The sequence below is a fragment of the Oncorhynchus kisutch genome, linkage group LG17 (genome assembly GCF_002021735.2).
Source record: "Oncorhynchus kisutch isolate 150728-3 linkage group LG17, Okis_V2, whole genome shotgun sequence".
NCBI lineage: Eukaryota > Metazoa > Chordata > Actinopteri > Salmoniformes > Salmonidae > Oncorhynchus > Oncorhynchus kisutch.
In genome coordinates, this window is record NC_034190.2 from 80,116,952 (window position 1) to 80,189,040 (window position 72,089).

Consider the following 72,089-nt stretch of genomic DNA (forward strand, 5'->3'; position numbering starts at 1 on the left):
CACGGGACAAACTGTGCCTTGCTCTACCAGCTGAGAGCCACACGGGACAAACTGGGCCTTGCTCTACCAGCTGAGAGCCACACGGGACAAACTGGGCCTTGCTCTACCAGCTGAGAGCCACACGGGACAAAAGGACTATAATTCTTGGTGTGTTATATGTTCTGCGATAAGGGTTGGCCATGGGCTATGGTGGATCATTTTATATGTGCTGCGATAAGGGTTGGCCATGGGCTATGGTGGATCATTTTATATGTGCTGCGATAAGGGTTGGCCATGGGCTATGGTGGATCATTTTATATGTGCTGCGATAAGGGTTGGCCATGGGCTATGGTGGATCATTTTAGATTCACTAGTCTCAGAGGATACCAGCAAACTGGAGTAAAGAAATATTGAAATCTATACATTTTCATGGGATGATTTTGGCACATTAACATATCTCTCAAGAAAATACATCCGGCTGTACAGTTTGTTCAGATCTCTACACTGCCGACAGATTGATCTCTACACCCCGGCCCACAGATTGATCTCCACACCCCAGCCCACTGATTGATCGCTACACTGCCAACAGATTTATCTCCACACCGCGGCCAACAGATTGATCTCCACACCCCGGCCCACAGATTGATCTTCACACCCCGGCCAACAGATTGATCTTCACACCCCGGCCCACAGATTGATCCCCACACCCCGGCCAACAGATTGATCTCCACACCCCGGCCAACAGATTGATCTCCACACCCCGGCCCACAGATTGATCTCCACACCCCGGCCACCAGATTGATCTCCACACCCCGGCCACCAGATTGATCTCCACACCCCGGCCAACAGATTGATCTCCACACCCGACCAACAGATTGATCTCCACACCCCGGCCAACAGATTGCTCTCCACACCCCGGCCAACAGATTGATCGCTACACTGCCAACAGATTTATCTTCACACACCGGCCACCAGATTGATCTCCACACCCCGGCCAACAGATTGATCTCCACACCCGACCAACAGATTTTTCTCCACACCCCAGCCAACAGATTGATCGCTACACTGCCAACAGATTTATCTTCACACCCCAGCCAACAGATTGATCTCCACAGCCCGGCCAACAGATTGATCTCCACACCGCGGCCACAGATTGATCTCCACACCCCGGCCAACAGATTGATCTCCACACCCCGGCCAACAGATTGATCTCCACACCCCGGCCAACAGATTGCTCTCCACACCCCGGCCAACAGATTGATCTCCACACCCCGGCCAACAGATTGCTCTCCACACCCCGGCCAACAGATTGATCGCTACACTGCCAACAGATTTATCTTCACACCCCGGCCACCAGATTGATCTCCACACCCCGGCCAACAGATTGATCTCCACACCCGACCAACAGATTGATCTCCACACCCCGGCCAACAGATTTATCGCTACACTGCCAACAGATTTATCTTCACACCCCGGCCAACAGATTGATCTCCACAGCCCGGCCAACAGATTGATCTCCACACCGCAGCCAACAGATTGATCTCCACACCCCGGCCAACAGATTGATCTCCACACCCCGGCCAACAGATTGATCTCCACACCCCGGCCAACAGATTGATCTCCACACCCCGGCCAACAGATTGATCGCTACACTGCCAACAGATTTATCTTCACACCCCGGCCAACAGATTTATCTTCACACCCCGGCCAACAGATTGATCTCCACAGCCCGGCCAACAGATTGATCTCCACACCGCGGCCAACAGATTGATCTCCACACCCCGGCCAACAGATTGATCTCCACACCCCGGGCCAACAGCTTGATCTCCACACCCCGGCCAACAGATTGATCTCCACACCCCGGCCAACAGATTGATCTCCACACCCCGGCCAACAGATTGATCTTCACACCCCGGCAAACAGATTGATCTCTATGCTGCCCACAGATTGATCTCCACACCCGGCCAACAGATTGATCGCTACACTGCCAACAGATTTATCTTCACACCCCGGCCAACAGATTGATCTCCACAGCCCGGCCAACAGATTGATCTCCACACCGCGGCCAACAGATTGATCTCCACACCCCGGCCAACAGATTGATCTCTACACCCCGGCCAACAGATTTAACTATTTTGAGATGTTGAAACAGGCTATAATAAGATGAGGAAATTCTGATTGTGAAGCAAATTGTTGTATGATATGTGATCTTACTTTTAATTTAATAAATACAAAATCCAGATGTATTTTATTGTACTGTGTGTTGTACGTGCTATGTAATGATAATGTTAATTTTTATTTATTTAGCTAGCCTGAACAGCCGCTAGTGGTCGCTGTTAACCTGTTTATTAACGGTCTGACTGTCTTCCGGATAAGATTATAAACTAAAGATAGAATATAAACTAATTTGACAGTCACTTCCTTCAATCCAGAAAAAAAGTAGCAATCAAATTAATATAGCTTATCTTTTCAATAAGCTACATTTGATTTTATTCCTTGATTTTATTTTACATAAAAAGCTGCGGATTCAGAAACTGGATTTTGATTGGCTTGCCCAGTCAATTGAGTTTGCCAGCTGAATAGGTTTTCACATCTCCATTCTGCTAGCAGCAGGATTTTATACTGGCAGCACAAACGTGTATTTTATTTCTCAAAATAAGAGTCCCACCTGTAAAAATAAGCTAAACTTTGGAAACATTTAGCACAGCAATGCAACTACCTAGGGAAAATACATATACAAGAATACATTTTGAAAAGTTTACACAAATACTTGTATGTTCAAACCAATGATGTACACTGAACACAAATATAAACGCAATATGTAAAGTGTTGGTCCCATGTTTCATGAGCTAAAATAAAAGATCTCAGACATTTTTGATATGCACAAAAAGCTTATTTCTGTGTACAAATTGGTTTACATTGCTGTTAGTGAACATTTCTCCTTTTACAAGATAATCCATCCACCAGGTGTGGCATATCAAGAAGCTGATTAAACAGCATGATCATTACATATGTGCACCTTGTGCTGGGGACAATAAAAGGCCACTCTAAAATGTGCCATTTTGTCACACAACACAATACCACAGATGTCTCAAGTTGAGGGAGCATGCAATTGACATGATGATTGCAGCAATGTCCACCAGAGCTGTTGCCAGATAATTTAATGTTAATTTCTCTACCATAAGGTACCTCCAACGTTGTTTTAGAGAATTTGGCAGTACTCTAACCGGCCTCACAACCGCAGACCACGTGTATGGCGTTGTGTGGGTGAGGGGTTTGCTGAAGAGAGTGCCCTATGGTGGCAGTGGGGATATAGTATGGACAGGCATAAGCTAAGGACAACGAACACAATTGCATTTTATCTATGTAAATTTGAATGCACAAACCGTACCATTCATCCACTGACATCACATCATGTTTCAGTATGATAATGCACAGCCCCATGTCGCAAGGATCTGTACACAATTCCTTGAAGCTGAAAATGTCCCACTTCTCCTATGGCCTGCATACTCACCAGACATGTCACCTTATTGAGCATGATCTGGATCGATGCGTACGACATCGTGTTCCAGTTCCCACCAATATCCAGCACCTTCACTCAGCCATTGAAAAGAAGTGGGACAACATTCCACAGGCCACAATCAACAGTTTGATCAGCTCTATGTGAAGGAGATGTATGTCTCTGCATGAAGCAAATGGTGCTCACACCAAATACTGACTGATTTTCTGATCCATGCTCTTACTTTTTTTGTTTTGTTTTGGTATCTCTGAGCAACATATGCATATCTGTATTCCCAGTCATGTGAAATCTCTAGATAAGGGCCTTATTTCAACTGACTGTTTATATTTTTGTTCAGAGTACATATAAAACCCAGATGACTGATTCTATGTATTGGCCAATGAGAGGCTTTGAAGCCACTGGTCGATCATATTGGCACTCCCCAGTTTAAATGTTTAGCTCACATAATATAATTTAAAAGCATGCATTAAGGTGTCTGTAATAGAAAACATGAATGAAGAAATGAATAAATGCGTGTCAGCATAGTGCCTCCTATCAGTCATCTACTGACCCCTATCAGTCATCTACTGACCCCTATCAGTCATCTACTGACCCCTATCAGTCATCTACTGACACCTATCAGTCATCTAGTGCCCCTATCAGTCATCTAGTACCCCCTATCAGTCATCTAGTGCCCCCTATCAGTCATCTACTGACCCCTATCAGTCATCTAGTGCCCCTATCAGTCATCTAGTGCCCCCTATCAGTCATCTAGTGCCCCCTATCAGTCATCTAGTGCCCCCTATCAGTCATCTAGTGCCCACTATCAGTCATCTACTGACCCCTATCAGTCATCTAGTGCCCCGTACCAGTCATCTAATGCCCCTTATCAGTCATCTAGTGCCCCCTATCAGTCATCTACTGACCCCTATCAGTCATCTAGTGCCCCCATACTCGACTGGCGGTCCGTATCTGGACCAAGAACGGGATCAATACGGATCGTGGGTCCAGACAAATAAATTGTAGGAAATCATATAAACACACAACAACAAAAATTCTCTGCCAACAAGAAGGGTGTAAACAGTTTGGGGTCACATGGGTTGTGAGGTGGGGATTTGTTACTATGCCGATAAATGACAATATCCATCCGGGCCTTTGCCACCTAGGACATTTGTGTGACCGAACCTTATCAAATAGTACTCGAGTACCTCTGATCCAGTGTATATTGTATATAAATCTTGAGTACCACTGATCCAGTGTATATTGCATATAAATCTTGAGTACCTCTGATCCAGTGTATATTGTATATAAATCTTGAGTACCACTGATCCAGTGTATATTGCATATAAATCTTGAGTACCTCTGATCCAGTGTATATTGTATATAAATCTTGAGTACCACTGATCCAGTGTATATTGTATATAAAGTTTGAGTACCTCTGATCCAGTGTATATTGTATATAAATCTTGAGTACCACTGATCCAGTGTATATTGTATATAAATCTTGAGTACCACTGATCCAGTGTATATTGTATATAAATCTTGAGTACCTCTGATCCAGTGTATATTGTATATAAATCATTGGTTAAAAGGAGGGGGAGTATGCCATGCTGCTGAATATGTATGAGAGTCCCTCTCAAAACCTAAACATATTTGATTAGTAGAGACCCTACTACTACTACTTTTTTCACCCCACTTTAGCTGAGACGGTAAGGTTTTTCCCCTCTATAGCCCAATATGTAATACAGTGTATAGAGAGGCACTAACTCCGAACATGGTTCATTGGACAAAACCTGTGGGGAAATTATTATATTTTTTTTTTGTAGGATGTTTGGATAAACGCTGCACATAAGGTCTGTGGTAAACACAGACTTGGGAAATCTTAAATTTTTTGTTCCATGAGATAATCTTCATGAGCTAACGTAACTTTTTTGTTCATTTTGAAGCATTTATGGAATCATAAAAAGCACATAATTGCTTCATAATTCATAAAGGTCATATTAAATCAAATCAAAACAAATGTATTTATATAGCCCTTCGTACATCAGCTGATATCTCAAAGTGCTGTACAGAAACCCAGCCTAAATCCCCAAACAGCAAGCAATGCAGGTGTAGAAGCACGGTGGCTAGGAAAAACTCCCTAGAAAGGCCAATACCTAGGAAGAAACCTAGAGAGGAACCAGGCTATGTGGGGTGGCCAGTCCTCTTCTGGCTGTGCCGGGTGGAGATTATAACAGAACATGGCCAAGATGTTCAAATGTTCATAAATGACCAGCATGGTCGAATAATAATAAGGCAGAACAGTTGAAACTGGAGCAGCAGCACAGTCAGGTGGAAGTTGGAAACTGGAGCAGCAGCATGGCCAGGTGGACTGGGGACAGCAAGGAGTCATCATGTCAGGTAGTCCTGGGGCATGGTCCTAGGGCTCAGGTCAGTTGAAACTGGAACAGCAGCATGGCCAGGTGGACTGGGGACAGCAAGGAGTCATCATGTCAGGTAGTCCTGGGGCATGGTCCTAGGGCTCAGGTCCTCCGAGAGAGAGAAAGAAAGAGAGAAGGAGAGAATTAGAGAACGCACACTTAGATTCACACAGGACACCGAATAGGACAGGAGAAGTACTCCAGATATAACAAACTGACTCCAGCCCCCCGACACATAAACTACTGCAGCATAAATACTGGAGGCTGAGACAGGAGGGGTCAGGAGACACTGTGGCCCCATCCGAGGACACCCCCGGACAGGGCCAAACAGGAAGGATATATTACCTGACTGACCCCCTGAACATACGGTTATTTTTTACTGATCGTCTTTAATGACTTTTTACTTTTATCTCTTATTCTTTTCTGTATTTTTGGTTAAGGGCTCGTAAGTAAGAATTTCACTGTAAGGTCTAAACCTGTTGTATTTGGCGTATGTGACTAATACAATTTGATTTGAAATTTCATAGAACAAAACGTATAAGAGCTCCCAAGCCTGTGTTAACGTCAAATCTTTCTTTCGCGTTAATCCCAATGCCCTATTCTTTCCCATTTCATTTCCCCCATATGAATGACTGAAAGAACCAGAGGTAACTCCTTTCCAGGTTTTAGGACTACAAACTGACGAGCTCCATTGGGGGCAATGGAGAGGGCGAAGTTAAAAGCAATGGAGAGGGCGAAGTTAAAAGCAATGGAGATTGGCAGAGTTAAAAGCAATGGTGAGGGCGAAGTAAAACGCCAGCAGCAGTCTGTGTGACACAGTCCCCCTAAACAACAAATGATATTTGGTTAGTAGAGACATTACTGAATCATTTCCACCCTACTTGTTCAGACCGATTGTGAGGTTTTTGTTCTCTACAGCACAATATCCTTAACATACCAGTCTCAACGTTTGTATTTCTTTTCATTATTGGTCTTAAAAAATAACATTTATTTGTTTTGATAAATTACTTATTGCATTTTATTAGCACAATAAAAGTGGCCATTGATTGAATATACATATATATATATATATTTAAGCAGTTATAGATGGGTTAGCTGAAAACATTACTAAAAGGATGTGAATGCTTAAATGGGGCAGAAGCATGTGAGTTGTTGTGGTGCTGGTTGGCCAGATACACTACATGACCAAATGTACGTGGACAGCTGCTCGTTGAACATCTCATTCCAAATTCATGGGAATTAATATGGAGTTGGTCCCCCCTCTTTGCTGCTATAACAGCCTCCACTCTTCTGGGAAGGCTTTCCACTAGACGTTGGAACATTGCTGCAGGGACTTAATTCCATTCAGCCACAAGAGCATTAGTGAGGTCGGGCACTGATGTTGGGTGATTAGGTCTGGCTTGCAGTCAGCATTCCATTTAATCCCAAAGGTGTTCGATGTAGTTGAGGTCAGGGCTCTGTGCAGGCCAGTCAAGTTCTTCCACATTGATCTCGACAAACCATTTCTGTGTGGAAATCGCTTTGTGCACGGGGGCATTGTCATGCTGAAACAGGAAAGGGCCTTCCCCAAACTGTTGCAGAAAAGTTGAAATCACAGAATTGTCTAGAATGTCATGTTTGTTGGCCAATATGTTTGTGCATTGCAGAATGACTCACTTCTTGCTGGACTTCTTCGCTTTTGCCCTCTTCTTCCTCGCTTGAAGAGCTAAAACTAATGCAATGAAAGAGATGTATTCAATATCTAGGTAGCCATCACTTCAGCAGTATATTTATCTAGCTGTGTCCATGTAGTGACTCACTGGACGAAACGTTATGTGCTTACTAGACATCTGTAAGCTGGCCTGTGAGCCAACTAGCAAATTAATTATTAGACAGCTAACATTAGCCACAGTTGTTAGCTAACTATAGACAAAATTAAATTGTGGTCGCATTAGCTTACATAAGTGAGCTACTGGTGGAAGATATTCAATAACGTCCTCTTTTAAAAAGGAAGAGACAACTGCGATGTTTGGCCAGCTAACTAGCGTGCAACCACCACTCACTGAATAGCTGCTCATGCCAATCGCACAAACAAATACATGACTCCGTCCACGTTTACTCAATTAGTTTATCATAGTTTGCAATGACATTATGCTGTAGCGTTAAGATTCCCTGCACTGGAACTAAGGGGCCCGAACAATGAAAAACAGCCCCATACCATTACTTGACAGTTGTCACTATGGATTCGGGTAGGTAGCGTCCTCCTGGCATCTGCCAGGAGAACTTCTGTCGGACTGCCAGATGGTGAAGCGTGATTCATCACACTAGAGAACGCGTTTCCACTGCTTCAGAGTCCAATGACAGTGAGCTTTACAAGACTCCAGCTGACACTTGGCATTGCACATGGCGATCTTAGATTTGTGTGCGGCTGCTCGGCCATGGAAACCAATTTCATGAAGCTCCCGACAAACAGTTATTGTGTGCTGAAGTTGCTTCCAGAGGCAGTTTGGAACTCGGTAGTGAGTGTTGCAACCGAGGACAGATGATTTTTATGCACTACGTACTTCAGCATTCGGCGGTTCCATTCTGTGAGCTTGTGTGGCCTACCACTTCGTGGCTGAGCCGTTGTTGCTCCTAGACGTTTCCACTTCACAATAACAGCACTTACAGTTGACCAGGCACCTCTAGCAGTGCAGAAATATGATGAACTGACTTGTTGGAAAAGTGGCATCCTAAGACAGTGCGATGTTGAAAGTCAATGAGCTCTTCTGTACAAGCCATTCTACTGCCAATGTTTGTCTATGGAGATGTATTTATGTTTTCAACAAACATTGGAGACCAAATGTAGTTTATATGTTGTCAACAATCCAAACCAACCCCGTCTGTTTGCCACATAGTTGCGTACGCGTCGGTTTTGTTGGTGTTGAAACGTGGCCTTTTAATTTGAAGGTTTTGTCATTACATATGCACGTGACGTCATCGTTTGTGCTGTTGGCAGAACGCAAGCTTCCCGACCAACATGGAGAGAAAAGGTAATTGTTATAAAGGCATAAAATACACAATTAATCTGTTTGGTGTTCACATAATATATATGAACAAACGTAATTTTAGTGTCGTATTTAAAGTTACTGTTCATTGTATCGACGTACTCTTTATGTACGAAATGTTTTGTGGAATTGCATGTCCCCTGAACGCACTGGCGCAGCTAGCTAATGCTAACTAAGCTAGTACCATCAACCTGACCCCTTAACTACAATCCATTGATTTTAATGTCATTGCAAACTATGATAAAGTAATTGAGTAAACGTGGACGGAGTCATGTATTTGTTTGTGCGATTGGCATGAGCAGATATTCAGTGAGTGGTGGTTGCACGCTAGTTAGCTGGCCAAACATCGCAGTTGTCTCTTCCTTTTTAAAAGAGGACGTTATTGAATATCTTCCACCAGTAGCTCACTTATGTAAGCTAATGCGACCACAATTTAATTTTGTCTATAGTTAGCTAACAACTGTGGCTAATGTTAGTTGGCTAATAATTAATTTGCTAGTTGGCTCACAGGCCAGCTTACAGATGTCTAGTAAGCACATAACGTTTCGTCCAGTGAGTCACTACATGGACACAGCTAGATAAATATACTGCTGAAGTGATGGCTACCTAGATATTGAATACATCTCTTTCATTGCATTAGTTTTAGCTCTTCAAGCGAGGAAGAAGAGGGCAAAAGCGAAGAAGTCCAGCAAGAAGTGAGTCATTCTGCAATGCACAAACATACTGGCCAACAAACATGTGTCTAATGACATAGTCATTAAAAAATTTTTTTTTTACCAAGGCGTTGAATCAGCTCGAGGCCCAAAGGTCCAGTTTCCGTGGTGTGCTAAAAAGTTCTGACTTGACTGGGCGTTGTGGTCTGTGACAGTCACATTACTACTAGACTACACGTGCTGTCCACTCCAGACTTGCACAGCAGACTGTTGTGATTTTGCAATAGCCATCCGTTTTTCTACCACACACACACCATAACACCTAGTTCATTATTTATTTAGGTTGAATTACAGTTCCGTGTGAAACTCTCCACACCCCTTGCACAGTCTTCACATTTTGCTGCCTTAAAATGAAAAGTGATTACATTCAAATTTTCCCCCAATTGATCTATACAACCTATTCCACTTAGAAATACAAAATGAGGTTTTATTGATTGTTTTCACATCCCATAGTTAATACTTGGTGAAGCACCTTTTGGCAGCATGTGAATTGTTTTGAATACTAATCTACCGACCTTGCACAACTGTTAGGGTGACATACTGTATATCCATTGTTTTTGTAAAAATTCCTCACTCAGTCAATCTGGTTGGGAATCATTGATGGACAGCAATTGTCAAACCTGGTCTCCGAGTATTTTTTTAACAGCAGATTTAAGTCAGGAAGGAGACTGGAACATTCAGGAACACAACACCTCTTCGTTCAACCATTACTATGAGGAAGAGTACGGTGTTGGATAAATGCTGAACGGAAGGTCTGAGGTTATCCTAGGCTGATGAGTCTGAGGTTATCCTAGGCTGATGAGTCTGAGGTTATCCTAGGCTGACGAGTCTGAGGTTATCCTAGGCTGACGAGTCTGAGGTTATCCTAGGCTGACGAGTCTGAGGTTATCCTAGGCTGACGAGTCTGAGGTTATCCTAGGCTGACGAGTCTGAGGTTATCCTAGGCTGACGAGATCCTATACGTTTTGTTCTGATTATATGAGTCAGATCTCCTATGCTTGTTTACCACAAGGCCTTATTTTCAGTTTTTACAAAAAATTTAAATAAACATTAATTTCCCCATTGGCTTTGACCAACAAACTATGGCTGAGTTGTAGCCTAGAAAAAGACGCCATTACTATTACTCTCTCTTCTTACATGCCAAAGACACAGCCTACGCCTCTCCTCTTTCCAAGAGGGGTTGAGGGTTCCTGTTTTCATGACACTGACCAGGTGGATCCAGGTGAAAGCTATGATCCCTTATTGATGTCACTTGTTAAATCCACTTCAATCAGTGTAGATGAAGGGGAGGAGACGGGTTAAAGAAGGGTTTTTAGGCTTTGAGATGAATTGTTTGTGTGTGCCATTCAGCAGGGCGTTGTAGGTGCCAGGCGCACCGGTTTGTGTCAACCCTATATTAAGGTGATCTTAATGTTTTGTGTACACAGTGTATGTGATGTTATAGACAATGCAGTGCATGCTTTGTGTGAAGTTTCTGAGAAGACTTTGAATGGCACCTGTCCTTTTGGTTTCCAAAGCAGCAGTTGATTCATTACATGCTTTGAGTTTTTGAACTATATGGCCTCTGGCGTATCTATTCTCTGTAGGCAGGAGGAATGCAGCGTGTCTATTCTCTGTAGGCAGGAGGAATGCGGCGTGTCTATTCTCTGTAGGCAGGAGGAATGCGGCGTGTCTATTCTCTGTAGGCAGGAGGAATGCGGCGTGTCTATTCTCTGTAGGCAGGAGGAATACGGCGTGTCTATTCTCTGTAGGCAGGAGGAATACGGCGTGTCTATTCTCTGTAGGCAGGAGGAATACGGCGTGTCTATTCTCTGTAGGCAGGAGGAATACGGCGTGTCTATTCTCTGTAGGCAGGAGGAATACGGCGTGTCTATTCTCTGTAGGCAGGAGGAATACGGCGTGTCTATTCTCTGTAGGCAGGAGGAATACGGCGTGTCTATTCTCTGTAGGCAGGAGGAATACGGCGTGTCTATTCTCTGTAGGCAGGAGGAATACGGCGTGTCTATTCTCTGTAGGCAGGAGGAATACGGCGTGTCTATTCTCTGTAGGCAGGAGGAATACGGCGTGTCTATTCTCTGTAGGCAGGAGGAATACGGCGTGTCTATTCTCTGTAGGCAGGAGGAATACGGCGTGTCTATTCTCTGTAGGCAGGAGGAATACGGCGTGTCTATTCTCTGTAGGCAGGAGGAATGCGGCATATCTGGAAATGTCATGAGCTAATAATATCAATATTTACATAGTGACATCACACCTGTGTGTGGTTGTGACTCTCACCACGGCACGCCCAAGTCAGATATGGGTGTCTGAATCCATACAGCAGGGCCACTCCTGGGGGTCTGAATCCATACAGCAGGGCCACTCCTGGGAGTCTGAATCCATACAGCAGGGCCACTCCTGGGGGTCTGAATCCATACAGCAGGGCCACTCCTGGGAGTCTGAATCCATACAGCAGGGCCACTCCTGGGGGTCTGAATCCATACAGCAGGGCCACTCCTGGGGGTCTGAATCCATACAGCAGGGCCACTCCTGGGAGTCTGAATCCATACAGCAGGGCCACTCCTGGGAGTCTGAATCCATACAGCAGGGCCACTCCTGGGGGTCTGAATGCTTTTGTTTTGTTTCCATCTGACAGCTACTTGTACTCAGTTAATTTGTTAATTGGTGTCCCAGGTCTACAGTAAACCAGTCCCTAATTATATATCACAAGATTTAAAGCGGCCAGAAGTAACTGGGTCAGATTAAAGCATCCCACGACAGGTACACAGTGTGGTACACATGTTGGTGACTCTCGGCCCTGTCCAGAATGACATTATACCTCAAGTAATCCTATAACACCCATAATGAATATTGTGAATGATGTACAGTATTTTAGTAAATCCTGTTTAGGGTTGCAAAGGGTTGGAAACTTCCTGGTAAATTTGTGGTATTTTTCCAGTAATTTTCCATGGGAAGTTAAGCCTGGGAATTTCATCAAAAAACAGTGAACCTTTTTTTGTGGGATACACGTAAGGCAATTCTAGGTCTTGTGGCATATTTTGGTTAAACTATCCCCAATTCAATGGAATTGCAACCCTCTGCATGTACAGCTGATTCTCAAGATCTTGCCCACTAATGAGATGTTATTGAGCCCACACTACTATACTGTCTGAGCCAAGGACTACATGCATTCTGGTAAGTTTTGATTACAATACTGGGTGGGGTGAATATATTTTATGACATGCATGATTTTTTTTTAGTAAATAGTAGCCTACAGCAAAGTGAGTTGAAATCATTTTGAACTTGTTGACAATTTCTGCTAGTTAGTTTTTGCTACCATGTGGGGTTTTGCTTGCTTGATTGAGCCTGCTAACTGAGGAGTGTTAATTCACCTGTTTCCATGCATGTTGAATTTTTTTCTAATCTTTACAGGAAAATGCCAAGGGCACTATCTGGTGTGTGGAGACTTTTCACTGCAGCTAATGTAGAAGGAAAAGCTGTGTACATTTGCAAATACTGTACCAAATCATATGTGAAGAATGCAACAAAGATGCAGAATCATCTGGCCAAGTGCATAAAGTTCCCTCGGCGCTCAACAAGCAACCTCTGACAAAAGTCCCTCTGACAAAAGTCCCTCTACTTCTATTCGAGGTGAAAATGAGCATCCTGTCTGGTGCAGAGATCAACAAGGCCTATGGTGTCATCACTACCGCGTCTCGCCACGATCTGGACGAGGGAAAGGTTCTTGGCAGTCTGGAAAAGTACACTTCTAAGCAAGGGCTTTGGGATGGAGATGCAATATGGCAGTCATGCCAACATTTCTCGTCGGCCACCTGGTGGAAGGGACTTTGTGGATCTGAGGCTCTTTCCCCTGTTGCCTCCATCATCCTCCAAATCCCACCAACATCAGCCGCCTCAGAGCGCAACTGGTCCTTGCCTGGGAACACACACACACCAAATTATGCAACAGGCGGACCAATACAAGAGTTTAAAAAATGGTGGCCATCTGGGCAAATTTGAGGCTTTTTGAACCTGACAACGAGCCATCCTCAACAAGGTGGGAAAGTGACAGTGAAGATGAGGCATCATAGTCTGATGTTCAAGATGTGGACATTGAGGAGGTCCAGGGAGAAGACATGGAAGCCTGAGAAGAAGACAACCAAAGCTTTAGTTTCTAGACTATCATTTACAGATGTATGTTGACAACGATTTTGGGAGATGTGACGAATAATTCAATATTCCCTTTTGTTGTTCAGTGAAATCATCCCATGAAGATTTAATTAGTTCAATTCGTTACTAAATTATATATATTTTTCTATTGGAAGGATTTAATCATTTGCAATTGTCTACTTATGATAAGGTAAAATGTTTATGTTTCTGTCTCCATATGATACGGTAAATATCTACATTTTAAATGGTATTAATATTAATTTGCATATATTTCCGTTAAATTCCCATATATTCCTGTTTAATTACCACGGAAAGTTTCCTTCTCCTGAATACTCCCCAAAATGTGCAGCCCTTGTCCTATTATAGAAAGGATGAAGATTGTTGTGGTTTATCCCCAACAGCCAAGCCGACCCACACTATGCAGACGTCCTATGTTATGTAATGCCTATCTGCTGTGGTGCTATATTTATAGCAGCCGGAGAACGATGAAGTTCGCAGCACGGGTTAACTGAAGCACGGGTTAACTGAAGCACGGGTTAACTGAAGCACGGGTTAACTGAAGCACGGGTTAACTGAAGCACGGGTTAACTGAAGCACGGGTTAACTGAAGCGTGGCATTATGGGTGGTGGAAATACCCGGCCCATTAAGGCATTATCAGAGCTTATGGCAGTTTCTGCACCCAGAACAACACAGCCTAGTCTCCTCTGCACCCAGAACACAGCCTAGTCTCCTCTGCACCCAGAACAACACAGCCTAGTCTCCTCTGCACCCAGAACAACACGGCCTAGTCTCCTCTGCACCCAGAACAACACAGCCTAGTGTCCTCTGCACCCAGAACAACACGGCCTAGTCTCCTCTGCACCCAGAACAACACAGCCTAGTGTCCTCTGCACCCAGAACAACACAGCCTAGTCTCCTCTGCACCCAGAACAACACGGCCTAGTCTCCTCTGCACCCAGAACAACACAGCCTAGTCTCCGCTGCACCCAGAACAACACAGCCTAGTCTCCGCTGCACCCAGAACAACACAGCCTAGTCTCCGCTGCACCCAGAACAACACAGCCTAGTCTCCGCTGCACCCAGAACAACACAGCCTAGTCTCCGCTGCGCCCAGAACAACACAGCCTAGTCTCCGCTGCGCCCAGAACAACACAGCCTAGAGTTCTGGCAAACACTTTTTGTATTTTTCTAACAATGGATATCCTCACTGCAGTCATCCTATGTATGTGAATAACTTGCGTTTGTTTTGAGAGCAGTAAGGCAGTTAGCTGGCTGTCACTGCTTTGAGATGTCTTGAATGGAAAGGGCAACAGTCCTGTATCAAATGTCAGTGTAAATGCCAAGGCAAGTCACTCATCTCTAGGGGGAAAAGTTTGTCATCCATGGGAAAATGTCTATTTTTATGAAAAGGGATGGTTAGAATTTAATACTGCAATTTAGCGTGCGAGACGTTGTTAAAATGCGATAATCGATAATAATATTTGGTTATTATTTTACTGTACTCATACTAGACTGTCCTCCAGGCAGCCAGCCCACCCCAGGGGGACAGGGTCCCAGCAGCAACCTGAAACAGGGGGCCTCTATGTTCTAAAAACAGTGCTTTCAGAAAGTTTTCATACCCCTTGTCTTATTCCATGTATTGTTGTTACAGCCCGAATTCAGAATTTATTACGTAGATAAAAAAATTTCTTTTCTCTCTCGCCTATCTAAACACACAATAACCCACAATGACCAAGTGAAAGCATGTTTTTAGAAATATTAGCAAATGTATTGAACATTTTAAATACAGAAATCTCATTTGCATAAGTATTCACACCCCTTGAGTCAATACTTTGTAGAAGCACCTTTTGGTGGCGATTTATAGCTTTGAGCCGTCTTGGGTATGTCTGTCAGTTTTGAGTCGTCTTGATTTGGGGATTTTCTCAAGCTCTGTTAAGTTCAATGTGGCGCAGCGGTGAACATCAATCTTCAAGTCTTTCCACAGATTTTCAATGGCATTCAAGTCTGGGCTTTGGCTGGGCCACTCAAGGACTTTCACATTCTTGTTCTGAAGTCATTCCAACGTTGCTTTGGGTCATTGTCCTGTTGGAACGTAAATCTTCGCCCCAGCCTGTCGTTGGCACTCTGAAGCAAGTCATCATCAACGATTTGCCTGTATTTGGTTCCATTCATTGTTCCCTCTATCCTTACCAGTCTCCCAGTCCCCGCTGCTGAAAAGCATCCCCATAGCATGATGCTGCCACCACCATGCTTCACGTAGGGATGGTGTTAGATGGGTGACGAGCTGTCCCTGGTTTTCTCCAGACGTGGCGATTTGCATTCAGGCTAAAGTCCCATTTTTTTTATTTCTCATTAGACCATAATCTTTATGCTCGAAGTCTCTCACGTGCCTAATTGCAAACTCCAAGCATGCTGTCATGTACCATTTTTCTCAGGAGTGGCGTCCGTCTGGCCGCTCTCCCTTAAATCCCAGATGGGTGAAGTGTTGTAGAGACTGTTGTCCTTCTGGAAGGTTCTCCCACCTCAGCCTAGGAACTCTGTAGTTCTGTAAGAGTGGTCATTGTGTTCTTGGTCACCTCCCTGACCAAGGTCCTTCTAGCCCTGTTGCGTAGTTTGGTCAGATGGCCGGCTCTAATCAGAGTCTGGGTAGTTACATATTTTTATATTCCCCAATGATGGAGACCACTGCGCTCTTGGAAACTTACAACCATATAGACTCTTAAAGCCCTTTCCCCAGGTATGCCTCATCACTATTCTATTAATTGATTTTATTTAACCTTTATTAAACTAGGCAAGTCGTTAAAAACAAATTCTTATTTACAATGGCGGCCTAGGAACAGTGGGTTAACTGCCTTGTTAAGGGGCAGAACGACAGATTTTTTTACCTTGTCAGCTCGGGGATTTGATCTAGCAACTTTTTCGTTACTGGCCCAACGCTTTAACCACTAGGCTACCCCTATCTATCTCCAGAGATCTACGGACAATTCCTTGGATTTCATGCTATAGTTTCTGCACTGACATGCACTGTTAACAATAGGACCTTTTTATATAGACAGGTTGTGTTGCTCCTTTATATTACGCCCAAACAATTGAATTGGCTACAGGTGGACTTCAATCAAGTTGTAAACGACGTCTCAAGAATGATCAAACAAAGTTGGATGCACCGGAGCTCAAATTTGGAGTGACCTAGCAAAGGGGTGTGAATACTTATGTAAATTCGATTTCTGTATTTTATTTTCAATATGTTTGCGACATTGTCTAAACATGTTTTCAATTTGTCATTCTGGAATGTTGTGTGTAGGTGGGTGAAAAGTATATTTACTCCATTTTGAATTCAGGCTGTAACACAAGAATGTGGAATAAGTCAAGGGGTATGAATACTTTCTGAAGGCACTATGTTCTGTTATTATACCGTCATAACATTCATGTGTGTCTTCCAGGCATCCTGCCCACCCCAGGGGGACAGCAGCCCAGCAGCAGCCCCAGCCAGAGGCCTCTCCCCAGGAGCCAGATGAGCCTGAGGAGATCCTAGGCTCTGATGACGAGGAGCAGGAAGACCCCAACGACTACTGCAAAGGTGAGTTGCCCTTATATACACTCAATGTCCTAGAGGTCTTCCAGGAAGTACCCCCAGACTACACTCGGGTTGCCACGGAACTCGGATCCACTCGGTTGCCACGGAACTCGGATCCACTCGGTTGCCACGGAACTCGGATCTGGGTGAAAATAAGTGAAATACCGACAGTATCCAAAATGTATATTTATTAGTTCCAAAACTTAAATTCACATTTCACACATTTCCATTTTAATAAAAGAGAAGCTGATATAAAAGATCCCAGAAATGTTCTATATGCACAAAAAGCTTAATTTTCTTATTTTGTGTAGAAATTTGTTTACATCCCTGTTAGTGAACATTTCTCCTTTGCCAAGATAATCCATCCACCTGACAGGTGTGGCATATCAAGAAGCTGATTAAACAGCATGATCATTACACCGATGAACCTTGCTGGGGACAATAAAAGGCCACCCTAAAATGTGTAGTTTTGTCACATAACACAATGCCACAGATGTCTCGGGTTTTGAGGGAGCGTGCAGTTGGCATGCTGACTGCAGGAATGTCCACCAGAGATGTTAATTTCTCTACCATAAGCCGCCTTAAAAATCGTTTTGGAGAATTTGGCAGTACGTCCAAACCGCCTCACAACGTACAGCGGATGAAACCCCCTTTGTTTTCTACTGTGTTATTGACTTGTTAATTGTTTACTCCATGTGTAACTCTTTGTTGTCTGCTCAAACTGCTATGCTTTATCTTGGCCAGGTCGCAGTTGCAAATGAGAACTTGTTCTCAACTAGCCTACCTGGTTAAATAAAGGTGTTCTCAACTAGCCTACCTGGTTAAATAAAGGTGTTCTCAACTAGCCTACCTGGTTAAATAAAGGTGTTCTCAACTAGCCTACCTGGTTAAATAAAGGTGTTCTCAACTGGCCTACCTGGTTAAATAAAGGTGTTCTCAACTGGCCTACCTGGTTAAATAAAGGTGTTCTCAACTGGCCTACCTGGTTAAATAAAGGTGTTCTCAACTGGCCTACCTGGTTAAATAAAGGTGTTCTCAACTAGCCTACCTGGTTAAATAAAGGTTAAATAAAAAATAAAATAAAAACTGGGGAGTATTTCTGTCTGTAATAATATTTTTGTGGGAAAAAACATATTCTGATTGGCTGAGTGGCTCCCCAGGGGGTGGGCCTATTGCCACCTATGGCTGTACCCCTGCCCAGTCATGTGAAATCCATAGATTAGGGCCTAATTTATTTCAATTCGCTGATTTCCTTACATGTACTGTAACTCAGTAAAATTGTTGAAATTGTTGCATGTTAATATTTTAGTTCAGTGTGTTTTTTATATATATATATATATATATAATTTCACATTATTAGTCCTAATAAAATAATGAATGTTGAACTTTCTTCTGTCGCCATTCTCCCTCTCCTGTTTGTCTAGGTGGCTACCACCATGTAAAGATAGGAGACCTGTTCAATGGGAGGTACCATGTGATCAGGAAGCTGGGCTGGGGACACTTCTCCACTGTGTGGCTGGCCTGGGACATACAGTAAGAGCTTCTTCTCCTCTGTTTCTCTCTGTTAACACACATGCAAAGGTGGATGTTTTCTTTGAGCACATTTTGAAATGGCACTGTATTGGCTCACAGCCATACAGTGGGGCAAAAAAAGTATTTAGTCAGCCACCAATTGTGCAAGTTCTCCCACTTAAAAAGATGAGAGAGGCCTGTAATTTTCATCATAGGTACACTTCAACTATGACAGACAAAATGAGGGGAAAAAATCCAGAAAATCACATTGTAGGATTTTTTAAAATGAATTTATTTGCAAATTATGGTGGAAAATAAGTATTTGGTCAATAACAAAAGTTTATCTCAATACTTTGTTATATACCCTTTGTTGGCAATGACAGAGGTCAAACGTTTTCTGTTAGTCTTCACAGGGTTTTCACACACTGTTGCTGGTATTTTGGCCCATTCCTCCATGCAGAACTCCTCTAGAGCAGTGATGTTTTGGGGCTGTTGCTGGGCAACACGGACTTTCAACTCCCTCTAAAGATTTTCTATGGGGTTGAGATCTGGAGACTGGCTAGGCCACTCCAGGACCTTGAAATGCTTCTTACGAAGCCACTCCTTCGTTGCCCGGGCGGTGTGTTTGGGATCATTGTCATGCTGAAAGACCAAGCCACGTTTCATCTTCAATGCCCTTGATGATGGAAGGAGGTTTTCACTCAAAATCTCACGATGCATGGCCCCATTCATTCTTTCCTTTACACGGATCAGTCGTCCTGGTCCCTTTGCAGAAAAACAGCCCCAAAGCATGATGTTTCCACCCCCATGCTTCACAGTAGGTATGGTGTTCTTTGGATGCAACTCATCATTCTTTGTCCTCCAAACACGACGAGTTGAGTTTTTACCAAAAAGTTATATTTTGGTTTCGTCTGACCATATGACGTTCTCCCAATCTTCTTCTGGATCATCCAAATGCTCTCTAGCAAACTTCAGACGGGCCTGGACATGTACTGGCTTAAGCAGGAGGACACGTCTGGCACTGTAGGATTTGAGTCCCTGGCGGCGTAGTGTGTTACTGATGGTAGGCTTTGTTACTTTGGTCCCAGCTCTCTGCAGGTCATTCACTAGGTCCCCCCGTGTGGTTCTGGGATTTTTGCTCACCGTTCTTGTGATCATTTTGACCCCACGGGGTGAGATCTTGCGTGGAGCCCCAGATCGAGGGAGATTATCAGTGGTCTTGTATGTCTTCCATTTCCTAATAATTGCTCCCACAGTTGATTTCTTCAAACCAAGCTGCTTACCTATTTCAGATTCATTCTTCCCAGCCTGTTGCAGGTCTACAATTTTGGTGTCCTTTGACAGCTCTTTGGTCTTGGCCATAGTGGAGTTTGGAGTGTGACTGTTTGAGGTTGTGGACAGGTGTCTTTTATACTGATAAGTTCAAACAGGTGCCATTAATACAGGTAATGAGTGGAGGACAGAGGAGCCTCTTAAAGAAGTTACAGGTCTGTGAGAGCCAGAAATCTTGCTTGTTTGTAGGTGACCAAATACTTATTTTCCACCATAATTTGCAAATAAATTCATAAAAAATCCTACAATGTGATTTTCTGAAGAGAAAAAAATTCTCGTTTTGTCTGTCATAGTTGAAGTGTACCTATGATAAATTACAGGCCTCATCTTTTTACATGGGAGAATTTGCACAATTGGTGGCTGACAAAATATTTTTTTGCCCCACTGTAAGTATTGGGCTATATAAGGAATAGGGTGTATTGGGGACAGAGAGACTGTCTTCTGTGTCAGCTTGACTGACTTGACAGTCTGTGTTGTAGGGTGAAGCGGTTTGTGGCTATGAAGGTTGTGAAGAGTGCAGAGCATTACACTGAGACAGCCGTGGATGAGATCAAACTGCTCAGATCTGTGAGTACCACCGTAACAGTAATTTATACCCAACATCAGGCTGACGTTTTCATCTGTAAAATGCCTCCTTTATTCTCCTCTATTTTCCTTTCAGACACATTTGTTCTGATAAGTTTTTTTTGGCTTTGCTTCGTAGGTGAGAAACACGGACCCTGACGATCCCAAGAGGGAGATGGTGGTTCAGCTACTGGATGACTTCAAGATCTCCGGTGTCAACGGGACTCATGTGTGCATGGTGTTTGAGGTGCTGGGGCACCACCTACTGAAGTGGATCATCAAGTCCAATTACCAGGGCCTTCCTCTGCCCTGCGTCAAGAGCATCATACGCCAGGTAACTAGTACCAAGAGCAACACGTGGCGGGTAACTAGTACCAAGAGCAACACCTGGCGGGTAACTAGTACCAAGAGCAACACGCGGCGGGTAACTAGTACCAAGAGCAACACGCGGCGGGTAACTAGTACCAAGAGCAACACGCGGCGGGTAACTAGTACCAAGAGCAACACGCGGCGGGTAACTAGTACCAAGAGCAACACGCGGCGGGTAACTAGTACCAAGAGCAACACGCGGCGGGTAACTAGTACCAAGAGCAACACGCGGCGGGTAACTAGTACCAAGAGCAACACGCGGCGGGTAACTAGTACCAAGAGCAACACGCGGCGGGTAACTAGTACCAAGAGCAACACGCGGCGGGTAACTAGTACCAAGAGCAACACGCGGCGGGTAACTAGTACCAAGAGCAACGCGCGGCGGGTAACTAGTACCAAGAGCAACGCGCGGCGGGTAACTAGTACCAAGAGCAACGCGCGGCGGGTAACTAGTACCAAGAGCAACGCGCGGCGGGTAACTAGTACCAAGAGCAACGCGCGTCGGGTAGCAAGTACCAAGAGCAACGCGCGTCGGGTAGCAAGTACCAAGAGCAACGCGCGTCGGGTAGCAAGTACCAAGAGCAACGCGCGTCGGGTAGCAAGTACCAAGAGCAACGCGCGTCGGGTAGCAAGTACCAAGAGCAACGCGCGTCGGGTAGCAAGTACCAAGAGCAACGCGCGTCGGGTAGCAAGTACCAAGAGCAACGCGCGTCGGGTAGCAAGTACCAAGAGCAACGCGCGTCGGGTAGCAAGTACCAAGAGCAACGCGCGTCGGGTAGCAAGTACCAAGAGCAACGCGCGTCGGGTAGCAAGTACCAAGAGCAACGCGCGTCGGGTAGCAAGTACCAAGAGCAACGCGCGTCGGGTAGCAAGTACCAAGAGCAACGCGCGTCGGGTAGCAAGTACCAAGAGCAACGCGCGTCGGGTAGCAAGTACCAAGAGCAACGCGCGTCGGGTAGCAAGTACCAAGAGCAACGCGCGTCGGGTAGCAAGTACCAAGAGCAACGCGCGTCGGGTACCAAGAGCAACGCGCGTCGGGTAGCAAGAGCAACGCGCGTCGGGTAGCAAGAGCAACGCGCGTCGGGTAGCAAGAGCAACGCGCGTCGGGTAGCAAGAGCAACGCGCGTCGGGTAGCAAGAGCAACGCGCGTCGGGTAGCAAGAGCAACGCGCGTCGGGTAGCAAGAGCAACGCGCGTCGGGTAGCAAGAGCAACGCGCGTCGGGTAGCAAGAGCAACGCGCGTCGGGTAGCAAGAGCAACGCGCGTCGGGTAGCAAGAGCAACGCGCGTCGGGTAGCAAGAGCAACGCGCGTCGGGTAGCAAGAGCAACGCGCGTCGGGTAGCAAGAGCAACGCGCGGCGGGTAGCAAGAGCAACGCGCGGCGGGTAGCAAGAGCAACACGTTTGACTGGTAACTAGTACCTTGGCTACCCTAATCTCAGAATCCAGAACCAAATATTGCGTGTTCTACCTAGCCAGCTACTCGAATCCACATGTATTTAAACAATGTGTGATGAGACATTGTTTCCCCCCATAAGTGTTTGTGGATGTTTGAAGGTTTTACTTGCCATATCTGATATGTGGTTGTTTTATCTTCCTTTAATTGAATGCAGTGAATGTAAATCACGCTGGAAAAGAGCGTCTTCTAAATGACTCATATGTCATTTATGTTATTCAGGTTCTCCAAGGCCTGGACTACCTTCACACCAAGTGTGAGATCATCCACACTGACATCAAGCCAGAGAACATCCTGCTGACGGTGAATGAGCCTTATGTGAGGAGGCTGGCCGCAGAGGCTACAGAGTGGCAGAAAGCAGGGGCTCCCCCTCCCTCAGGGTCCGCAGGTAGGGGCTATACACACAGTACACACTGAGTACTGTGATGCAGTGCCCTACTTCCAGTTTATTGGGAGGCCCTGCTTTTTCTGGGTTTGGGCACAAGGTTATTATTGGTTTGTATTCTTACTTGGCTCTGTCTCTTTTCAGTCAGCACAGCACCAGCTCCAAAAGCAGTAAGTTGTCTCTGCTTGATTTGTTTGTTGTTACTAAACCCCTGTTGTTGTTACTAAACCCCTGTTGTTGTTACTAAACCCCTGTTGTTGTTACTAAACCCCTGTTGTTGTTACTAAACCCCTGTTGTTGTTACTAAACCCCTGTTGTTGTTACTAAACCCCTGTTGTTGTTACTGAACCCCTGTTGTTGTTACTGAACCCCTGTCGTTGCTGTTACTGAAACCCTGTCGTTGCTGTTACTGAACCCCTGTCGTTGCTGTTACTGAACCCCTGTCGTTGCTGTTACTGAACCCCTGTCGTTGCTGTTACTGAACCCCTGTCGTTGCTGTTACTGAACCCCTGTCGTTGCTGTTACTGAACCCCTGTCGTTGCTGTTACTAAACCCCTGTCGTTGCTGTTACTGAACCCCTGTCGTTGCTGTTACTGAACCCCTGTCGTTGCTGTTACTGAACCCCTGTCGTTGCTGTTACTGAACCCCTGTCGTTGCTGTTACTGAACCCCTGTCGTTGCTGTTACTGAACCCCTGTCGTTGCTGTTACTGAACCCCTGTCGTTGCTGTTACTGAACCCCTGTCGTTGCTGTTACTGAACCCCTGTCGTTGCTGTTACTGAACCCCTGTCGTTGCTGTTACTGAACCCCTGTCGTTGCTGTTACTGAACCCCTGTCGTTGCTGTTACTGAACCCCTGTCGTTGCTGTTACTAAACCCCTGTCGTTGCTGTTACTAAACCCCTGTTGCTGTTACTAAACCCCTGTTGTTGCTGTTACTGAACCCATGTTACTGTTACTAAACCCCTGTTGCTGTTACTAAACCCCTGTCATTGCTGTTACTAAACCCCTGTCGTTGCTGTTACTAAACCCCTGTTGTTGCTGTTACTAAACCACTGTTGTGTTGTCTGGCTCACTGTTTGTCTTGCTCTTCTCCAGGTGGCCAAAATGTCCAAGAACAAGAAGAAGAAGTTAAAGAAGAAGCAGAAGCGTCAGGCGGAGCTGTTGGAGAAGTGCATTCTGGATCTGGAGGAGATGGAGAAGGCTCCGGGGAGGGGAGATGAGGAGGATGAAGATGAAGAGGACCCAGAGTCTCCAGTCTCTTCCAAACAGCAGCGGACATGTTGTGCTCCGCTCAGACAGGTTTCCTTACAGGAGATAGCCAGCCAAAACACAACCGGTGAGTGTCTGGAATTCAACTCATTACAAATGTATTGTCTCTCAAGGGGAAGTTGGTTAGATTAGTCTTTTTCAATCATGGGCCTGGAGATCCACACTGGGTTCTACAGGCTTTTTGCTCAACACTGATGCACCTGACTCAACTAATCTACTAATTATCAAGCCCAGCTGGGCTGGGACAAAAACCTGCACACCCAGTGGGTCTCCAAGACCAGGATGAAGAACAACACAGAATCAGACTAATTAGAAGGGAACTACTAGTCCAGCCTCCACTAAATCTAATGATGTGTTCTTTTCTTGTTTACCCAGTGTACATTGCGGGTGCGGAAGTTACGCGGATCGTACCAGAAAGCATAATAACTGAGGTAGAGGTGAACTTTAACGGCCTTCGTCCTGAGGAAGAGGAAGATGAAACAAAGGAGAGGAAGGCACAGTGGAAGGAGGAAGACCAACACAACGGTAAAACAGACCCAGCAGAAGATCACGGGCTTCTTCAGGAGTCAAACCCACAGGAGTCAATATTATCAAACCCACAGGAGTCAATATTATCAAACCCACAGGAGTCAATATTATCAAACCCACAGGAGTCAATATTATCAAACCCACAGGAGTCAATATTATCAAACCCACAGGAGTCAATATTATCAAACCCACAGGAGTCAATATTATCAAACCCACAGGAGTCAACATTATCAAACCCACAGGAGTCAATATTATCAAACCCACAGGGGTCAATATTATCAAACCCACAGGGGTCAAAAAAGGTGTCAAATGGTCAGGAGTCTCCACCTCCTCAACCCGTGTGTAACGGCCTGGTGTCCCCAGAAACAGAGGAACCTAAGACCCCAGAGAGTGAGGGGAGTGGAACTCTACCCAGGAAGGTGACTGAGATAAGGAGAGAAGCATCTGAGATGGAGTCAACAAGCTTCAGGGTCCCGGAGGAGGAGGAGCTGTCACCGGAAGAGGAGGAACAGGAGAAGAAGAATCAGAAGGAAGTCACGGAGGAGGCGCAGGATAGGAGTTGGGAGGAGGAGGAGCAGAACAGGAGTCATGGGGAGGAGGAGGAGGCCACAGAGATGCTGGATGACATCCAGTATGGAGGAGAACAGGAGAGTCTAAAGGATGGTGAGTAGACCATATTGTTGTGAACATTACGCTGCTATGCAGGGTGGAGCACGTTTGTTCCTAAGCTGAAAAAAATGTAGGAGCACAATGAAAAACTGTAAGAACGACGTTCATGAATCTCCATGGCACCCAAGGGCTGCTCTACGTTGCAGGGCTGCTCTACGATGCAACAGTTATCATCTGGGTGATAATTTTTCTAGGCGCACTGGTGCTCCTAAATAAAAATGTCAGGTCGCACAGCAAAATATTTAAGTAAAATGGTCTCACTTTCAGAGCCCTGCCTTGTGGTGGAGCTGTCTCCATGGCTATATGTTTATCTCTAGCGATACAACCAGAAGGTTAGTTATGATTGAACAAAGTGATCGCCTCATCCTGAGTTTTAAGTACAGTAGTTTGTGTTCGTCCTTTATTTTACTGTCAGGTCAGTGTTGAAATGGCTGGTTGTCTTTCTCTCGCTCTCGCTCTCTCTCACTCTCTCTTTCGTGCTCTCTGGGGATGCAGCCAAACTAGCAGCAGGAAACCTCCTGGTCAACCCCCTGGAGCCACTTAATGCAGGCAGACTGAAGGTCAAGATAGCAGACCTGGGGAACGCCTGCTGGGTGGTGAGTATCTGTGCAGATGACCCAAGGGATTTCCTGCTTAAGTCTACCAGGTATCGATGTTACCTGCCTGCTTAGTTGAGCTTGCCTGGTGCAATGGAAAATGGGCACCCTCCAGATAGACTCACTGAAATGCTCACTCTTAGTCAACGGGACTATTAACTACTGTTTCTACTCAGATCAGGGTCTACCTGTCTCTCTCTATTTGAACTGATCTGAGTAGAAACCGTAGTTAGTAGTCCCGTTGACCTGTGTGTCTCCTCCGCAGCACAAGCACTTTACAGAAGACATTCAGACGAGACAGTACCGTTCTCTAGAGGTGCTCATTGGCTCTGGTTACAACACACCAGCTGACATATGGAGTACCGCCTGCATGGTAAGACTGGACAACAACCACTTACACACTTTACATGCATACATACTGAACAAAAATATAAACGCAACATTTAAAGTGTTGGTCCCATGTTTCATGAGCTGAAATAAAAGATCACAGAAATGTTCCATGCCCACAAAAAATGTATTTCTCTCAAATGTTGTGCATAAATTTGTTTACATCCCTGTTAGTGAGCATTTCTCCTTTGCAATAGATAATCCATCCACCTGACAGGTGTGGCATATCAAGAAGCTGATTAAACAGCATGATCAATACACAGATGCAACTTGTGCTGGGGACAAAAGGCTAAAATGTGTAGTTTTGTCACATGACAATGCCACAGATGTCTCAAGTTTTAAGGGAGTGTGCAATTGGCATACTGACTGTAGGAATGTCCACCAGAGATGTTGCCAGAAAATGTCATGTTAATTTCTCTACCATAAACTGCCTCCGACGTCGTTGTAGAGAATTTGGCAGTACGTCTAACCGGCCTCACAACCACGTGTAACCACGCCAGCCCAGGACCCCCGGCTTCTTCACCTGGTGGGATCGTCTGAAGGAGTATTTCTTTCTGTAATAAACCCCTTTTGTGTGGAAAAACTCTGATTGGCTGGGCCAGGCTCCCCAGTGGGTGGACCTATGCCCTCTGTCATGGCGTTTTCTGTCATTAAATGTGAAGAATGTATATTATCAAATCAATTCTCTGTGTATTCTGTATTTCAAAGAATCACAGAATAGTAATTAACTAGGAAGTTGGGGCACCACGGAAAAATGTTTATAGTTTCAATTTCCCTGACTAACTTCAGATATTTTGTTATGTTGTCGATTAGTCTTCTGTTAATATATTATTACCTCATCAGTCTCATTACTCAACATCTCAAACCCTTGGATATCTGAATGAACCCTAACATAGATCATGAATCAGCAATATACAAATTGGCTTCATTATTTATTTACTAACTAACTTAGGTCGTCTTAGATGGATCACAAAGTTAAGGACTAGAATTCCCTTTTTTACTAGTAAATTTCCTAACTTAGGGATATTTGACTTTACGGGAAGAGGAACGTCTGTACAGGAAGTAGATTATATTTAGAATGGCTGACTGTCTTTCTCCCTACAGTATAGTGTCTGTTTCCTGTCTGTGTTTTGTTGCTATTTATGTTTATAGTTTGTTTACTTGTCTCTGCAGGCTTTTGAGCTGGCTACTGGGGACTACTTGTTTGAGCCCCATTCCGGGGAAGATTACTCCAGGGACGAAGGTAGTGATACGTACTCTGCTGCTTGATTTAGATCTACTTAGGCTGGTCTTTTCCTGTTTTAGTGTTTTGATGGTTGTCTCTACGCTGTAGCAGTATGTTTTTAATGCATGTTGAATGTAGAGCTATATTTTATGTTGAAAATGGCATATGTACGTACACAGTATATGTTGAAAATGGCAGATATGTACATATGTTGGAAATTGCTTCAGCTGCCTAATATGCAAGGAAGAGCCATTTTGGATTTGTGATATTAACCATTGGCCTACTGTGAAAAGCTTTACCAAAATATGAATGCGTTGTCATTTAATCTCCATCACTTTTTGGGTTTTAGTTGGTCCTAAATATGAATTAATGATTTAAAAATCAACAATGACGCTTTTTGCAGTAGGTGGTGTGTATTCGATGGTACAATACTGTGCAATGCGTTTGGTGGTACACTATTGTATGATTTGAATAGTAGTCCAGATGACAATATAAACACTACGGTTTGTGTAAGTCCTTTAAGTGATATTAGTTGAATAGCCATTTGGGCTCTCAAACCCTGTTCCTGGAGAGCTACCGTCCTGTAGGTTCTCACTACAACCCTGTTCCTGGAGAGTTATGGTCCTGTAGGTTTTCACTCCAAACCTGTTCCTGGAGAGCTACCGTCCTATAGGTTCTCAGGAGAGTGTAACTCCAGGAACAGGGTTGGAGTGAACCTACAGGAGGGTATCTCTCCAGGAACAGGGTTGGAGTGAACCTACAGGAGGGTAGCTCTCCAGGAACAGGGTTGGAGAGTCCTGGTTTAGCATACGTCAGCTAGCCTGGTCCTATACATTGTGCTTTTAGCCAACTATTCCATCATTGTCATGCCATATAGTTCCAGAAGAGTTGGCAGCAGCAGTTATAGTCCATCTTTAAAGGGCCAGTTTCCCAGATATTTTAAGCCTAGTCTTGGACTAAAAACCATGTTCAGTGTAGATCTTCCATTGAAAGCGTTTTTTAGTCAAAGAAAACCTGTTTGGTGTTTATTGGACATTATTGTTATGAGTAAATCTATGATCATGTGATGTTGGGTACCTACTTGCATTCCTGTGTCTATTTCCACTATAACAAATTGGAGCCATATTTCTAAAGATGGTGCCCACATATCCCCACCCCTTTTCCTACTCATCCCTCATTCACCTCATCCCTACGTTACTCTTCAGCTGTTCTCCACCTCCTTTGCTGCCTCTGTACCATGCTTTGCTCACATCGGCATGTGCAGTGGCGTGATTGTTTCAGTGGCGTGTTGTTGGCTGAGAAAGCCCTGGGCTACGCTACATCTAACTGGCATGCCTTGGCTTGTGCAGCCTTATAAGGAGGAATGTCATTTCAGTTTACTCTATGATGTCTTCAGGTTCTGCTGTCAGCTACAGCTATCTATCTCCTACTGCTCACACCTTGCATCTAAACACTTCCTTATAGATTGGCTGTGTGTGTGTGTATATACTGCCGTGATGAGTTTCTGTCTCCATTTCTAACAGCTAACCCCAATGAATGACTTCATTGCCATTCTCCATCTTACTGGCGTGTCTTATGTGAAACAGAAACCAATCTTGCTCCAGATGTGTTTGTGCCGTCTTACCCAACTCCTTTGGTCATTGTCACAAGGCTTCAGTCCACTGATACAGAGGCTTTCTGCACTTAACCTCTTTTCAAACCACTGCAGTTGTTTGGTTGGCAAAGAGACTGTGGGCTTTTCTCTGTAGAATTAGAATCATTCTAGGGTTTTGTCGTACATGTGCGTCATTTCATGCCATTACGTCGTCATCTTTATCCATTTGTCTTAATATGCTGCCACTTGGCTCTGTTCTGCTTCTTCACCATCCCCTCTATTTCCCTGTATCCCCTGCTTTCTCTCCTCCACTTTGTCTCCCTCCTCTCTTTCTGCTCTCTCCTCGTTCCCTGTTCTATCCCTCTCTCTCTGTGATCTGCCCCGGGCCTCCAGACCACCTAGCTCTGATTATTGAGCTGTTGGGGAAAGTTCCCCGCCACTATGCACTGAGTGGGAAATTCTCACAGGAATACTTCACCAGAAGAGGTATGCTACTGTGTGTCTGTGGCCTGCCCTGGGGGACGTGGGAGGGGTGTGGGAAGAGTAGGGAGGTAACGCAGGCAAGGTCCTCTGACCGCAACAGAAGTCCCACCATCCCAATTGCGAACATTCCAATGTCCGGTTGGTACAAACTATACTAGGGATTGTTTGAAGTTCAATTAAAATCTCCCGACCATCCGATCTAAGCCACTATGGCACCAATGTTGAAGAACATTTGCTAATCAACTTGATTGGAGGCAAACAACACACTCCTCGCCTCTCGTCATGAGCTGCCCAGCCGTTACCGAGAACCACATACTGGATTTTTAACAGGGTCATTTAGCATTAGGTGAAAAAATGTCAATTTCATGCCCCAACCTAACATATAGCTCAATATGTCGGTGTTGGATAAGGAGGAGACTACAGCATCTATAAATTGATCATTGGACTTGTCACCTTTTTGCACTGAAATATGTTTGTAAAGCCAACAGCTACTCAATAGAGCAAGCTACAGTAAGACAAGGTAGACCGATTTTCAAACAGGACAAAAACTGCAGTTAGCTATGCTACATTTCATCGACCTAAGAATAACCAAGACTACAACACACACCATAGAGAAAAATGTATTTAAGAAACGGTAAGCTAGCTATGTTGAACTGCATAGAGAAAATGGTTGAACCCCATACGCACATGTAAACAAAGCCTCGGTTCAGTTGTGCACTGCAAGTGTGCAAATGCATGCTAGCAACTTACCAGACTGACAGCAGCGCTGTTTCAAACATGTAGAGTAAATTCTGGCATTCTGATGAGGAGTCAAGTTACTTTTCAGTGCCCAGAAAATCTGAATGTAAAAAGTAGTCTGGGTGTGATGGTGCTGCACAGGTAAAACACCACTCATTGCCTGCTTGAGTATGTTTGCATACAGTGTTAATTTGATTATTAAATTGATTATGGCAGTAGGCAAATTATGCGTCTTGCTAGAATGGAGGAGAGACCAGCTCTGACTCTCAAGGGACGAGGTTATTGCCCTCATCTGTAAGATGCACGCCATTCTTATTGTACTGCCCAGGAACACACTGCTGGATGGTAGGGGGCCTATTGTACTGCCCGGGGGGGGGGTAGTGTGGGCATACGCCTGTCACATAGAAATGCAAACACCCAGCTGGTTGACAGAGAGCCGGGCCATCTCTATGGGCTTGTTGATGGCCTCCTCCTACTGGGCCATCTCTATGGGCTTGTTGACGGCCTCCTCCCACTGGGCCATCTCTATGGGCTTGTTGACGGCCTCCTCCCACTGGGCCATCTCTATGGGCTTGTTGACGGCCTCCTCCCACTGGGCCATCTCTATGGGCTTGTTGATGGCCTCCTCCTACTGGGCCATCTCTATGGGCTTGTTGACGGCCTCCTCCCACTGGGCCATCTCTATGGGCTTGTTGATGGCCTCCTCCTACTGGGCCATCTCTATGGGCTTGTTGACGGCCTCCTCCCATTGGGCCATCTCTATGGGCTTGTTGACGGCCGCCTCCCATTGGGCCATCTCTATGGGCTTGTTGACGGCCTCCTCCTACTGGGCCATCTCTATGGGCTTGTTGATGGCCTCCTCCTACTGGGCCATCTCTATGGGCTTGTTGACGGCCTCCTCCCATTGGGCCATCTCTATGGGCTTGTTGACGGCCGCCTCCCATTGGGCCATCTCTATGGGCTTGTTGACGGCCTCTTCCTACTGGGCCATCTCTATGGGCTTGTTGACAGCCTCCTCCTACTGGGCCATCTCTATGGGCTTGTTGACGGCCTCCTCCCATTGGGCCATCTCTATGGGCTTGTTGACGGCCTCCTCCTACTGGGCCATCTCTATGGGCTTGTTGACGGCCATCTCTATGGGCTTGTTGACGGCCTCCTCCCATTGGGCCATCTCTATGGGCTTGTTGACGGCCTCCTCCCATTGGGCCATCTCTATGGGCTTGTTGACGGCCTCCTCCCACTGGGCCATCTCTATGGGTTTGTTGACGGCCTCCTCCCACTGGGCCATCTCTATGGGCTTGTTGATGGCCTCCTCCTACTGTGCCATCTCTATGGGCTTGTTGATGGCCGCCTCCCACTGGGCCATCTCTATGGGTTTGTTGATGGCCTCCTCCCATTGGGCCATCTCTATGGGCTTGTTGACGGCCTCCTCCCACTGGGCCATCTCTATGGGCTTGTTGACGGCCTCCTCCCATTGGGCCATCTCTATGGGCTTGTTGATGGCCTCCTCCTACTGGGCCATCTCTATGGGCTTGTTGACGGCCTCCTCCTACTGGGCCATCTCTATGGGCTTGTTGACGGCCTCCTCCCATTGGGCCATCTCTATGGGCTTGTTGACGGCCTCCTCCCATTGGGCCATCTCTATGGGCTTGTTGACGGCCTCCTCCCATTGGGCCATCTCTATGGGCTTGTTGACGGCCTCCTCCCACTGGGCCATCTCTATGGGTTTGTTGACTGCCTCCTCCCACTGGGCCATCTCTATGGGCTTGTTGATGGCCTCCTCCTACTGGGCCATCTCTATGGGCTTGTTTATGGCCGCCTCCCACTGGGCCATCTCTATGGGTTTGTTGATGGCCTCCTCCCATTGGGCCATCTCTATGGGCTTGTTGACGGCCTCCTCCCACTGGGCCATCTCTATGGGCTTGTTGACGGCCTCCTCCCATTGGGCCATCTCTATGGGCTTGTTGATGGCCTCCTCCCTCTGGGCCATCTCTATGGGCTTGTTGACGGCCGCCTCCCACTCCACTGTGATGTCAGAGTAGATCACCGTTGTTCAGGGGAACATTCAGATGACTCCCTCAAAATCAGCTCACATCTGACGCACCAGGGCTGTCCCCTTTCTGTGTCCCAAGTCTTTTCCACCAAGGTTTGGACCAAAAATCAACGTCCATGGAAGAGATTCTCTTTAAAACACACCACTTCGATCCAGCTAGTTAGGAGAATTTAACTTATTAGCAGGTTAGGAGAATTAGGTCAAGGTTAGGAAAAAGGATTAGGCTTAGCGAAAATGCTCTCCTAACCTGCTACGAAAAGTCATTTGTATCGAAGTGGCGTGTTTTTAGGGAATATCCCGTCCGTGCACTTCTACGTCAAAGCCAGTCCGGACCGCACCAAAACTAATAAGTCCAAAAGATGTTGGTGTAGGTCCCCGTAATACGAAATAACTTGAGGGAGGATCTGGGGTTCTCACATATTCAGTACTTTGAGTCACTTACAGGAACTGGTATGTTCATAATTCAAAGCAGCTCTTGATATTCACCACCCACTCCTTTTTTTTAAAGGGAGAATCCATATGTTTTGCATAAATGCAAATAGCCTACGAATTAATAACCAGTGCCCGGTTTTCCGATAGCGATGGAAATCAAACATTTATTTAATTTTTTTACGATTCAGCATTTCAATAACGTCCGAACTCTCACGCGTTTCCCCAAAACACCACATAGGGAGAACTTTCCATTAAGCACATCATTAGAGCTTATGTGTCTGTACTGGTTTGAAAGAAAGGCAGTGTTGCTCTCTGTTCAACGTTCTCCATTCAAATCTTTCCTTAACATTTAGATACAGATCATGGATCAGATCCTCGTGAGAAAACATCACCAATTGGAAAATTATTGAGGCGGCTTATTTGAATGCTTAGGCTATGCACTAAAGCAAATATTTGACACATTTGTGCATGTGTTAGGGCCTAGATATCAAGAAATTGGTGCAAAAACAATTGACAGTATCCTACAATTAGCAAAACAGAACTCTATTAATTGAACATAAAATGGATGTCAATATCATTTAAATATATAGGCCCAATGCAAGCTACTGTATTTTAATGCAGTCATCACGGTTGTAATTTAAAGCATTTTCTTTTTACCCCGTTGCTTGTTTTTTAACAATTGCTAAGACAATACAGACGTTCTCAGGCTCTATAGACCTCTGTATGAGGGACTGTATCTTAACAGGCCACCACTTGATGTAATGTTGGGCACCTACTGAACAACGTTGTTTTATGGAAATGGATATGTTTCTCAATGACATTGCGAAATAAAGGTTTAAAGGAACTAGTCAGGCACCATGTTAATACAGTACAAAAACAGCTCACTCAATCAAACATGATGGTCTTGTAAGTCTAAAGCAAAGCTTGCTTTTATATAATGGTAAACCAGCTTGAAAATGTAGTGGAATGGGATCAAATTGTATTTTATTGGTCACATACATGTGATTAGCAGATGCTTATTGCGGGTGTCGCTAAATGCTTGATTAGTGTGGTGTGTGTGTGTGAAGAATCCAATACTTTAACCTCTATGTGGTACAAATGACATTGTTGTGGGAGCACCTCCTCTAACAGAATGAATTGGGCTGTTTGAGAAGGTTTGAATCTTAAGCAACCTTTAGGAAGCAACAAGCAACCTTTAGGAAGCAACCTTTAGGAAGCAACCTTTAGGAAGCAACCTTTAGGAAGCAACCTTTAGGAAGCAACCTTTTAGGATTCCAACCAAGCCAAGGCAAAAAGGAGTTGACCTGTCAGTCAATCTGCAAATCCATGACTCAAAACCACCAGATATTTGCAATAAAAACGAATTTTTATCAAAAACTAAAATGTTAGTTCCAAAAACGTTTAAAATACACTTTTTAAAATAACTAAATATGTAACAACTTACAGGCATTCTCTGTCTAGAGTACACTGCTGCCAGGGCGTCATGGCAACTACCTAATTGAATTCTCAACCGATGGTGGGCACAACACAACCTCCGATTATGTGGAATGTGGTCTAAACTACAACATATGCAAATAGGCTAAATAATTATGGAGTTTACCCTTTTTTTTTATAGCTAATGGTCGTTAAATGACACCTTTTTAATTAAAAAAAAATATATATATATATTTTTTATCTCCTGAATGTTTTGGCATTAGGGTCCAAAAAGTGACTTTCTAACCACTTCTTTCATAGGCAAACATGTTTAAATCTAAACATAAGCTGTCAAAAAGTAATTGAATTTAAACTGATTGACCCCTGTACTTCGTTTTCAGTTGGTTTAAAAGGGATTGTACACCACAAAAGTAATGGTGGGTTCTTCTAAGTGCTGTCAAGACTGACCCTCTCTCAACCCCCCCCCCCCTCGCCCCTCCACCCAGGGTGGGCCTGTGACTGGAACACTGTCTGATGAATATGTTGTTGGTGTCGTCCATCCCCCCCCCCCCCTCTCTTTTCTTACTCTTATTTGTCAGACCATATTGCATTGATCATTGAGCTGCTGGGGCAAGTCCCACGCAAACTCATAACGGCTGGGAAATATTCCAAGGATTTTTTCACCAAGAAAGGTAATGTTTTTTTAAATGAAGACCTGTCCACCCCATTGTTGTAAATGTCAACTTTGGTGTGTGTGTTGTTCATAGTGATGTTTAATGTTTTTCTGGGTGTTCCTCTATGGTCAATAGTATTCTGTTAAATCACAATCACAGATTTACTGCTGAATGACTGTCTTAAATGTTATGTGTAGCAAGAGAATAAAGAATGTTTTAATGAGTCTTGGGTGTTGTGTGTGTGTCTGTCATGGTGGGGAGTTTTGTCATTGTGATTGTTATGTTATATTGTTATGTCCCCCTGTCATGGTGGTGTGATGAGAAACCCTGTCTGACTGACCTACCTAACCCTGCTCTCTTTCTGAGACTGACTGTGCTGTCTCTGTGTCTAACCCGGCTCTCTTTCTGAGACTGACTGTGCTGTCTCTGTGTCTAACCCGGCTCTCTTTCTGAGACTGACTGTGCTGTCTCTGTGTCTAACCCGGCTCTCTTTCTGAGACTGACTGTGCTGTCTCTGTGTCTAACCCGCCTCTCTTTCTGAGACTGACTGTGCTGTCTGTGTCTAACCATGCTCTCTTTCCTAGGTGACCTGAAGCACATCACCAAGCTGAAGCCATGGGGGTTACTAGAGGTGCTGCAGGATAAGTATGAGTGGCCCAAAGAGGAGACTGATTGTTTCGCCGACTTCCTCCTCCCCATGCTGGAGCTGGTACCAGAGAAGAGGGCCACGGCCGCGGACTGCCTGCGCCACCCCTGGATCGCCCCCCAGTGACAGCCTCCAGTACTGCAAATCAAAATACCCCGATGCCTGTTCAGTAGGCAAACATTGTGGAATGTTGCAGATAACTGTCATGACTAGAGGTGACATGATTCCCTTTTCTACGTGTCATAGAGGCATTCATGTTCTACATTAAGAGACTTCTCTATCAGAACATTCCAGAACGTTTTGTTCTGCTGAATGCACCCCCTTGGCCTGGATTGCCCTCCCCAATGGAGCCTTCCAACTACTGCAATGTAAAACCATGTGGCCATGTTCAGGAGGATGTAAAGTTACTGAACCTTCAGATGTATGGTGTTGAACAGAGATACGATCATCTGTCAAATAGAATAGGGAATTGGGTCCACTTTATTCATTCAGTTTCTATCTTCAATGTCACGGTTTGACATTTTTTTGTCATTTAGCAGATACGTTTATCCAGAGCGACTAAGTGTCTGCTAAATGAGTGAAAAGTCAAATGAGCTTTTCATTTTTCTAAATACACCCCTGGATGTATTCCCTCTAGTGGTCGTCTCTGGTCACTGCGATGCAAATTAAACCCCTCACAAGAGACTTGTTGCAACAGAGCACTTTCCAATTCAACCATATCTGAGATGACTTATTTATTTCTGTTTTAGTTTGGTTTTCTTACATTGTCTTCTTATTATCATCAAGGAGCGTCTACGTTTTGTATTTGTTTCTTTCCTTTGTATTGATTGTAGGCAATAAGACTGTAGGCAACGTTGGTTTATGGTCATTTTGGCGGTCCAGAATTCTGTGCTCCGTACACTACTCACTTGTATGAGGACTTGTCTTTGTAATTGTTGTTATTGTGACTCTCTCACCACCATCTTGTTTTGTTTAATTCCGGCACAAGACCTGGAAAAAAAATCAAGATCAATGAACTTCCCTTCACTTTAGTAATCCTGTTTCTGTTAAATAACTTGATACCACTTGTTTTCTCTCCTCTGATAAAACATCATTGATGTCTGTCTGTGTTCACTTTTAAGAGTTCTTCTGTGTTACTCCTTCATCCGTAAGGCATTTTGTTTTGTGTTAAGCGTAGTATTAGGAAGCTGTACATAGGGCAGATGAACGGACTCGTAGGTTGCACTCTACTCTCCTTTCTGACTGAACTATTTGTAGGTCTCCACCCCCCATAAATACAATGGAGGACAGCCAGTTAAAAACCATTTTCAAAATCTGTTTATAATACCAACTTTGCATATATTCACTTTGAGCCAATGGGAGACTGGTTTTGTGGGTTTAACTAAATAATATATGTTCATAAGAACACCACCCGAAAGAAGAGAGATTGTGGAAAGATATATAAAATTACGTGTGGCTGTGTGTGTGTGTGTGTGTGTGTGTGTATATATAAATAACTGTACCAAGGAATTTGCCTTTCTGTATATTACAGCTGTGTACAGTTTTTAATCAATTGTAGTGTGTGGCTGAAATGGCACCCTTTTTCCCTATGTAGGGTGCCATTTAAGGTGGACACTACTATGTCTGGGTAGTACTGTGTCAATAAAGGATATGGAAGAAGTGTGAAAGCTCTGTTGGGTGAACGTCCGTCAGCTGTTAATGTCTTTTATTTGTCCGTAAGATGTGATCTAATGGTCAGGGTTTGGAGATGGGGGAGGCACTGCAATATGCAAAGCACATTTTTTTACACGTCTAAATGATATCCTCGGGTTCCTCTTCATTTCCATACTGTAGTGATGTCCTAAGTAAATGTTTTCACATTTTTGAGTTATTGGGATTCTACTGGAAGAGAAGGGCATTTATAGTTGTTGTCGGAAGTTTACATTCATTTAGGTTGTCGTCATTAAAACTCGATTTTCAAACACTCCACAAATTTCTTGTTAAACTATCGTTTTGGCAAGTTGGTTAGGACATCTACTGTTCAGACAGATTATTTCACTTATAATTCACTATCACAAGTCCAGTGGGTCAGAGGTTTACATACATTAAGTTGACTGTGCCTTTAAACAGCTTAGAAAATGATGTCTTGGCTTTAGAAGCTTCTGATAGACAAATTTACATAATTTGAGTCAATTGGAGGTGTACCTGTGGATATATTTCAAAGCCTACCTTCAAACTCCATTACCCTTTGCTTGACATCATGGGAAAATCAAAATAAATCAGCCAAGACCTCCACAAGTCTGGTTCATCCTTGGGAGCAATTTCCAAACGCCTGAAGGTACCATGTTCATCTGTACAAACAATACTATGCAAGTATAAACACCATGGGACCACGCAGCTGTCACACCGCTCAGGAAGGAGATGAGGTCTGTCTCCTAGAGATGAACGTACTGTGGTGCGAAAAGTGCCAATAAATACCAGAACAACAGCAAAGGACCTTGTGAAGATGCTGGAGGAAACGGGTACAAAGTATCTATATCCACAGTAAAACGAGTCCTATATCGACATAACCTGAAAGGCCGCTCAGCAAGGAAGAAGCCACTGCTCCAAAACTGCCATAAAAAAGGCAGACTACGGTTTGCAACTGCACATGGGGACAAAGATCGTACTTTTTGGAGAAATGTCCTCTAGTTAGATTAAACAAAAATAGAACTGGCCATAATGACCATCATTATGTTTGGAGGAAAAAGGGGGAGGCTTGAACGCCCAAGAACACCATCCCAACCGTGAAGCACGGGGGTGGCAGCATCATATTGTGGGGGTGCCTTGCTGCAGGAGGGACTAGTGCACTTCACAAAATAGATGGCATCATGAGGGTGGGAAATTATGTGGATATATTGAAGCAACATCTCAAGACATCAGTCAGAAAGTTAAAGCTTGGATGCAAATGGGTCTTCCCAATGAACAATGACCCCAAACATACTTGGGTTGGCAGGGTAGCCTAGTGGTTAGAGCGTTGGACTAGTAACCAGAAGGTTGCAAGTTCAAATCCCCAAGCTGACAAGGTACAAATCTGTCGTTCTGCCCCTGAAAAGGCAGTTAACCCACTGTTCCTAGGCCGTCATTGAAAATAAGAATTTGTTTCTTAACTGACTTGCCTAGTTAAAAAAATAAAAAGAGTGGCCATCACAAAGCCCTGACCTTAATCCTATAGAAAATTTGTGGGCAGAACTGAAAAAGCGTGTGAGAGCAAGGAGGCTTACCAACCTGACACCAGCTCTGTCAGGAGGAATGGGCCAAAATTTACCCAACTTATTGCGGGAAGCTTGTGGAAGGCTACACAAACCGGTTTACACAAGTTAAACAATTTAAAGGCAATTTACCTAATACTAATTGAGTGTATGTAAACGTCTGACCCACTGGGAATAAATCATTCTCTACTATTATTCTGACATTTCACATTCTTAAAATAAAGTTGTGATCCTAACTGACCTAAGACAGGGAATTTTTACCAGGATTAAATGTCAGGAATTGTGAAAAACTGAGTTTAAATGTATTTGGCTAAGATGTATGTAAACTTCCCACTTCAACTGTACATCAAGCTCCATTTTGCCCGTCAGGGTTAATCACACATATTTGAAATGTCAATTTAAGACACTATAAAATTGTATACCACCCCACACTGTGCACTAAAACAAAATGTCTTCATACTATGAGTTCAGCCTCTTGTCTAGCTTGATTCTTTGCTCAACTACTGTTGATGGGAAAAGTTTTTACTGAGAAGTACAATGAACTTACCAAGGAACAGAAAACTTTAGAATTTCATTCAGAAAGTAAAATGTGTATTGACGGATTGTACACTTATTCTTCACAGAAAACATTTAATTCATCCAAAATATTAAAATCAAACTTTAATTACCAAAGCTGAAAAGAGGGCAAAACCCCAAATGAAAACAGGGTGTCATTGGGGACAGGACAGTCTAAAGAACTGCCCTTTCGCATAATGAGCCAAACCTTTCGCATAATGAGCCAAACCTTTCGCATAATGAGCCAAAAAACATGTTTTTGGAGGAAAGGACACCTTTGTGTATATTGTAAAAACACTATCCGTGGAGGCCTTGCTGTATCCCTGGCCTGATAGTCATGAGCGCCAGAATGATGTTCTTCCATCTCTTCATACTCCAGTACCTTATTGCTTTTCTGGAATGGAAACAGGATGAATGAAAATTAGATAAATAAATTAAAAAGTAGGGAGATGTCTTGAGATAATCCCAGTGTCCCACACTCCAAGCCATTTACTCTGCTGTATCCCTCCATGCTCCAAAAATTAACTTCGCACAACAAATATCACCTCATTTTATTCTCTCACCTTGCCCCTCCACTTCGAAGTCATCCGGCAGCAGTTTGTCCTGTCTGTTACCCAGTGTAAAGGCCAGGAAGGCAAGGATGAGAGAGTCCAAGACACAGATCATAGCCAGGATGTAGGCCCACCTCACTGTACAGTTCCCCAGGGTGTACTTGTCTGTCCTCTCGCCACACATCCTCTTCACCTCTGGGGCATCCCAGCCGTCAGGGTAGATCATACAGCCCATCACCATCAGGATGGCTGGGGAGGGAGGGAGGGAGGGAGGGAGGGACAGACAGACATTACCATTAGGGTTAGGGTGTGCCAAACTCATTTTCACCGTGTGCCGGAGGGCCGCACTTAAAAATATTCACAGTCAAAATTCGTTATAAATAGTGTAATTTTCTATCCATCACTTCTGGATGACTATTATCAAGCTGGACATCAAGTGTTTTTATTTCTAAACGTATGAAAACAATCATAACTGTTGTGTCAAAAGCCTTGTACGTCAGTTGTAAAACCTGAGTATGTATGGAGGCTTTCATACAGATATAGACTTGCACTAAGAGACAAAACATCACATGTATCATGTTCCATGTAATCCATCTACCCCCTGAAGGTAGGCTTGAACGTAGGTGTCAGAATCTGGACTCAAACAGAAACCCTTTGGGCTGGCGTCCACAGTGTTGTTGTCACCTGCTGACAATAGCACTGGACCCAAGCCACCTCTGAAAGAGGAGATGTCACTGGGGAGTCACATGACTGTACACGATAGGTTTGTCAACTCTCCTGGACAACGGGGATGACAACTACAACCAGAGGCTGGTATGACTGTACATGCCGTATGACTGTTTGTGAGCCAAGGTTGCCTAAAGGCTGGATAAAGAGGTGGACCAGCAAGGGCATTTTGAACCTCCCCCCCAATCTCCCCTAGGTCCACTCCTGGATGTACATGTTGTCTCACCAAACACAGGACACTATACATTAAAATGTACAAGTTAGTTAGGTTAGAGAATGCCTTCTAATCTCACCTGATGCAAACTGCATCCACCCACAGATCTTGTAGACGCTCCCGGTGTTGCAAAACCAGAACAGTGTGAAACAGACCATACAGCCCACTATGAGCAGCATGGATGTACCCACAAAGAAGAGGGCTGTCCTAAAGGCTGGGGACGGGATGGAAGCAAAGTCCAAGGCACTTCCTTTATGAAGGAGGAGGAAGAGAAGAAGAAGATTACTGCAATGATCTCTGATGTCCAATGAAAAATCTTCTTCTGTCTTCTGCGTTATTCAAACTCCTCCGAAAGACACACAGAATAGGCTACACATAGAATAGGCTACACATAGAATAGGCTACACATAGAATAGGCTACACATACAGAGAGGTAGGAGCAGAAGATGACATCATATTATTAGTATAAGATCTCTGTGGGTTGGAGAGGCTGGAGCAGAAGATGACATCATATTATTAGTATAGGATCTCTGTGGGTTGGAGAGGCTGGAGCAGAAGATGACATCATATTATTAGTATAGGATCTCTGTGGGTTGGAGAGGCTGGAGCAGAAGATGACATCATATTATTAGTATAGGATCTCTGTGGGTTGGAGATGCTGGAGCAGAAGATGACATCATATTATTAGTATAGGATCTCTGTGGGTTGGAGAGGCTGGAGCAGAAGATGACATCATATTATTAGTATAGGATCTCTGTGGGTTGGAGAGGCTGGAGCAGAAGATGACATCATATTATTAGTATAGGATCTCTGTGGGTTGGAGAGGCTGGAGCAGAAGATGACATCATATTATTAGTATAGGATCTCTGTGGGTTGGAGAGGCTGGAGCAGAAGATGACATCATATTATTAGTATAAGATCTCTGTGGGTTGGAGAGGCTGGAGCAGAAGATGACATCATATTATTAGTATAAGATCTCTGTGGGTTGGAGAGGCTGGAGCAGAAGATGACATGTTATTAGTACTCTGTGGGTTGGAGAGGCTGGAGCAGAAGTTGACATCATATTATTAGTATAGGATCTCCGTGGGTTGGAGAGGCTGGAGCAGAAGATGACATCATATTATTAGTATAGGATCTCCGTGGGTTGGAGAGGCTGGAGCAGAAGTTGACATCATATTATTAGTATAGGATCTCCGTGGGTTGGAGAGGCTGGAGCAGAAGATGACATGTTATTAGTACTCTGTGGGTTGGAAAGGCTGGAGCAGAAGTTGACATCATATTATTAGTATAGGATCTCCGTGGGTTGGAGAGGCTGGAGCAGAAGATGACATCATATTATTAGTATAGGATCTCTGTGGGTTGGAGAGGATGGAGCAGAAGATGACATCATATTATTAGTATAGGATCTCTGTGGGTTGGAGAGGCTGGAGCAGAAGATGACATCATATTATTAGTATAGGATCTCTGTGGGTTGGAGAGGCTGGAGCAGAAGATGACGTCATATTATTAGTATAGGATCTCTGTGGGTTGGAGAGGCTGGAGCAGAAGATGACATCATATTATTAGTATAGGATCTCTGTGGGTTGGAGAGGCTGGAGCAGAAGATGACATCATATTATTAGTATAGGATCTCTGTGGGTTGGAGAGGCTGGAGCAGAAGATGACATGTTATTAGTACTCTGTGGGTTGGAGAGGCTGGAGCAGAAGTTGACATCATATTATTAGTATAGGATCTCCGTGGGTTGGAGAGGCTGGAGCAGAAGATGACATCATATTATTAGTATAGGATCTCTGTGGTTTGGAGAGGCTGGAGCAGAAGATGACATCGTATTATTAGTATAGGATCTCTGTGGGTTTGAGAGGCTGGAGCAGAAGATGACATCGTATTATTAGTATAGGATCTCTGTGGGTTGGAGAGGCTGGAGCAGAAGATGACATCATATTATTAGTATAGGATCTCTGTGGGTTGGAGAGGCTGGAGCAGAAGATGACATCATATTATTAGTATAGGATCTCTGTGGGTTGGAGAAGCTGGAGCAGAAGATGACATCATATTATTAGTATAGGATCTCTGTGGGTTGGAGAAGCTGGAGCAGAAGATGACATCGTATTATTAGTATAAGATCTCTGTGGGTTGGAGAGGCTGGAGCAGAAGATTACATCATATTATTAGTATAAGATCTCTGTGGGTTGGAGAGGCTGGAGCAGAGGGCAGCCCATTAAGCAGTTTAGTGATTATAACAATGGTTCAAGGGGATGCGTTTTTTCATTCTCATCACAGATACTCTGTACTGAAGAATGAACTGCTGACATTGTGTCAACTGTGGACTAATTAACAAAATACTAAAATATAGTTATTGTGTTTAGTGACTCTTTAAAGGGGCAATCTGCTGTTGAAACAAATACAAAGTGACTCTTTAAAGGGGCAATCTGCTGTTCAAACAAATACAAAGTGACTCCTTTCGGTAAAAATCAGAGGGACGGGGCTGGAGAAATTTTACCACTCTCAAATGTATAGACAGAGCTATGGATGCAAGGACTGACCATCCATGATATCAAAATAATATTTGTAACCAAACCTTGAGGCTGTACAGTGATTGATTACATGTACTTTGATTACAAACATTTGGAGTAAAACAATCTTATAGTTTGGGTTCTGATGAGGTACAATAGTTTAACTAAGTTTAACTAAGCTCATAAGTTATATTCTTCAAGAATCAACGGGTTCATATCACTTATTTTTATGTCCAAAAATGGATGTAGCAATTGCAGATTGGCCCTTTAAGTGCCTTGCCTTTACAGATGAGCTCCGAGGTCAGCGCGTTGCCGATACAGTAGTGAAACAGGCCGAAGTATCCGGCCTGCGGGGTGTTGACGCTGTCCCCGATCCAGTACGGTTGGATGAACACCACCATTTCTATGATGGAAAAGCAGATGGTAAATATCGCCCACAGGACACCGACGGCTCGCGCGTTCCTGACGTAGTTGGTGTGATAGATTTTGGCCGCCTCCTGTGCAGGGAGCATTTTCTCACTTTTTGATTTGGTCTCAACTTTCTCTGTTGTTGACATCTTGTTGACGAGGAAATAGAGGGTGGTGAGGGTGAAGACGTGGAAGATGCGCAGATAACTCTTCTCGAGTCACCAGAAAGTCACCCGTTTTGAGTCAGCAGAGAGTATGAGCATGAAGCTTTCAGGTGAGATACTTCTCAGGGCTTACTGTCAGTTACTGTCGGTTTGAGTTTCTCTTCAATGCCAACTTGTTTTCAGTGAACGCTCCGCTTGGTCGTCTGCCAGACACTTCCAAGGATCCAGATGAACTTGTCATATACAATTATAATGGAATATATAAAAGAAAGATTTAAGTCCACAAAACAAATATTTTCTAATACAAGACCCACTGAGCGCTCAGGTCATTGTCTTTGTTTTACTTTGCCTTGAAGTCCGTGAGAAGATCAGTGCTCTGTAGCAGCAGACAGATCCTACTTGTTTAAGAGTTGGTGTGTCTCCTAAGATGTTGGAATCAAACCGTGCCAGTAATGGTGTGATATGTTGAATTATTCAAGGTAAGGAGATGAGAGACGTTAGGAGTGATGGACCACGTTGCTTAGTGGAACCAGATATATCTAGCTACGTGTTAATCATTTGATTTATTTATAAGGCTGTTTACTAACGGAACAATTCTCCAATGTGATGTAGTAACTTCAACATTGTTCACAAACGCAAAAAGTAGTTGTTTTTAATAACACAACATAGCTTTGTTACAATATTAAATGTCCAATGTAGCCGTTTTTATCTCAATATCAAATCGTTTCTGGGTAACATTTAAGTACAAAGACATCAATCACTTAACACCATTCATTTCTATTTGAAGACTCAATAGCGCATTAAAGCCTAATTAAATCGGTTAAGATGGCATCTCATGGAGACATAATACGCGCAGTTTGAAGTTCTCCAGGATGTGAATTCTCAGTGCTGCCCCCTCTAATTGAGTAACTTAAGTTGAACGCCGACGGCAACTAAATGATCCTTAACTTTTCTGTGTGCAATTTTTTAAATAATCGTTTCAAGTGAAGATTCACCACGAAGATTGCCATATCCCCATTCCCGATCATGTTTTCTGCAGGACCGCGGTCGGCCTTGAACTTGCTTCAATGAGAGGGGGCAGTCATTCTCCCCTGGTGTAAATGTACAGAGTTTACTGGCATGTCACATTGGAGTCACACGATACTAGCACAAGGCATAGCTAAATACTGTAGAAACATTATATAGCTCTGGCCCATGGTTTCCATTAGCCGACAATTGCTGTTTTTTTTTAAATGAAAAGCTGATAAATAAAACTGTTTCTGGTCAAAATGACCGGGAGAAATATATATATATATATAAAAAATGAAAATACCAGTGGATGTAAATACATTTGAATCTCGCGCGTATCGGTTTATAGGTTAATTTGCATTATTGTGTGGAATTAAATTGGCCTGTGTGTATTTTCGTTAGTTGTAATGTATCTTATTTATCCAACACAACTATCACACAAGCACAGCATATTTTGAAAGGGATTTCTCCTGCAGATCCTCAGCTGGTTGCTGCTGGAGTAAAACATGTGCTTTTATAATTATAATTAAGCAACAATTCTAAATACAAATAGTCCAGGGAGCCATTTGATTACCTGTTCAGGAGTCTTATGGCTTGGGGGTAAAAACTGTTGAGAAGCTTTTTTGTCCTAGACTTGGCACTCCGGTACTGTTTTGCCATGCGGTAGTAGAGAGGGGTGGCTGGGGTCTTTGACAATTTTTAGGGCCTTCCTCTGCACTGCATGGTGTAGAGGTCCTGGATGGCAGGCAGTTTAGCCACAGTGATGTATTGGGCCATACGCATTACCCTCTGTAGTTCCTTGCGGTGATGCAACCAGTCAGGATGTTCTCGATGTTGCAGCTGAAAACCTTTTGAGGATCTGAGGACCCATGCCAAATCTTTTTAGTTTCCTGAGGGGGAATAGCCCTCTTCACGACTGTCTTGGTGTGTTTGAATCATTCTAGTTTGTTGGTGATGTGAACACCAAGGAACTTTAAGCTCTCAACCTGCTCCACTACAGCTCCGTCGATGACGGTGAAGTTTACGTTTTCACAAAAACAAGAAAATAAAAATAAACCGTTCGTTTTATTAGTACATTGTAAATACTGATGATACTTTCATAATTTAATATACAGAGGCACCAGCCTCTGTTATATGGAAATGGGGATACCTCGTCAACTGAAATGTGTCTTCCGCATTTAACCCAACCCTTCTGAATCAGAAAGGTGTGGGGGGCTGCCTTGATCAGCATCCACGTCTTCGGTGCTCAGGGGAACAGTGGGTTAACTGCCTTGCTCTGGGGCAGAACAACATATTTTTTTACCTTATCAGCTCTGGGATTCGATCCAGCAACCTTTCGGTTACTGGCCCAACGCTCTGATTCACTGTGATCATTGGCAGCTAAAGAAATGAGCGCATATCCTATAGGAACTCATATCCTATAGACCATTCCAGCAGTAGGCCTATAATTTTAATAGCTAACTATGTAAAGAAAAAATAGGCCTACATAATGCTGACAAATAAAAACAGTAGAAATATGATGATAAACTCAGTTTCTTTCAATCACAATGAACTCTCTTCTCAGCCTCTCTGCCTCCCCTTCTATCTGTCTTGAGCTAATCATTATAGTGAAATGCAACATTTGTATCAAATCAATCAATCGTGTCTGTCCGGGAGCTTTCGCCAGGGAACTTGCAACATCTTATCAACTAGCCTCATCAACTAGCCTTATCAACTAGCCTTATCAACATCTTATCAACTAGCCTTATCAACATCTTATCAACTAGCCTTATCAACTAGCCTTATCAACTAGCCTTATCAACATCTTATCAACTAGCCTTATCAACTAGCCTTATCAACTAGCCTTATCAACATCTTATCAACTAGCCTTATCAACATCTTATCAACTAGCCTTATCAACTAGCCTTATCAACTAGCCTTATCAACTAGCCTTATCAACTAGCCTTATCAACTAGCCTTATCAACATCTTATCAACTAGCCTTATCAACATCTTATCAACTAGCCTTATCAACTAGCCTTATCAACTAGCCTTATCAACTAGCCTTATCAACATCTTATCAACTAGCCTTATCAACTAGCCTTATCAACTAGCCTTATCTACTAGCCTTATCAACATCTTATCAACTAGCCTTATCAACATCTTATCAACTAGCCTTATCAACATCTTATCAACTAGCCTCATCAACTAGCCTTATCAACTAGCCTTATCAACTAGCCTTATCAACTAGCCATATCAACATCTTATCAACTAGCCTTATCAACTAGCCTTATCAACATCTTATCAACTAGCCTTATCAACTAGCCTTATCAACATCTTATCAACTAGCATTATCAACTAGCCTTATCAACATCTTATCAACTAGCCTTATCAACTAGCCTTATCAACTAGCCTTATCAACTAGCCTCATCAACTAGCTTTATCAACTAGCCTTATCAACTAGCCTTATCAACTAGCCTTATCAGCTAACTTATCAACATCTTATCAACTTGCCTCATCAACTAGCCTTATCAACATCTTATCAACTAGCCTTATCAACATCTTATCAACTAGCCTTATCAACTAGCCTTATCAACTAGCCTCATCAACTAGCTTTATCAACTAGCCTTATCAACTAGCCTTATCAACTAGCCTTATCAGCTAACTTATCAACATCTTATCAACTAGCCTCATCAACTAGCCTTATCAACATCTTATCAACTAGCCTTATCAACTAGCCTTATCAACTAGCCTTATCAGCTAACTTATCAACATCTTATCAACTAGCCTCATCAACTAGCCTCATCAACTAGCCTTATCAACATCTTATCAACTAGCCTTATCAGCTAGCCTTATAAACTAACTTATCAACGCGCCATTGAGCTCGGGACAGACAGCTCTTTTTGCACAAGGGAAAAAGTGTTCAGGTATTTGAAGAAATTTCCACTGGTTATATGGGATCGTCAGATCATTATATTTTGCTCTTTCACACCGAGGCTAGTTGGTTATTGAGGGGGAGATTGTAGGAAATATATTTTTTAAATAACTTACAGTGAGGAACTATAGTTTTAATAGGCTATATTATCATTCGCAATGGATACTAAAAAAAAACAGTTGACTTTCCTACATTCTGCGGAGAAGAAAGTACTTCTATGTGTGCTCAGGCTCCCTCAACATTAACAGGACAGAACAAACAGACACGTGCTCTTTGTTCACATGGAGCACAACAAACATTTATTTATATAAAACTTGTAAATTATGCTTCTACACCTGATGTTACCAGCCACCGTGCTTCTACACCTGATGTTACCAGCCACCGTGCTTCTACACCTGATGTTACCAGCCACCGTGCTTCTACACCTGATGTTACCAGCCACCGTGCTTCTACACCTGATGTTACCAGCCACCGTGCTTCTACACCTGATGTTACCAGCCACCGTGCTTCTACACCTGATGTTACCAGCCACCGTGCTTCTACACCTGATGTTACCAGCCACCGTGCTTCTACACCTGATGTTACCAGCCACCGTGCTTCTACACCTGATGTTACCAGCCACCGTGCTTCTACACCTGATGTTACCAGCCACCGTGCTTCTACACCTGATGTTACCAGCCACCGTGCTTCTACACCTGATGTTACCAGCCACCGTGCTTCTACACCTGATGTTACCAGCCACCGTGCTTCTACACCTGATGTTACCAGCCACCGTGCTTCTACACCTGATGTTACCAGCCACCGTGCTTCTACACCTGATGTTACCAGCCACCGTGCTTCTACACCTGATGTTACCAGCCACCGTGCTTCTACACCTGATGTTACCAGCCACCGTGCTTCTACACCTGATGTTACCAGCCACCGTGCTTCTACACCTGATGTTACCAGCCACCGTGCTTCTACACCTGATGTTACCAGCCACCGTGCTTCTACACCTGATGTTACCAGCCACCGTGCTTCTACACCTGATGTTACCAGCCACCGTGCTTCTACACCTGATGTTACCAGCCACCGTGCTTCTACACCTGATGTTACCAGCCACCGTGCTTCTACACCTGATGTTACCAGCCACCGTGCTTCTACACCTGATGTTACCAGCCACCGTGCTTCTACACCTGATGTTACCAGCCACCGTGCTTCTACACCTGATGTTACCAGCCACCGTGCTTCTACACCTGATGTTACCAGCCACCGTGCTTCTACACCTGATGTTACCAGCCACCGTGCTTCTACACCTGATGTTACCAGCCACCGTGCTTCTACACCTGATGTTACCAGCCACCGTGCTTCTACACCTGATGTTACCAGCCACCGTGCTTCTACACCTGATGTTACCAGCCACCGTGCTTCTACACCTGATGTTACCAGCCACCGTGCTTCTACACCTGATGTTACCAGCCACCGTGCTTCTACACCTGATGTTACCAGCCACCGTGCTTCTACACCTGATGTTACCAGCCACCGTGCTTCTACACCTGATGTTACCAGCCACCGTGCTTCTACACCTGATGTTACCAGCCACCGTGCTTCTACACCTGATGTTACCAGCCACCGTGCTTCTACACCTGATGTTACCAGCCACCGTGCTTCTACACCTGATGTTACCAGCCACCGTGCTTCTACACCTGATGTTACCAGCCACCGTGCTTCTACACCTGCATTGCTTGCTGTTTGGGGTTTTAGTCTGGGTTTCTGTACAGCACTTTGAGATATCAGCTGATGTTACCAGCCACCGTGCTTCTACACCTGCATTGCTTGCTGTTTGGGGTTTTAGGCTGGGTTTCTGTACAGCACTTTGAGATATCAGCTGATGTTACCAGCCACCGTGCTTCTACACCTGCATTGCTTGCTGTTTGGGGTTTTAGGCTGGGTTTCTGTACAGCACTTTGAGATATCAGCTGATGTACGAAGGGCTATATAAATACATTTGATTTGATTGGATGGTTATGGCATAAACCAAAAATCGTGTTTCTCCCAAAGTGTAGCAAGTTGTGAACTCTGCAAACAACGTTTCCACTCTGAGAATGAGAACGGTAAATGACTGTGATTAATAAATGCAGTTACATAAATTAGTGGCAGTTTAGCCACAGTGATGTATTGGGCCATACGCATTACCCTCTGTAGTTCCTTGCGGTCGGTGGCCGAGCAATTGCCATACCAGGCAGTGATGCAACCAGTCAGGATGTTCTCGATGTTGCAGCTGAAAACCTTTTGAGGATCTGAGGACCCATGCCAAATCCTTTTAGTTTCCTGAGGGGGAATAGCCCTCTTCACGACTGTCTTGGTGTGTTTGAATCATTCTAGTTTGTTGGTGATGTGAACACCAAGGAACTTTAAGCTCTCAACCTGCTCCACTACAGCTCCGTCGATGACGGTGAAGTTTACGTTTTCCCAAAAACAAGAAAATAAAAATAAACCGTTAGTTTTATTAGTACATTGTAAATACAATATTATATTAATTGATGATACTTTCATAATTTAATATAAATGCAGTTACATAAATGTAACCAAAATGACAACGATACATTTACTGTTCAACTAAACTAACATATGGAATTGTTTTAAGATTCCATCCATCATTTAGTTATTCAGATTAGAATTCTAGGACCCCTGTAGGTGTAAAAACAAATATTTAAAAAATGATTTGATAAAATGTAGAATGAGGCCTTTTACTACTAGGGCCCATAGAAGCACATTGAATAACACATTCATAAATGGCAGCACAGACAGTCCAGAAATAAATCATAAGGAATAAGGTTTTGATGTGTTTTTTTGGACACAAGTTTAAGCCCTTATTTTGTTAGCACAAAACTACAGTGGCAAGAAAAAGTATGTGAACCCTTTCGAATTACCTGGATTTGTCATAAAATTTTGATCTGAACTTCATCTATGTCACGAAAATACATAAACACAGTGTGTTTAATAAACCAATAACACACAAATTATTGTATTTTTCTTGTCTATATTGAATACATAATTCACACATTCACAGAGAAGGTTGGGAAAAGTATGTGAACCCCCCTAGACTAATGACTTCTCCAAAAGCTAATTGGAGTCAGGAGTCCAATCAATGAGATGAGATTGGAGATGTTGGTTAGAGTTGCCCTGCCCCATAAAAAAAACACTCACAAATTTTGAGTTGCTGTTCACAAGAAGTATTGCCTGATGTGAACCATGCCCCGAACAAAATAGATGTCAGAAGACCTAAGATTATGAATTGTTGCCTTGCATGAAGCTGGAAAGGGTTACCAAAGTATCTCTAAAAGCCTTGATGTTCATCAGTCCACGGAAAGACAAAATGTCTTTAAATGGAGAAATTTCACTACTGTTGCTACTCTCCCTAGTAGTGGCCGTCCTGTAAAGATGACTGCAAGAGCACAGCGCAGAATGCTGAATGAGGTTAAGAAGAATCCTAGAGTGTCAGCTAAAGACTTACAGAAATCTCTGGAAGATGCTAACATCTCTGTTGATGAGTCTACAGTACGTAAAACACTAAACAAGAATGGTGTTCATGAGAGAACATCATGGAAGAAGCCTCTGCTGTCCAAAAAAAGCATTGCTGCATGTCTGAAGTTCGCAAAAGAGCACCTGGATGTTCCACAGCGCTACTGACAAAATATTCTGTGGACAGATTAAACTAAAGTTGTGTTGTTTGGAAGGAACACACAACACTGTGTGGAGAAAAAAAGGCATAGCACACCAACATCAAAACCTCATCCCAACTGTAAAGTATGGTGGAGGGAGCATCATGGTTTGGGGATGCTTTGCTGCCTCAGGGCCTGGACAGCTTGCTATCATCGACCGAAAAAGACATTCCCAAGTTTATCAAGACATTTTACAGGAGAATGTAAGGCTATCTGTCCGCCAATTGAAGCTCCACAGAAGTTAATTGATGCAACAGGACAACGACCCAAAAGACAGAAGTAAATCAACAACAGAATGGCTTGAACAGAAGAAAATATGCTCTCTGGAGTAGCCCAGTCAGAGTCCTGACCTTCTGGAGTGGCCCAGTCAGAGTCCTGACCTTCTGGAGTAGCCCAGTCAGTCCTGACCTCAACCCGATTCAGATGCTGTGGCACGACCTCAAGAGAGCGGATCACACCAGACATCCCAAGAATATTGTGGAACTGAAACAGTTTTGTAAAGAGGAATGGTCCAAAATTCCTCCTGACCGCTGTGCAGGTCTGATCCGCAACTACAGAAAACATTTGGTTGAGGTTATTGCTGCCAAAGGAGGGTCAACCAGTTATTAAATCCAAGGGTTCACATACTTTTCCCACCCTGCACTGTGAATGTTTACACGGTGTGTTCAATAAAGACATGAACAATTATAATTGTCTGTGTGTTATTAGTTTAAGCAGACTGTGATTGTCTGTTGTTGTGATTTAGATGAAGATCAGATAAAATATTATGACCAATTTATGCAGAAATCCAGGTAATTTTAAAGGGTTCAGATACTTTGTCTTCCCACTGTACCTCTATACATCCATTCATTTTAAAACCGGGAACAGCTACCTTCAGACTGGTCCCGTGACACTTGTGGAGAACACAATGGCATTTGTAAGAATCAAATCTTTCCCTTAAGTCGTCATATTAGGCCAACCAGACGTTTTTACAGACGTTTTTGTGAGAAGATTGATTTTCTGGATGTCTGACAAACACAGCTGTTGCTTGGCCACCTTCCACCGCAGACGAGGGAAGGCCGACATAGGCCCGTGTCTAGACTTGACAGTTCATGCAGCTTTAGAATTTATCATCGAGTTCTGACCATGGAATTCCGAACGGTCATGCATCTACACCTACATGAATGTGTCTGGATTTCCTGTCCCTGCTCTATATTCAAATGCCAGTTTTTATTCTACAAACGGTGGAATAGGCAAAATATGATAATAACACAACAACTGATGACGGTAGCTAACTACTTTAGGAGAATTAGCCAGCTAACCTCTGTAGCTAGCCAGCAAGCTAGCAAGCAACGCTAAAGGGATCGCAAACGAGTTAGCATAACGCTAGCCAAACAAAACATTTTTATTTCTAAATATAAGACATTTATGAGGTGCCCCTGGGTCACAAAACACACGTTTTCTGGAGACTAGTGTGAGGAATGCTGAGGACTTCGCCCACTGTATGTGATTTCAGTAGCCTGATTTGCGTCCAGACTGAGGAGAAATCCAAACACCTGAAGAAGTCAGCCAGATCTGAACACAATCAGACCACAAAGCAACATTTGTGCTTCTAGACCTGTCTTTTCAATGTCATCTTCTTATGCTGATAGCAGAAGTTGCATGTAAGTGTCAATTGTCTCTAAAAAATAGAATTTGGTTCTAAAATAGAACTTAAAGTGGGTTGTCAACCGCCATATGCAATCCACAGAAGAAGAAGACTTAAAGAGGAGAGATTACTAGAAACGAGGGTTCTCCTTTTATCTGTCATTTAATTGTTGGATCAGAGAACACACGGTTTTGTGTCCACAACTGGTCAACATTCTACAAAGATCCAGCAACAACAACAAAAATGACCATGTACATTTCAGGTAAAATAACAACCCAATGTTTATATCCCAGGACAAATTAGCAAGCAAGCTAGCTAGCTAAATGTTCATGAGTATTTCATATGTGTTTTGACCTGTCCCCAAATGAATATATAGTTGTTGGCATTGGTGTAACATACTTAAGTAAAAATACATTAAAGTACTACATAAGTCGTTTTTTTTTCCGTAATTTAATTTACTCTTTATATTTTTGACAACTTTTACTTTTACTTCACTAAATTCCTAAAGAAAATAATTACTTTTTACTCCATACATTTTCCCTGACACCCAAATGTACTCGTTACATTTTGAATGCTTAGCAGGACAGACATTCTTTTTCCAATTCTCGTACTTATCAAGAGAACATCCCTGGTCATCCCTACTGACTCTAATCTGACAGACTCACTAAACACATGTTTAGTTTGTAAATGATGTCTGAGTTGTCAGTGTGACCCTGGCTATCTGTAAATAAAATAAAAAACAAGAAAATGGTGCCCTCTGGTTTACTTAATATACGGAATTTGAAATTATTTTGATACTTAAGTATATTTTAGCGATTACATTTACTTTTGATACTTAAGTATATTTTAAACCAAATACTTTTACTCAAGTAGAATTGTACTGAGTGACTTTCACTTTTACTTGAGTCATTTTTTATGAAGGCATCTTTACTTTTACTACAGTTTGACTTTGACTACATTTTCCACCACTGGCAGTTGGTTCAGAACGGGAATTGATATTTGAACCTGCATGTCCTGACCGCGTCTGATGGGGATAGACAAACTCACATGGGCACGGAGCCATTTTGGTCATCATGTGAGTGTTATGTGGGACTAATGTATAAAGCCTAGTAAAAAAAATATGGTCAACAGTACCCTCCAGTGGACAGAACCAGCAATGCCTCTGCTACTCAGGACAGAGGTTTACTATCCTGCTGGTCCTAGATCTATAGAGGATGATCTGTGCCAGTTGGAAAATGCAATGTTTAAATGCTCAACTGAATAAATACATGTATATCTTCATATCAGGGCACATGATTTCTGCCACATTGAAATTACAATGTTAAAATGGTTCTTTCAAAATTGGAAACGGTAAACAGAAATTGGCAAATGGTTAACAGCAAATGGTAAATGGTTAACAGTGAATGGTAAATGGTTAACAGGGCAAGGTGTCTGGTAACATGACTGAATACAAACAGCGCAGCTATTCCCTCCGCAAGGCTATCAAACAAGCTAAGCGCCAGTACAGAGACAAAGTAGAATCTCAATTCAACGGCTCAGACACAAGAGGCATGTGGCAGGGTCTACAGTCAATCACGGACTACAGGAAGAAACCCAGCCCAGTCACGGACCAGGATGTCTTGCTCCCAGGCAGACTAAACAACTTTTTTGCCCGCTTTGAGGACAATACAGTGCCACTCACACGGCCTGCAACGAAAACATGCGGTCTCTCCTTCACTGCAGCCGAAGTGAGTAAGACATTTAAACGTGTTAACCCTCGCAAGGCTGCAGGCCCAGACGGCATCCCCAGCCGCGCCCTCAGAGCATGTGCAGACCAGCTGGCCGGTGTGTTTACGGACATATTCAACCAATCCCTATACCAGTCTGCTGTTCCCACATGCTTCAAGAGGGCCACCATTGTTCCTGTTCCCAAGAAAGCTAAGGTAACTGAGCTAAACGACTACCGCCCCGTAGCACTCACATCCGTCATCATGAAGTGCTTTGAGAGACTAGTCAAGGACCATATCACCTCCACCCTACCTGACACCCTTGACCCACTCCAATTTGCTTACCGCCCAAATAGGTCCACAGACGATGCAATCTCAACCACACTGCACACTGCCCTAACCCATCTGGACAAGAGGAATACCTATGTGAGAATGCTGTTCATCGACTACAGCTCGGCATTCAACACCATAGTACCCTCCAAGCTCGTCATCAAGCTTGAGACCCTGGGTCTCGACCCCGCCCTGTGCAACTGGGTACTGGACTTCCTGACGGGCCGCCCCCAAGTGGTGAGGGTAGGCAACAACATCTCCTCCCCGCTGATCCTCAACACTGGGGCCCCACAAGGGTGCGTTCTGAGCCCTCTCCTGTACTCCCTGTTCACCCACGACTGCGTGGCCACGCACGCCTCCAACTCAATCATCAAGTTTGCGGACGACACAACAGTGGTAGGCTTGATTACCAACAACGACGAGACGGCCTACAGGGAGGAGGTGAGGGCCCTCGGAGTGTGGTGTCAGGAAAATAACCTCACACTCAACGTCAACAAAACTAAGGAGATGATTGTGGACTTCAGGAAACAGCAGAGGGAACACCCCCCCATCCACATCGATGGAACAGTAGTGGAGAGGGTAGCAAGTTTTAAGTTCCTCGGCATACACATCACAGACAAACTGAATTGGTCCACTCACACAGACAGCATCGTGAGGAAGGCGCAGCAGCGCCTCTTCAACCTCAGGAGGCTGAAGAAATTCGGCTTGTCACCAAAAGCACTCACAAACTTCTACAGATGCACAATCGAGAGCATCCTGGCGGGCTGTATCACCGCCTGGTATGGCAACTGCACCGCCCTCAACCGTAAGGCTCTCCAGAGGGTAGTGAGGTCTGCACAACGCATCACCGGGGGCAAACTACCTGCCCTCCAGGACACCTACACCACCCGATGCTACAGGAAGGCCATAAAGATCATCAAGGACATCAACCACCCGAGCCACTGCCTGTTCACCCCGCTGTCATCCAGAAGGCGAGGTCAGTACAGGTGCATCAAAGCTGGGACCGAGAGACTGAAAAACAGCTTCTATCTCAAGGCCATCAGACTGTTAAACAGCCACCACTAACATTGAGTGGCTACTGCCAACACACTGTCAATGCCACTGACTCTACTCCAGCCACTTTAATCATGGGAATTGATGGGAAATGATGTAAATATATCACTAGCCACTTTAAACAATGCTACCTTATATAATGTTACTTACCCTACATTATTCATCTCATATGCATACGTAGATACTGTACTCTATATCATCGACTGCATCCTTATGTAATACATGTATCACTAGCCACTTTAACTATGCCACTTTGTTTACATACTCATCTCATTTGTATATACTGTACTCGATACCATCTACTGTATCTTGCCTATGCTCCTCTGTACCATCACTCATTCATATATCCTTATATACATATTCTTTATCCCCTTACACTGTGTATAAGACAGTAGTTTTGGAATTGTTAGTTAGATTACTTGTTGGTTATTACTGCATTGTCGGAACTAGAAGCACAAGCATTTCGCTACACTCGCATTAACATCTGCTAACCATGTGTATGTGACAAATAAAATTTGATTTGATTTGATTTTAAATGGTAAATGGTTAACAGTAAATGGTTAACAGTAAACGGTAAATGGTTAACAGTAAATGGTAAATGGTTAACAGTAAACGGTAAATGGTTAACAGTAAATGGTAAATGGTTAACAGTAAATGGTAAATGGTTAACAGTAAATGGTAAATGGAAAATGGTTAACAGTAAATGGTAAATGGTTAACAGTAAATGGTTAACAGTAAATCTAAAAGCAAATCTAAAAGCAATGTACAGAGAGCTAGGATGTACTAGGATGTACTAGGATGTACTAGGATGTACCAGATGTACTTGGATGTACCAGGATGTACTAGGATGTACTAGGATGTACTAGGATGTACTAGGATGTACCAGGATGTACTAGGATGTACCAGGATGTACTAGGATGTACCAGGATGTACTAGGATGTACTAGGATGTACCAGGATGTACTAGGATGTACTAGGATGTACCAGGATGTACTAGGATGTACTAGGATGTACCAGGATGTACTAGGATGTACCAGGATGTACTAGGATGTACCAGGATGTACTAGGATGTACCAGGATGTACTAGGATGTACCAGGATGTACTAGGATGTACCGGATGTACCAGGATGTACTAGGATGTACTAGGATGTACCAGGATGTACTAGGATGTACTAGGATGTACCAGGATGTACCAGGATGTACTAGGATGTACCAGATGTACCAGGATGTACCAGGATGTACTAGGATGTACCACATGGTCAACAGCATCTGTGAAGAAACCCCAACGCCAAGGAGCCCAACAACAACTGAGACAAGCTTCAACTGGGAACCAGCACGTAGGTGACTTCCTGGTTAAATAAAACATTTAATAAAAACATCTCTTTCAACCCACACATTCAACTGTGACTAGTGATCACACTGACTGACAGAGAGGAAAGGTTATTATACTCAATGGGTATGAAGAAATCCTCTCTCGCTCTCTCTCTCTGTCTCTCTGTCTCTCTGTCTTTGTCTCCATCCCTCTCTCTCTCTCTCTCTGTCTCTCTCTCTCTGTCTGTCTGTCTGTCTGTCTGTCTGTCTGTCTGTCTGTCTGTCTGTCTGTCTGTCTGTCTGTCTGTCTGTCTGTCTGTCTGTCTGTCTGTCTGTCTGTCTGTCTGTCTGTCTGTCTGTCTGTCTGTCTGTCTGTCTGTCTGTCTGTCTGTCTGTCTGTCTGTCTGTCCGTCCGTCCGTCCGTCCGTCCGTCCGTCCGTCCGTCCGTCCGTCCGTCCGTCCGTCCGTCCGTCCGTCCGTCCGTCCGTCCGTCCGTCCGTCCGTCCGTCCGTCCGTCCGTCCGTCCGTCCGTCCGTCCGTCCGTCCGTCCGTCCGTCTGTCTGTCTCTCTCTCTCTCTCTCTCTCTCTCTCTCTCTCTCTCTCTCTCTCTCTCTCTCTCTCTCTCTCTCTGTCTCTCTCTGTCTCTCTCTGTCTCTCTATCTCTCTCTATCTCTCTCTGTCTCTCTGTCTCACTTTCTCTGTCTGTCTCTGTCTATCTGTCTCTCTCTCTGTCTATCTGTCTCTCTGTCTGTCTATCTCTCTATCTGTCTCTCTCTCTATCTGTCTCTCTCTCTATCTGTCTCACTTTCTGTCTCTGTCTCTCTCTGTCTCTCTATCTCTCTATCTCTCTCTATCTCTCTATCTCTCTCTGTCTCACTTTCTCTCTCTGTCTGTCTCTGTCTATCTGTCTCTCTCTCTGTCTATCTGTCTCTCTGTCTGTCTCTCTCTCTATCTGTCTCACTTTCTCTCTCTGTCTGTCTCTCTCTCTCTGTCTCTATCTGTCTCAATTCAATTCAATTCAAGGGCTTTATTGGCATGGGAAACAGTGAGGTAGATAATATATAAAGTGAATATATAAAGTGAAATAAACAATAAAATTAACAGTAAACATCACACATACAGAAGTTTCAAAACAATAAAGACATTACAAATGTCATATATATATATACAGTGTTTTAACAATGTACAAATGGTAAAGGACACAAGATAAAATAAATAAGCATAGATATGGGTTGTATTTACAATGGTGTGTGTTCTTCACTGGTTGCCCTTTTCTCGTGGCAACAGGTCACAAATCTTGCTGCTGTGATGGCACACTGTGGAATTTCACCCAGTAGATATGGGAGTTTTTAAAAATTGGATTTGTTTTTGAATTCTTTGTGGATCTGTGTAATCTGAGGGAAATATGTCTCTCTAATATGGTCATACATTGGGCAGGAGGTTAGGAAGTGCAGCTCAGTTTCCACCTAATTTTGTGGGCAGTGAGCACATAGCCTGTCTTCTCTTGAGAGCCATGTCTGCCTACGGCGGCCTTTCTCAATAGCAAGGCTATGCTCACTGAGTCTGTACATAGTCAAAGCTTTCCTTAATTTTGGGTCAGTCACAGTGGTCAGGTATTCTGCCGCTGTGTACTCTCTGTGTAGGGCCAAATAGCATTCTAGTTTGCTCTACTTTTTTGTTAATTCTTTCCAATGTGTCAAGTATTTATCTTTTTGTTTTCTCATGATTTGGTTGGGTCTAATTGTGCTGCTGTCCTGGGGCTCTGTAGGGTGTGTTTGTGTTTGTGAACAGAGCCCCAGGACCAGCTTGCTTAGGGGACTCTTCTCCAGGTTCATCTCTCTGTAGGTGATGGCTTTGTTGTCTCTCTCTGTCTGTTTCTCTCTCTCTGTCTCTCTTTCTCTCTCTGTCTCTCTCTGTCTCTCTCTATCTGTCTCTCTGTCTCTCTATCTGTCTCTCTCTGTCTCTCCATCTGTCTCTCTCTGCCTCTCTCTCTGTCTCTCTGTCTCTCTCTGTCTCTCTGTCTCTCTCTGTCTCTATCTCTCTCTATCTGTCTCTCTTTCTCTCTCTATCTGTCACTCTGTCTCTCTCTCTGTCTCTCTCTGTCTCTCTCTGTCTCTCTGTCTCTCTGTCTCTCCTTTCTTCCCCCCCATTGCAGCAGGAATAGGGCGCCAACAAAAGATCTCCACTTGAGTGGAGAAATGAAACTATTCTATAAACTCGTGATTCTTCAAACCCTGGTCATCCATCCAAATCTTTCCTTGCTTGGACATCAATGGATGCATTGAGACGTTAAGCCATTAAATGTTGATTGATATATTCACCTGTGTAGCTCAGTTGGATGTCGTCGCTTTGGATAAAAGCGGCTGCTAAGTGCCATATAAATTCATCCTTCCATGTTTGCTGTCTGCTTGGGGTTTAACCGTGATCACAATGCTGATGCCTTGGCTCGGCTGAATAGGTTTTTAAATTGGCTCATAGATCAAGTTACTTTTGTTAACACATTTCAAAAATGAAATATCTGCTCTTCCTAAACAGATTTGCATATGACACCATATGAAATGGACGCATTCATTTAAGTCTGATAAACATATTTGTTTTTAAATTTGACTGTAAATCAGTCACATCACTCTAATGTTATAGAGGAAATAGCTATGGATAGAAATGATACAAACAGCAAGGACGTTAAACAAACACAATCGGTACACGGCCTTATGATATGATTAGTCTTCACCCTTCACAGTTCATCCAGTATAGAGAAAGATGCTGCTCAGAATTAGAACAGACTTTTTCCATGGCTCTCTACCCTGGATTCTCTACCCTGGATTCCTGGATTCTCTACCCTGGATTCCTGGATTCTCTACCCTGGATTCTCTACCCTGGATTCCTGGATTCTCTACCCTCTCTACCCTGGATTCTCTACCCTTTTTTAAGGCATTCAAATCACCATTCTCCCTATTTTCATTTTTCACCTGATATTATTTCAACCACTATCACACTATGGTGTGTATGTGTCAACTGTCTAAACCACCGCGGGGGGGATCGCTCCGTAACCACACTCTAGGGGGATCGCTCCGTAACCACACTCTAGGGGGATCGCTCCATAACCACACTCTACGGGGATCGCTCCGTAACCACACTCTAGGGGGATCGCTCCGTAACCACACTCTAGGGGGATCGCTCCGTAACCACACTCTAGGGGGATCGCTCCGTAACCACACTCTAGGGGGATCGCTCCGTAACCACACTCTAGGGGATCGCACCGTAACCACACCCTGGGGGATCGCTCCGTAACCACACTCTAGGGGGATCACTCCGTAACCACACTCTAGGGGGATCGCTCCGTAACCACACTCTAGGGGGATCGCTCCGTAACCACACTCTAGGGGGATCGCTCCGTAACCACACTCTAGGGGGATCGCTCCGTAACCACACTCTAGGGGATCGCACCGTAACCACACCCTGGGGGATCGCTCCGTAACCACACTCTAGGGGGATCGCTCCGTAACCACACTCGAGGGGGATCGCTCCGTAACCACACTCTAGGGGGATCGCTCCGTAACCACACTCTAGGGGGATCGCTCCGTAACCCAATCTAGGGGGATCGCTCCGTAACCACACTCTAGGGGGATCGCTCCGTAACCACACTCTAGGGGGATCGCTCCGTAACCACACTCTAGGGGATCGCACCGTAACCACACCCTGGGGGATCGCTCCGTAACCACACTCTAGGGGGATCGCTCCGTAACCACACTCTAGGGGGATCGCTCCGTAACCACACTCTAGGGGGATCGCTCCGTAACCACAATCTAGGGGGATCGCTCCGTAACCACACTCTAGGGGGATCGCTCTGTAACCACACTCTAGGGGGATCGATCCATAACCACACTCCAGGGGATCGATCCGTAACCACACTCTAGAGGGATCGATCCGTAACCACACTCTAGGGGGATCGATCCGTAACCACACTCTAGGGGGATCGCTCCGTAACCACACTCTAGGGGGATCGATCCATAACCACACTCCAGGGGATCGATCCGTAACCACACTCTAGAGGGATCGATCCGTAACCACACTCTAGGGGGATCGATCCGTAACCACACTCTAGGGGGATCGATCCGTAACCACACTCTAGGGGGATCGATCCGTAACCACACTCTAGGGGGATCGATCCGTAACCACACTCTAGGGGGATCGATCCGTAACCACACTCTAGGGGGATCGCTCCGTGACCACACTCTAAGGGGATCGCTCCGTGACCACACTCTAGGGGGATCGCTCCGTGACCACACCCTGGGAGATCGATCCGTTCTTTACTATCTGTTGCATCTTAGCCGCTCTGTCACTGCTCATCCATGCCTCATCCTGGTCTGGCACCTACGAGGAGATCTAGGGGTGGGGGATCCAGGCAGGGGAAGCCTGGAGATCATGTACCCAGCAGCAGTCCCCGCCCTGGGGTAACTGTGTTGGGCGAGGGGCCAGAGGGCCTGGAGGAGCGTGGTGGGCCAGGAGTAGAGCAGGGCGTGCAGGGAGGTTTGTTCCGCTGCCCCAGAGCTCCCTCTGCTGGTTCCCTGCAGAATACAATCACATTTGTGTGTATTGTTATATCCCTATTTACAGCAGCAGTTTTCACAAAGTAGCCTGGTCCCAGATTTGTTCATGCTCGTACCTACTCCACTGGTGTCCTTGTCAAGCCAGACATGCCATGACTGGTATGACAATGAGTGACAAGGAGAGATGGTATGATAACACAATTAAACTGAATTTCACTCAGGCTAGTCAGAAAACCCGGCCTAAACCCTAAAACAGCAAGCAAAGCAACTTCCTAGAAGGAAGAAACCTACCTGCAGCTCAGGTTAGACAGCAGGCCCAGCCAGCGGAGGAGACTGTCTCTGGGGCTGGAGTGGTGCAGCACAGACAGAAACCATGCTTCCACCTGGGGGAGAGGATGAACGGTTTCGATGGGGTTTGTCACCAGAGGCACTGTATATAATAGAACACAGAGACATGAGAACAGCACTGATGGCTGGTGGAACAAGTACTATAACAAGAATGAAAAGAAGAAACTGCACAACCAAAAAAAAGTAAAAGAAGAAAGGTGGCTACACAAAAGAGAAGTGGGAGGGAGGTGACCCTGATCCGCCTGCAGTACTCAGACCACAAATCAGTGTATGTGACGGGGGTGGGGGTGGGGAGGCCACTTTGATGGTTCTGTAAAGAGGGTTAGGCCTTGGATTGCCCTGTGATTGTGTGTGACTGTGTGTGAGTGACAGGGGGGAGGCCACTTTGATGGTTCTGTAAAGAGGGTTAGGCCTTGGATTGCCCTGTGATTGTGTGTGACTGTGTGTGAGTGACAGGGGGGAGGCCACTTTGATGGTTCTGTAAAGAGGGTTAGGCCTTGGATTGCCCTGTGATTGTGTGTGACTGTGTGTGAGTGACAGGGGGGAGGCCACTTTGATGGTTCTGTAAAGAGGGTTAGGCCTTGGATTGCCCTGTGATTGTGTGTGACTGTGTGTGACTGTGTGTGACTGTGTGTGAGTGACAGGGGGGAGCTGCTTTGATGGTTCTATAATGAGGGTCAGGCCCAGGTCTATAGCCTGTGATTGACATACATTTGCTGTCCATTGTCTGGCTGAGAGACCTGTAAGGAGCTGCTAATACTCACTCACCTTGCTACGACACACACACTCACTCTGCTACGTCTCACGCACTCACATTGCTGCGACTCATTCATCCTGCTATGACTCCCTAACTCACCCTGATACGACTCCCTAACTCACCCTGATACGACTCCCTAACTCACCCTGATACAACTCACTCACCCTGCTATGACTCACTCACCCTGCTACGACTCCCTAACTCACCCTGCTACGACTCCCTAACTCACCCTGATACGACTCACTCACCCTGCTATGACTCACTCACCCTGCTACGACTCACTCATTCTGCTACGACTCACTCACCCTGCTACCACTCGCTCATTCACCTTGCTACGACTCACTCACCTTGCTATGACTCACTCACCCTGCTACGACTCACTCACCCTGCTACGACTCACTCACCCTGCTACAACTCACTCACCCTGCTATGACTCACTCACGCTGCTACGACTCGCTCATTCACATTGCTACGACTCAGTCACCCTGCTATGACTCACTCACCCTGCTACGACTCGCTCACCCTGCTACAACTCATTCACATTGCTACGACTCAGTCACCCTGCTATGACTCACTCACCCTGCTACGACTCGCTCACCCTGCTATGACTCACTCACCCTGCTATGGCTCGCTCACCCTGCTATGACTCACTCACCCTGCTATGACTCACTCACCCTGCTATGACTCGCTCACCCTGCTACAACTCATTCACATTGCTACGACTCAGTCACCCTGCAATTGAGGAGAGACTCCAGCAGATCTCTGTTCTTAGCTTGATGAGGAGCCGTGTCACAAGCAGCTAAATGGAAAAAGAATGGATCAACTGACAGAGAGACAGGAGACTGACAGAGAGACAGGAGACAGACAGAGAGACAGGAGACAAACACAGAGAGACAGACAGATGGAGACAGGAGACTGGCAGAGAGACAGGGAGACTGACAGAGAGAGAGACAGACAGACGGAGACAGACAGACAGAGACAGGAGACTGACAGATGGAGACAGGAGACTGGCACAGAGACAGGGAGACTGACAGACAGACAGACAGACAGAGACAGGAGACTGACAGAGAGACAGACAGACAGAGACAGGAGACTGACAGAGAGACAGACAGACGGAGACAGGAGACTGGCAGAGAGACAGGGAGACTGACAGAGAGACAGACAGACGGAGACAGACAGACAGAGACAGGAGACTGACAGAGAGACAGAGACAGGAGACTGACAGAGAGACAGGAGTTGACAGAGAGACAGACAGACGGAGACAGGAGACTGACAGAGAGACAGGAGACTGACAGACAGACAGAGACAGAAGACTGACAGAGAGACAGACAGACGGAGACAGGAGACTGACAGAGACAGAAGACTGACAGAGAGACAGACAGACGGAGACAGGAGACTGACAGACAGACAGAGACAGGAGACTGACAGAGAGACAGACAGATGGAGACAGGAGACTGACAGAGAGACAGACAGACGGAGACAGGAGACTGACAGAGAGACAGACAGATAGAGACAGGAGTTGACAGAGAGACAGGAGTTGACAGAGACAGAAGACTGACAGAACCCCACCACTTGGCAGGATCCCATGTGGTGTTTGTGGAGCATGTTGCAGTAGGAGGGCAGCCTCTGGACAAGGTCATGTTGGGTCTGTCTGTGAGAGGAGAGGGAGACCAGCAGTCTGAGTCTAACTGCTCCTCTACACTCTCACTGTTGGAGAACAGGGTCAGGAGCAGAGGGCTGTCTGTATGCCTGCCTGGAACACAGTAAACGCAACACATTCACTATAACAGACCTGACACATGTTATAGACGGCACCATAGGGCTCTGGTTATTGTTATGAAGAGAACACATTGTATCCTGCAGATCTTATTTTCACACCACACCTCAAATAATGTATTTTTCTGTATAAAGGCCGTCCATGTAGTTATTGTTATGCCACACAAAAACACAGGCCCAATAAAGTAATGGTATATTCAAGGTCTTTCTGACCAGCTGTCTTACCATGGTTTCATCTTGGCCAACTCTACATGTCAAAACACATTGAAGTGCATATGGTAACACTTGGGTTCTTCTAACAACAGGTTGAGTATCCAGGAGAGATTCAGAGATGGTATTTAATCGTTGAGGCCTTAAACAAGAAGTCTGCAGAACACAAAGAAAAACAGGTTGCAAAGAAAAATAAATAGTAAAATGTCAAATATTAGTATCTTGATCAATTTCAAATATATATATATATTTTTTGACTTAAAATGAAATCCCATTGTGCCGTCTTTGGTGGTATGATATAAAGACAACCTGGTAAGTCTTCATTCAAAAAGGATGAAACAACCTGATTTGATGAAGGAAACGGCTGCTTTTAATATTTTTTTATTTTATTTAAACTTTATTTAACCAGGCAGGTCAGTTAAGAACAAATTCTTATTTTCAATGACGGCCTAGGAACAGTGGGTTAACTCCGTATTCAGGTGCAGAACGACAGATTTGTACCTTGTCAGCTCGGGGGTTTGAACCTTCCGGTTACTAGTCCAACGCTCTAACCACTAGGCTACCCTGCCGCCCCCTATAGGCTGAGGACACTTACACAGGACTCCATCAGAATACTCATCTCCCCTAGTATTTCTGCTTTATCAGACGGACCAGACAGTCATGTTTCTTTATCAGTCTCCTCAACCCGTCCTGCTCCGAGTTGAGGAGCACGAAGATCCTTTCAAAATAGTAAACAACCCCAGTTTAGACCTACTGCTGGTGCCCGTACAACTCACTCTGATATTTCTTTACCGTAGTAACATTAAACGAACAAGAAGAAAGGAAAAGTGACCCTGTTCTGCCCCTATGAAGCTGCTGGGAGAGGTTACGTTTGAGATGACTGCGGATGGAGAGGTCAGCAAGACAGACACTTCCCACTCCCAGTAGAATATGAGTGGTGCCAAAAAGGACAGTCTAAATGACTTGTCATCTTGTCTCTCAGTATCTGAATCACAGATCAAAAGCTCGTCCTTTTGTTCTCCGAAGAAATGTTGTTTTTGTTGTGCTTGATGACCCTTCTAAATGTACACATTGGTTCTGGAACACCACAATATAGTTCTGTTTTTGGAACCCAGCGTCTGGAATGCAGGTCAAAGATGAGTTGCAGGTGATTTGCATTCGTGTAAGTGTGTAGATGTGTCTGGGCCACAGAAATAGAACAACTGTTGTTGTGCTTTTATTTACATGGTCTGGACATCTATGTCGGTGTGAACAATGAGTGTAGCCTGCCTATACATGTTCTTCACTGAACACACGCCTCAGGTCATTTCATCAATAAGTCTTCATGATTGTCTCTGGAATGGTCGGATTCTAATCTGGTCCTAGATCTGTTTTGAGTTTGATTCTAATGTAGTCCCAGATGATAAAAACTGAGTTTGACAGGCCAATCAGATCTGGGACCAGGCTAACTTTGACTCACCCTTTGTGTTTTATTTTATGGGTCTTTAATCATTGTAATTAGGCTGCTTATAAAATATTAGCAATTAATAAGCAAACAGATAATTAAAATGCGCGAATAAAGACTAATTTCACCTTAACTGCACAAGTGATGCATTTCTGGCTTTGTCAAGTCATCGTGGCATCCGTTTCAGATCTCGGTGTATAACACCAAATAAAAGGTTCAAGATCAAACATTCACGGACTAAAATCATGTGGCATTAAACTTTCCCCCTGGCATCGATCTTTTATAAACGGACAGGTTTCCTGCCTGGGGAAATCACTACATCATATTTTAAACTAGGTTATCTCCATCCCACCTGTTACCCTATATAGTGCACTACTACCAATGGGTCCTGGTCCAAAAGTAGTGTACTATAAAGGGAATAGAGTGAAATTTGGGATGCATTCTGGGTAATCCAATAGGAGGGCAGAACCATTAGGAAAAAATGCCCTGTGGCACAGTGGCCGTTATAGTAACCATGGCAGTTGTATTGCAGTTAGAGGCCAACTTTCATCAGGCAGAGCTGTGCTTATCCCTGTGTGTGTGATTAAAGACACTGCGGGTGCAATGGGAGAGACTGTAATGTAATGCCGTTCCAGACGACACCCACTCTTCTTTCTCCAACGTGATTAAGAAAACAATGACATCACGGGTCTTCCCAATCTCATTTAAGGGTTGTTGTGTTTTACCTTGCACCATAACAGTAACCTATAGCTCACTAAAGATGAGTTTGCTGAGAAGGAACAGAACTGTTTATGTGGACAATAGGAACACATGATGTGATAGGACATGGAGAGAGAGAGAGGAGAGGAGAGGAGAGAGACATGACATGGAGTCCAGCAGCCACACATCTAACCCTAGTTCTAGGGTTCTAGAACTAAATGAATGGAACCCAGGCACAGCCCATTACTCCCTAGGGAGGGAACCTGCATCACCATCTCTTGGACTGTGTCACAAATGGCACAGTCCTACACAGTGTACAACTTGTTTTTTAAATATTTTACCCCGTTTTCTCCCCAATTTCGTGTTATCCAATTGTTTAGTAGCTACTATCTTGTCTCATCGCTACAACTCCCGTACGGGCTCGGGAGAGACAAAGGTTGAAAGTCATGCGTCCTCCGAAACACAACCCAACCAAGCCACACTGCTTCTTAACACAGCGTGCATCCAACCCGGAAGCCAGCCACACCAATGTGTCGGAGGAAACACAGTGCACCTGGCACGGTGTTGGCGCCTGGCATGCCACAGGAGTCGCTGTTGCGCGATGAGACAAGGATATTCCTACCGGCCAACCCCTCCCTAACCCGGACGATGCTAGGCCAATTGTGCATCGCCCCACGGACCTCCCGGTCGCGGCCAGTTACGACAGAGCCCTGCAGGACAGCGCCTTAACCACTGCGCCACCCGGGAGGCCCCTCAGTGTACTACTTTTGACCAGAGCCCCTTGACAAAAGCAGTGCACTATGTAGGGAATATGTTGCTTTTAGGGATGCAGACATAAAGGATCCTATTGGAATTCAAAGGACCATCTCTCTGATCCTGCAGAAACTAATGTTGACATTGTAGAGACAGTGATCTGATCAGCATGCACTCCTGTTAGCTTGTAATATGTGTGATCACGTTGATAATTCACCAAGCACACAATACTCCCACAGGTAGGTGGAAAGGTAAGCCTGTTCTTAGATATTCTACCCAAGAACATAATGGGAAATCTACAGCTGAACCTTCAATGAGCTGTCCTCACAGTACATGTCAAAATGTATCTTGAATCAGCACCATGGACACCACCACACAAAGCTTAGTGGACACCACCCTGTAGAGCTTAGTGGACACCACCCTGCAGAGCTTAATGGACACCACCCTGCAGAGCTTAATGGACACCACCCTGTAGAGCTTAGTGGACACCACCCTGCAGAGCTTAGTGGACACCACCCTGTAGAGCTTAGTGGACACCACCCTGCAGAGCTTAGTGGACACCACCCTGTAGAGCTTAGTGGACACCACCCTGTAGAGCTTAGTGGACACCACCCTGCAGAGCTTAGTGGACACCACCCTGTAGAGCTTAGTGGACACCACCCTGCAGAACTTAGTGGACACCACCCTGCAGAGCTTAGTGGACACCACCCTGTAGAGCTTAGTGGACATCACCCTGTAGTGTTGTCTGTGACTGTGTCCTCTCACTTTCTTTCTGACTCTCTGAGCTGGGGTTAACTTAGAAGGATAGGCACAGTGGTGAATGTAGAGAGACTGGGAAAAGGGACAGCACAGAGAGAGAACCGAGAGAGAACAGAGAGAGAACTGAGAGAACAAAAATAGAACAGAGCGAGAACAGAAAGAGAAGAGAGAGGGAGAACAGAGAGAGAAGAGAAATTAAACAGAGGGAGAACAGATAGAGATGAGAGAGAGAGACCAGAAAGATAATAGAGAAAGAACAGAGAACAGAAAGAGAGAGAGAGAGAGAGAGAACATAAATAGAACAGAGAGAGAACATAAATAGAACAGAGAGAGAACATAAATAGAACAGAGATAGAAGATAGAGAACAGAACAAAGAGAGAAGAGAGAGAGAACAGAGAGAGAAGAGAAAGAGAATAGAGAGAGAACAGAAATAGATCAGAGAGAGAGAAGAGAACAGAGAGATGAGAGAGAGAGAACAGAAAGAGAAGAGAGAGAACGGAGAGATGAGAGAACAGAAAGAGAAGAGAGAAAGAGAACAGAAAGAGAAGAGAGAGAGAAAAGAAATAGATCAGAGAGAGAACAGAGAGAGAGAGAACAGAAATAGATCAGAGAGAGAGAAGAGAAAGAACAGAAAGAGATGAGAACAGAGAGAAAACCAAGAGAACACAGAGAGAACAACAAAGAGAGAAGAGAGAGAGAACAGAAAGAGATGAGAGAGAGAGAACAGAAAGGGAAGAGAGATGAGAACAGAGAGAAAACCAAGAGAACACAGAGAGAACAGAAAGAGAAGAGGGAGAACGGAAACAGTACAGAAATAGGAGAGAGAACAGAAAGAGAAGAGAGAGAACAGAAAGAGAAGAGAGAGAACACTTACTTACTTACTGACTTTATTGTCCCCATGGGGAAATTTTGTTGCAGTGTCATGTACACATTTAAAGTGGCATTTAAGTACAAAACAAAATCGGTAATGCAAATTTCATAACAGTTACATAACAATTAAACATGAAAAAAGTCTAGCCTGCTGGCCTTACTGAGTCGATAGGAACATTAGCCTGCTGGCCTTACTGAGTCGATAGGAACATTAGCCTGCTGGTCTTACTGAGTCGATAGGAACATTAGCCTGCTGGCCTTACTGAGTCTATAGGAACATTAGCCTGCTGGCCTTACTGAGTCTATAGGAACATTAGCCTGCTGGCCTTACTGAGTCGATAGGAACATTAGCCTGCTGGCCTTACTGAGTCGATAGGAACATTAGCCTGCTGGCCTTACTGAGTCGATAGGAACATTAGCCTGCTGGCCTTACTGAGTCGATAGGAACATTAGCCTGCTGGCCTTACTGAGTCGATAGGAACATTAGCCTGCTGGTCTTACTGAGTCGATAGGAACATTAGCCTGCTGGCCTTACTGAGTCTATAGGAACATTAGCCTGCTGGCCTTACTGAGTCTATAGGAACATTAGCCTGCTGGCCTTACTGAGTCGATAGGAACATTAGCCTGCTGGCCTTACTGAGTCGATAGGAACATTAGCCTGCTGGCCTTACTGAGTCGATAGGAACATTAGCCTGCTGGCCTTACTGAGTCGATAGGAACATTAGCCTGCTGGCCTTACTGAGTCTATAGGAACATTAGCCTGCTGGCCTTACTGAGTGGATAGGAACATTAGCCTGCTGGCCTTACTGAGTCGATAGGAACATTAGCCTGCTGGCCTTACTGAGTCGATAGGAACATTAGCCTGCTGGCCTTACTGAGTCGATAGGAACATTAGCCTGCTGGCCTTACTGAGTCGATAGGAACATTAGCCTGCTGGCCTTACTGAGTCGATAGGAACATTAGCCTGCTGGCCTTACTGAGTCGATAGGAACATTAGCCTGCTGGCCTTACTGAGTCTATAGGAACATTAGCCTGCTGGCCTTACTGAGTCGATAGGAACATTAGCCTGCTGGCCTTACTGAGTCGATAGGAACATTAGCCTGCTGGCCTTACTGAGTCGATAGGAACATTAGCCTGCTGGCCTTACTGAGTCGATAGGAACATTAGCCTGCTGGCCTTACTGAGTCGATAGGAACATTAGCCTGCTGGCCTTACTGAGTCTATAGGAACATTAGCCTGCTGGCCTTACTGAGTCGATAGGAACATTAGCCTGCTGGCCTTACTGAGTCTATAGGAACATTAGCCTGCTGGCCTTACTGAGTCGATAGGAACATTAGCCTGCTGGCCTTACTGAGTCGATAGGAACATTAGCCTGCTGGCCTTACTGAGTCGATAGGAACATTAGCCTGCTGGCCTTACTGAGTCGATAGGAACATTAGCCTGCTGGCCTTACTGAGTCTATAGGAACATTAGCCTGCTGGCCTTACTGAGTCGATAGGAACATTAGCCTGCTGGCCTTACTGAGTCGATAGGAACATTAGCCTGCTGGCCTTACTGAGTCGATAGGAACATTAGCCTGCTGGCCTTACTGAGTCGATAGGAACATTAGCCTGCTGGCCTTACTGAGTCGATAGGAACATTAGCCTGGCCTTACTGAGTCGATAGGAACATTAGCCTGCTGGCCTTACTGAGTCGATAGGAACATTAGCCTGCTGGCCTTACTGAGTCGATAGGAACATTAGCCTGCTGGCCTTACTGAGTCGATAGGAACATTAGCCTGCTGGCCTTACTGAGTCTATAGGAACATTAGCCTGCTGGCCTTACTGAGTCTATAGGAACATTAGCCTGCTGGCCTTACTGAGTCTATAGGAACATTAGCCTGCTGGCCTTACTGAGTCGATAGGAACATTAGCCTGCTGGCCTTACTGAGTCGATAGGAGCATTAGCTCGAGCTATTTAGGAGGGATATCACACCTGGCACAAATGATTTGTCTAGTTCTGTTTTTCCTGCTGAGGGGTGCCCTATACCTGCACCCAGAGGGGAGTAATTCAAAGTCTGGGTACAGGGGGTGGCTTGTGTCTAAAATGTATTTTGTGAGCCTTGGGGAGGGCCCTGACCTTAAAGATCTCATCCAGGCCTGTCTGTTTGACTCCACGTACCTTGCTTGCTGTGGTGATAATCCTTCTCTGCATATTTCTCTAGCTGACAGTGGCATTGCCAAACTAACA

General features: G+C 44.6%; 2 protein-coding genes across 2 annotated transcripts; one reads left to right on the forward strand and one right to left on the reverse strand.

Annotated features, from left to right (window-relative positions):
- The first annotated feature begins 8,812 nt into the window (after positions 1-8,812).
- LOC109907091 (SRSF protein kinase 3) lies at positions 8,813-37,366 on the forward strand. The gene is made up of 15 exons (XM_031794747.1): positions 8,813-8,909; positions 9,565-9,619; positions 17,225-17,361; positions 18,783-18,891; positions 20,682-20,769; positions 20,906-21,100; positions 22,811-22,976; positions 23,118-23,143; positions 24,069-24,309; positions 24,618-25,433; positions 25,935-26,035; positions 26,301-26,408; positions 27,596-27,665; positions 34,960-35,052; positions 35,619-37,366. The coding sequence occupies exons 1-15, from the start codon at positions 8,897-8,899 to the stop codon at positions 35,804-35,806; spliced, it is 2,406 nt and encodes an 801-aa protein (XP_031650607.1). The 5' UTR covers positions 8,813-8,896; the 3' UTR covers positions 35,807-37,366.
- A 2,131-nt stretch (positions 37,367-39,497) lies between these two features.
- LOC109907700 (LHFPL tetraspan subfamily member 5 protein-like) lies at positions 39,498-44,719 on the reverse strand. The gene is made up of 4 exons (XM_020505819.2): positions 43,751-44,719; positions 41,036-41,206; positions 40,029-40,265; positions 39,498-39,859 (listed from the first exon to the last, which is right to left on the reverse strand). The coding sequence occupies exons 1-4, from the start codon at positions 44,025-44,027 to the stop codon at positions 39,849-39,851; spliced, it is 696 nt and encodes a 231-aa protein (XP_020361408.2). The 5' UTR covers positions 44,028-44,719; the 3' UTR covers positions 39,498-39,848.
- Between the last annotated feature and the right edge of the window lie 27,370 nt (positions 44,720-72,089).

Bases quoted from the DNA above. Each gene is read 5' to 3' on its own strand.
- LOC109907091 (XM_031794747.1), top strand. The intron at 21,101-22,810 runs GTAACTAGTACC...TATGTTATTCAG, and splicing joins TCAAGAGCATCATACGCCAG to GTTCTCCAAGGCCTGGACTA. The intron at 25,434-25,934 runs GTGAGTAGACCA...CTGGGGATGCAG, and splicing joins ACAGGAGAGTCTAAAGGATG to CCAAACTAGCAGCAGGAAAC.
- LOC109907700 (XM_020505819.2), bottom strand. From the start codon at position 44,027: ATGTCAACAACAGAGAAAGTTGAGACCAAATCAAAAAGTGAGAAAATG. The intron at 41,207-43,750 runs GCAAGGCACTTA...TCCTTCATAAAG, and splicing joins CTCGGAGCTCATCTGTAAAG to GAAGTGCCTTGGACTTTGCT. The intron at 40,266-41,035 runs GTGAGATTAGAA...CTCCCTCCCCAG, and splicing joins GTGGATGCAGTTTGCATCAG to CCATCCTGATGGTGATGGGC.